General features: G+C 41.8%; 1 protein-coding gene across 1 annotated transcript; it reads right to left on the bottom strand.

Annotated features, from left to right (window-relative positions):
- Positions 1-12,278: 12,278 nt before the first annotated feature.
- Positions 12,279-32,118, bottom strand: APCDD1 (APC down-regulated 1). Its single transcript, XM_065399830.1, has 4 exons — positions 31,940-32,118; positions 27,906-28,437; positions 14,423-14,744; positions 12,279-12,730 (listed from the first exon to the last, which is right to left on the bottom strand). Exons 1-4 carry the CDS (start codon positions 32,017-32,019, stop codon positions 12,279-12,281), a joined length of 1,386 nt encoding a protein of 461 aa, XP_065255902.1. The 5' UTR covers positions 32,020-32,118.
- Between the last annotated feature and the right edge of the window lie 39,971 nt (positions 32,119-72,089).

Raw genomic sequence — 72,089 nt, forward strand, 5'->3', positions numbered from 1 at the left:
GTACCACTCCCTATGCCATCACCCAACATGCTAGAGAGGACGCAGCTTTCAGCAGAGCGGTTCTCCGATCAGTGATTCCTTAACTCCGACCCCACCTCCAGGGGAGAGCTTGGGAGTCACCTGATTGGAATCGATATGAGCAAGCACTGGAAGAAGAAAAAACGGTTACTCACCTTCTCGTAACTATTCTTCGAGATGTGGTGTTCACATCCATTCCAATACCCACCCACTTTCCCCTCTGTCGGAGTAGCTGGCAAGAAGGGGGTCGGGTCGGCAGGGTCATATATTGAGGGGGCTCCCCAGCCAACCTGATGGGAGCTGCTAAAGGAAAAAGTTTCCGATGACCGTGCATGCAGCACGTGCACACCTGATTGGAATGGACATGAACAACCCATCTTGAAGCACAACAGTTACGAGAAGGTGAGTAACCATTTTTTCCTCTCCACGCCTCCTTCCCACCTGTCTTCCCTATCCTTCTGCAGGGATCCTGTGACGTTGCAGTCTATATGATTTTATAAAAATATGCTAATGAGTGAATATAATGTAACTGGAATATGCTTCATGCAAAAGGTCTCTTGTAAGGTATCATTACAACGCTTATAATCTACTGAGTGTGGTCATCCTAATTGTATCAATGTATCACTCTTGTATCTAAAACTAGAAATATGAAATATAACTCTGAGGGCCTATTGTAATTATGCAAAGTGTGGGCAATTAATGGTGGTGGAATCTTGATGGCTCCCATCAACCACGACAATTGACTGTGTATGGCTCTGTTTGCAGGCAGGCCTTCCTGTGAGTCAGGCTGGGAGGAATGAAGGCTTGGGGTCTTACAGTGACATGTGATCATGTCACCTGAACTGGAATCCATCTTTAACCTGGTGCTTTTCCAGTGAGGAGGGGGTGGGAACCCAGAGGGACAAAGGATTCCCGCCTTATGCAAGATATATAAGTGGGTGGAACAGAACAAAGGGGCAGCCATCATGAGAAATCCCCTAGCTACTACCTGAGCTGGAACAAGGGCTGTACCAGGGGAAAGGATTGTGCCCAGACTAGGAAGGTGTCCAGTCTGAGAAAAGAAACTTATTGAAACATCTCTAAGGGTGAGATTTTACCTGTATTCAGTTGTATTACTATATTAGGTTTAGATTTGCGTGTTTTATTTTATTTTACTTGGTAATTCACTTTGTTCTGTCTGTCACTACATTGAACCACTTAAATCCTACTTTCTGTATTTAATAAAATCACTTTTTACTTATTAATTAACCCAGAGTATGTATTAATACCTGGGGGGAGGGGGCAAACAGCTGTGCATATCTCTCTATCAGTGTTATAGAGGGCGAACAATTTATGAGTTTACTTTGTATAAGCTTTATACAGGGTAAAATGGATTTATTTGGGTTTTAGACCCCATTGGGAGTTGGGCACCTGAGTGTTAAAGACAAGAACACTTCTGTAAGCTGCTTTCAGTTAAGTCTGCAGCTGTGGGGCAAGTAATTCAGACCCTGGGTCTGTGTTGGAGCAGACGGGCATGTCTGGTCAGCAAGACAGGGTGCTGGGGTCCTGAGCTGGCAGGGAAAGCAGGGGCAAAAGTAGTCTTGGCACCTCACTTGGCAGTTCCCAAGGGGGTTTCTGTGATCCAACCCGTCACAGATCCCTCTCACGAGACACTGTTTATCGAGCAGGTCAGCTCTCTGCAGAAGTAGGGTGCAGTGGAGGAAGTTCTGCAGGAACACCGGGGCCACAGCTTTTACTCCTGGTACTTCCTGATACTGAAATCCAAGGGTGAGATGAGACCCATTCTCGACCTTTGCAGCTTCAAGAAATTCATCAAGTACATGAGATTCTGCATGGTTGCTCTATTAACTGTTCTTCCCACACGGTCTCAGAATGATTGGTTCACTGCTCTGGACTTTCAGTATGCTGACTTTCATGTGGCGATTCTGTCGAGCCACAGGAATTTTCTGCATTTTGTGTTAGGAGAATGCCACTTTCAGCATATGGTTCTCCCGTTTGGCCTCTCTTCTGCCTCCTGAGTCTTCACCAAATGCATGGCAGTGATCAGGGCTAAGGCTGAGAGTTTGTCGTGGAGGTCACAGAGGTCACGGATTCCGTGACTTTCTGGGATCTCTATGACTTCTGCAGCAGCCGGTACGGCTGGCCTGGAAGCCGCCTGAGGAGCTCGGGCTACCCCTGGGCCAGCCTCACCAGCTGCTGTTGGGGCAGTCTCGGGCCACCGCCCCTTGCTTTCCCCCAGCAGCAGCAGCAGGAGTTTGGGTGTGTTGGGGGCTGAGGGCTTAAGGTGGGGGCTGCGCGTGGAGATATTAGTTGAGGGAGGGGCATGTCGCTGCTTCTGGGGAGCCGTGAGGAGCCGGGTAGGGAGCCTGCCAGCCTCGCCAACCCCTCCCCCAGCACCTGCGGGGGTCCCAAGCTCTGTGCTGCTGCCTACTCCTCTCCTCCCACCCCCTGCACCAATGGGAGTCCCGGGCCTCCACCCCCAGAGCATCCGTGGCACCCCCGGGCCACCCCCACCCCAAGATGTAGTCAGGGGTATATAGAACAAGTCATGGACAGGTCACGAGCCGTGAATTTTTGTTTACTGCCCGTGACCTGTCCATGACTTTTACTAAAAATACCTGTGACTAAAATGTAGCCTTAATCATGGCATATCTCAGGAGGAAGGGAATCCACATCTTCTTGTACCTCAACAATTGGTTGCTGAAAGGTGGCTCCAGAGGGAAGGTTCTCATCCACGTTGACACAATTTTGCCTTTGCTCGACTGTCTGGGACTCATTTTAAACACCGTAAAGTCAACCTTGGCTCCCACTCAACAAATCAAGTTCATTGGGACCCTGTTAGATTCCATGAGGTTGAGGGCGTTTCTGCCGACCGACCACTTCCAGGCAATTCAACAGCTCTGCCTCAGTCTGCAGTCTCAGCCAACAACAACAACAATTTGCGAGTGTCGGAGCCTGTTGGGCCACAGGTCTGCTTGCACGCAGTTGGCCCAGTTTGCCAGGTGGCTCAGGATGGTTTACCTCCCTGCTCTGCATTCCCTGGACAGGTTGGTTCATCTTTCTCCACCAGTCCTGGATTCCCTGTGCTGGTGGGAGTCCCCACACAATGTGTGCCAAGGAATCCCCTTCACTCAACCCTCTCTGACCAAGTCATTGGTTATCGATACTTCCCTTCTGAGTTGGTGGGTGCATCTGGAGTCTTTAAGGGTGAAGGGCCTGTGGTTGGAACAGGAAACCTCACTCCATATCAACATGTTGGAACTTTAGGCCATCCACAATGCACGTTGTGTCTTCTGGGATCGCGTTAGACATTCAGTGGTTCACATACTCACCGATAATACAACCACTATGTATTATGTGAACAAGCAAGGTTCACATAATACATAGTGTTATTCTTTCTTTCCACGTTACTCTTTCTAGGCAATCAACCTGTGGCAATTTTGCATTGAAGAAGACATCACTCTGGTAGCAGTCCATTTTCTGGCAGTGCAAAATCATCTCGCGGACCATCTCAGCAGGGTTTTCTCCTTGAGCCACAACTGAAGGAGAGCATTCTCTGGGTCGTCTTCACAATATGGGGCATCCCTGTGATTGATCTGTTTGTGATGAGGGAAAACAAAGTATTGCCTATTCTGCTCCGGGGGGGCGGGGGGGGGGGAGAGACTCAGTCCAGGCTCCTTCTCCAACACCTTCCACTACAGCTGGCCATCGGCTCTTCTGTATGCTTCCCCCCCCCCCATTTCGATCATTCTGCTGGTCATTCTCAAGCTTAATGTGGATCAGGCCAAGATCATCCTTACTGATCCAGCATGACCAAGACAGTTTCTCAGACCTCCTTGCTCTGTTGGCTCAGCCTTCCATACTGCTTCCTCTCCATCCTAACCTGCTCACTCAGGACCATAGCCGCACCCTCCATCCTGCAGTCAGCTTCCTGCACCGTATGGTGTGGCTGTTACATGGCTGAATGAAGGGGAGGAACAGTGCTTGGCAGCTGTCCAACAAGTCTTACTCAGCAGTAGGAAGTCCCCCACTAGGATGGCCTACTTAATGAAGTGGAAGAGATTCTCTGTGTGGTCACTGGCCCGCGGAACTCAGCCAACAGGAACTTCCATCCAGGACATCTTGGAGTACCTGTTATGTCTTCAGAAATCGGCCCTTGCGCTCAGTTTGTGAGAGTGCATTTGGCAGTGATATCAGTGTTCCATCTCCCAATTGAAGGGAAGTCCGTTTTTTCCAGTGCCACGGTGATGAGATTTCTGAAGGGGCTTCTTTGCTTACATCCTCCAGTCTCAGAACTGGTTCCCTTGTGCGACCTTAACACAGTTCTAGCGGCGCTGATGTGCTTTCCATTCAAGGCCCTTGCATCCTGTCTGCTGCCTCTCTTGTCTCAGAAAACCATCTTCCTGATAGCTATTACTTTGGCAAGAAGGGTGTGAGTTGCAGGGCCTCATGGCTGAGCTGCCTTACACTCAGTTCTCCAAGGACAAGGTAACGCTGCGACCACACCCAAAGTTTTTATCCAAGGTGGTCTCTGTTTCATCTGAATCAGGCAGTGTATTTACCTGCATTTTTCCCTAAGCCGCACTCTTCCCCAGAAGAACAGCGCCTCCATACTCTGAATGTCAGGTGATTTCTAGCCTTTTATCTAGATAGGACTAAACCATTTTGTATTTCACCTCGCTGTTTGTGTTGTATGCAGACTGCATGAAGGGGCAAGCAGTCTCTGCGCAGACTATCTCTAGATGGATAACATCCTGTATCAAGCGACAAAGAGTCCTGTGGCACCTTATAGACTAACAGACGTATTGGAGCATAAGCTTTCGTGGGTGAATACCCACTTCGTCAGACGCATGTAGTGGAAATTTCCAGAGGCAGGTATAAATATGCAGGCAAGAATCAGTCTAGAGATAACGAGGTTAGTTCAATCAGGGAGGATGAGGCCCTCTATTAGCAGTTGAGGTGTGAACACCAAGGGAAGAGAAACTGCTTTTGTAGTTGGCTAGCCTGTATCAAGGCTGTGTCTGAGATAGCTTTGGCTACGCCTTCTCAGTGGATATGTGCCCACTCCATGAGAGCGCAAACAATGTTGATAGAGTTCCTCAGTGACATTTCCATACTGGACATTTGCAGGGCGGCCACGTGGTCGTCCATATATACGTTTACAGACCACTATGCTATTACCACATCTTTCGGAGCAGATGAAGGCCTCAGAAGGGCAATCCTGCGATCCCTATTGCAGTAGACTCCAAGCCCTGCCTCCGGATTGGGGTGCTGCTCATAAGTCACCTAAGTGGAATGCACATCTGCATCTATTCAAAGAAGAAGAAACGGATAGTTACTGTAACTGTGGTTCCTTTGAGATGTGATGCAGGCGGTTATTCCATGACTCACCTTCTGTCCCCCCTGCATCGGCGTCTCCTCTCAGGGGCTTTCAGTGCGAAGGAACTGAGGGGGTTGGGGGTGGCCCCACCTCATATAGCCAAGGGAGAGGCCACAGCCACAAGTGCTGCTCTTCTACGTAGGGCTTTCCCTACCCCCTCCCGAATGCCTCCATTCCCCTCTAGTGGTCAACTAGTTACTGCAGTGTTGCCAATTTAATCGTTTCCCAACCTCCACTGTAAATTCAAACACCCTCTCTAATTTCAATTCCTGGGGAAGACAGCCTCTATGGGTACTGCTAGGCAAAAATCTCTGGCTCCAGCTTGCTGGGCACACACACCTAAGTGAAATACATGTCTGCATCACCTCTCGAAGAACCAGTTACAGTAAGTAACTGTTTCCTTCTTTGCTCCACTTACCTCCTTGGGAAAGTTCAACCAATATACTTCCTGAGGGTTGAAGCAGCCAGTAAAATTTGGTTGCCTCATCCCTCAATATATGGATAGGTGCCAGAAATGTCTCTCCTGTCCCTTTCCATTAGAGCTGGTGTATGTACTTGGCTGAGGTGTTGATCTGTTGCACTCCTGTGGTTCAGTTCAGCAAGAGTCTGTATCTCCTGTTGGGGGGAGGGGACTAAACAAAGCTGGGAATAACTGGGTTTAGCAAATCCAGTCACGGACAGGCCCTGTAAATAAAAAGAATCCCAGAAAACTAGGACGTACGGTCACCCAACTCGCATGACTATAGCTGCCTAACCTCAGGCTTTTGGTCTGACATTCGACCCCTTGGCACTGCCTCCAAATTCTCAACCCTTTCTGCTGTACCATAAACTGTGGCCCTTATGCCCTTCTCCCAGTGCTCCAGCTTCACTTAAAGATTATTTTCCTGATTAAAATGATTTTTCTCTTCAACCTGTGGAACTCTAAGGAAACCAGGTTCATTTAACCTGGAATTACATTGGAAAAGAGCGTCAATGTACTTGTTAAAATTTCCCTAATTGTTTTATATCAAAGGCACCAGAATGAAAGGCTGGCCCTCTCTCAAATGTCTTTTCACAACTTGGAACATAGTCGTTTCCATGCAGTTAAGCTGGAACCATCCACTGCCATAGGGAAGAAATGTTGCAACGCCAGGAAATATCAACCTAGGTACAGTCCCACTTGCTCCCCTCCCCCTGACTGCTCCATCTCAGTGCTTCACAAATATTAGTGAATTTATACTCTTCACACCCCTATAAGGTGAGCGAAGGGGTGGTATCCTTGTGACAAAGATAGGGAAACAAAAGCACTGAGAGACTGACTTCTGCTAGGCCACACAATAATTTGTGGCAGAGCCAGGAATAGAATAGTGTGTCTGGGTCCCAGCCAGTGCCTTGACCATAGGATCAACCTTTCTTCTCTAAATGATTTTATAGCTATAAAGCGGTCTCATATACTCTTTGTATGTCTGGGCATACAATACATGTACTGTTTGTACATGTATGTTTACATACCACAAATGTGGCTGTGATTGTGGAGCCATGTGATAAATAGAGGAGCTGTGAGTACCGCACTGTTCTGAATTTTACCACACACATCTGACTGCTTCAATTTTCCTCTGTCCATCTTCCCCCCAGAGCTGCTGACATTTCAAACTTCTGAGCAGCTTCAAGGTCACTAATTTTTTTTTGGAGCAACCTGCCAGAGAAATGGTTCCTCCTTTCTCACCAAAAGTGGAATTGTCTTTCCTGAAATATCTCCTCCCTAAGATTCTCTTCAGTTGTGGAAAGGTTTCAGGTCCAGTATGATCCTGCAGGGATAGAAACAGGAGCTGTAGGCCTCTGGAAAAGGAAGATTCCTAGCATTCCAATGTGGGACACAGCATCTGCTTTTACCTATGTAAGATGCTGAGAGAGCAGACCTTAAAGTCAAGGTAGTTTAGGTACAGAAAACCTAATCAGATGATATTTGTAGCTCCCTCTGAGCCATATGTGTTTGGATTCATGGCAATTAAGGCACCTGGTTTTATAGGCAGAATGAGACAACCAAATGGTCCTAATAATTTTTTTCTTAAGTAATTGTAAAATAGTTTTTCTGTAACATGGTATATGCAGAATATATGATGGTCTGATGTAAAAATACAGGCATTGGCTTGGTGTATTGTGGTATTGATTGGTACTCATTTGGGATCACTCGCATAGCTTGTGGCTTCAGCATTCATGAGTAAAGTGATCATTCCTAATTTATGCTGATAAAACCTTTATATTATGCCATGGCGCATGTGTGTGTACATATACCTTTTAAAATGAAATATTGATGTATAATTCATGTGCAGCATTTGACAAGATAACACTGAAGTTATCCATTTCATGACTTTTAAAAACCCATAGAAATGGCTGATAAGCTGACAGTCTATGCAGACAATTTAAGTGTTTCACTACTTTGGAGAGGGAGCTGGAGAAGGGATTCCTTTTAGGTATTTTATAGAAGTTTGATTTAAGTGACCTGCCTAGCTTCACATAGGAACTCTGTGGTAGAGGCAGGGATAGAACCCAGTTCTCCAGGGCAGAATTCAACTGCCTTAACCACAAGACCATCCTTTCCCTTCTTAAAGTCCCCAGCCTCATTCACTACACATCTTTTAGCTTCTGCAAGAAATGAATCAGGGTCCTACAGACCATCTCCTTCACTATAAAATCCTGATTCATCCCCAGAGCATGCTCCATCATGTGCACTGAATGAAGCAGGGGTCCTGTGGGGGAAAAAATAGTATGTGATTGTATAATTAAAGGCTGTATCATAATACACGCACACAAAGGCTCCGAATTAAGGATACACGAGCTTTTCACATAATTCATGGATCATCTTTAAATCTATAGCTAGATATTAGCACCTATTTAATTATTTTTAAAAATAAATATTTGTTATTCTCTTCATATTAAGCAATGAGCTCTGGTGTTTCTCTGTGTAACGTGGAGGAACGTCGGGGGGGGCTCACGGTCGGGCCTGGCCAGACTCCACGAGGGGGCAGGGAGGGAGCACCATCCAGCTTTACTTTGGCTCCAGCTCTGCTTCGGCCCTACCCCCAGCTGCATCTGTGGCCCTTGTTCCGCTCCCGGCCCAGGCTGTGGTCCCTGCTCCTGACTGCAGCTCGGCTGCTGGCCCCTGCTCTTGGCCACTGGCACCCAATTTCCAGCCACAGCCCCCAGCCCGTCTGCAACTCTGCTCCTGGCCAGGGGGTGGGGCCCGCAGACACATTCTATTACTGGTAAGGGGGGGGGGGGGACATGAGAGGAAAAGTTAGGGGACCACTGGTGTAGTGTGTGGTGGTAGGACTTCATTAGAGAATTAACATAAGGCAAGATGTTACCACTAGATGGCAATATTTTCTTATGCCTATCCACTATTTTCTTTGTGAGAGCTTAATTTCTTTCAGTGAGTTCTAAATTACCTAATGAACTGCTTAAAGATACTGGTATGGAGACATTACAAGATCAATTGATTAAATCTTTAAGATAACTTTAAAGTCGCAATACATGTGATAAAACTTTGGGGTCTGTATTTGATTTTTGAAGCAAAATAGTTGGTATGTGGAGTTTCATGGTGGCTTATTAACACATTTACTTACTGGAAGATATGACTGACTCTAGTAATATATATTACTATGCAGTTAATCAAATGAAACTAATGCAAATTTACTGTTTTATTGCTTGCCTCCTATAGTCTCCAAAATACTAGTGCTTGTGGCTGAGAGGGGAAAAAAAATCTATTTGGGAATATGTTTAGGATTTTGAGAAATAAGTGAAATGTCTAGAGACATTTAATATATCCATTTTATTCTCTTTCTGGAATTTGTCTAACCTGTGATATATATGGCCTGATGCCATACCTCTTAGACAAATCTATTGAATTCCATTCAGTTTGCTTATATAGAGCATCTCAAAGTGTAAATTTGTGCTGCCATTACTTAGCAAACCCTTCAAGATGAAAGCCTTTAATTTATTTAATGAAGAAAATATTCTCCTGTGCAGTTTTCGCTCTCATTTTTCAGTAGAATTTCTTTTAAATTGCAAAGACTTAACTAGAGTTGGGCAAAGTTTTTTCCACACTAATTTATTTTTGGGGGGTGGAGGAGATGCAGATTCAGTGACACCACAACGTTTCAGAAATTGGTCTTGATTTTGCTCACTTGTTTCAACCGGAAAAAAATTCTGAAAAAAGCTAAATGTTTTGTTTCAGTGTTTGTAAAACATTTCATTTTTTTTTGTTTGAAAGGACTTTTCATTTCAAAACTTGTTTTAACTTTATAAAAAATAAATTAAAAACATTTAAAAGTTGTCAAAATTTAAACAACACATTTTGTTTGATCCAAAATGAATTTTTCTACTTTTTAATTTGCCAAAATAATTTGAGCTCATAAATAGAGCTCATTTATGAAAATATTTTGTTTCTATTGAAACCACACACCCTTTGTACTGACACAGCTGTTCTGACTGGATGACTGTACAGTCCTCTGAGGCCAACAGTATCATTCCTTGTTGTGTGCTTCCAGCAGATATTTCAGTCCATTTTATCAAAAGAATCCAAAGAGTTTTAGTTTGAAACTTAAATAATGATACCTGTGTTCATCAGAGCTCTTTCTAACCTCAGCTGAGGTGATCTGAAGCAAAAATACTATTTACTAGATAATAAAATCAGTTTTTCTGCAGCTAAGTTATTAGATAAAGGGTTTCAGTCTAGCTTGGGTGTAATTTACCAAGAGACTTTTTATTCTTTACCGGTAGAAAGGAGACAAAACACAGGCATTACAGATAAGATACTGAGGAATTCTTAGTTCTTCACTGAGTCTTTTATTTCAATCAGTATTTTAACAAGTGCTCAAAAGTTCCCTGGCAGTTTAATCTGGAACACTAAATTGGGAAGAAAAATATTTTCTATAACTTTACAAAAATAAAATTATATTTTTTTAAAATCCTGGGCTTTAAGCTAATACACTCCAACATTGGCAAGGATGACGTTACATCTCAAAATATGGACTCCTGTCATGTTCTGACCTACAACAGCAGGCACAATGTGTAAACTGTAGTGAAACACACAAGGAGTCTTACTTCTGATCACTTTTTTTCCTTTGTTCCCTTTTGTGCTTTGAGAGAAGTTAGTTTTTAAAAATGATTTGCACAACAGCTTCTTTCACTTGCTGGTTATATTCTGGGTTTTTTATTTCGGGTGCAATAACTTCTTCTGGGCTGGAATGTAACAATGTTGCTACAGAACTCCAGTGTCAAGTTGCACGGTTGCGGAAAATCCCCCTGCTTTATCCTTTCACTTCTTAAAAACATTTGAACCTATATGATATAAATTACTCCATTCACAGGTCCTCCATTGCTGAGTCTTAACACCTTAGGCTGACAGGCTATGGAGCCATGTCACACAAACTATAGATTGAAATATATTTGTATTGTGCCATAGGTGTACGTTGTGCTATCCAACTTAAATGAGTTTGATGAAATTAAAGGATCAATAACTTGTGCAATTCTCAGCTAACACATTTGCATATGTGACATAACTGCATACATCTTGTAGAGAATAGAGACTGCATATTTTACTCCTAATTTTGAAGATTTGTTCCTATCTCAGCCATGTAATACTGAAGACAAGCAAACATTGAGCCTGAAACTCAATGTGACCCTGTGTAGGGGCTTGTGTACTGAAAGGAAGGGTGGGAGTGCTCTGTATTTGTGAAACCCCATTCCCGCTGGTGAAATTTGCTCCATCTTTTCAAATTTTCTGCTGTTTCTCTGCTCTCTAAGTTGAAAGGAGGAAGACATGATTTGGCCCATGGATGATGTGTGTGCTGCTAGAATCCCTTCTTTACTTCCTACCTACTGCCACTTTACAATTCTTAATCTTCTTTAGCAGAGGGTTTTTTTTGTTTTGTTTTTTGTTTTTTGTTTTTAAATGATTTCTGTTATGGACCCAGCCCCTTCATTATTTTGTCCACCCCTAATAAAATGAAATTCAAGGCAGGAACATTGCATAGAGAGGGTATAAGGGGTAGTGAGTACAACAACATGGAGCAATCCACTAATACTTCTGCAACTTACATATACTGTGCATACCTGATGAAAAAATGTTTTCTCTATCTGATTTTAAAGGGAGGGGGTGGGGGGTTATTGTAACTAGTTAGTAGATACAACGGGAGGCCTGAAGCAATTGCATACCTAATGTAACTGAATGAGAAAAATACTTACATCCCACTAAACCTTTGGTTGTTTTTACAAGTTAAACAATTATATGTAAAAATAGCTTAAATTACTTTGAATGTTACTTAATTAGAGATAATTTTCCATTTACCTTCTGACAGGAGGATAGTTTGTATATTTTTTTTCTTTTGTGTAAAACCTGTAAGATTGTATTTAGATAGATCCTTGTGGGGTTTCTTTATATGTACATATCTACAGCAGAGTCCTAAAGAATAAGACAAAAGCCATTATCACAGTATTAACACAATACTATACAGAGTGATTCCTGACAGTTAAATTCTGATGAGAAACTGAGTGCTAGGGGGGAAATGAACCACAACAGCAAAATGGCAGAGCCAACTGAAGCAGGATCTTTAGGTTTACCCTAGTAGTTAAAAAGCCAAGTATGTCTGCAGTCGTAAAGTGCAATTACGGTTGTGCAGTCATGTCAGGCCAGGGATCAGACTGGACGAAGTTCAAAGCAAAAACATCAAACGAGTGCCGTTCATGATTCAAGGAGGGGAAAAAAATAAGGAAAAGAACAACAGTTCTCAGGCATTCCAGTGCATCAAGAAAATAAATGTCCTTTTCTTTCTGAAAAGAAAAACTCTCAGTCATATGGAATCCTGGTTTTGTAGTCATGAAAAATAGTTTTTTCCTTTCAACTGAGAATGTTCCAATGTGACATAGGACAAATAAACAGCATCAGGGTAAGGACAAATACACTGGAGTCCTTTTCTGGTGCCCTGCTGCTATAGCGGCCTATTTTGTTCTCCTCTGGTGACTCTTCAGGTCTTGGTGCTGATGAAGCACACTGAACTAATGGCATCTGATAAGAAGTGGCTCTCTTCTCTGGTCTGTCTGGACTGGACCCATCACTAGGCCTCTGGCCGTTATACAGTAAGTAGCTACTTCTGGCATCCTGCTCCATTTTGAAGATTTCATACTCTGTGTGTGGTAGGCGAATCCCCAAAGCAACACAGCCATTGGTGTGAGTAACATCCTGTTGTACTCCAACTTGCCACGATCCCTCTGCTCCACACTCATTCCCATTAAAGACATTCAGTAGAGAGGCTGTAGCTATATCCATGGGGGTGACTTTCATGTGATTTACTGTAAAGGAAGAAGAGAAAGCTAAATATCTCTGAGGGACAAAGCAAAAGTGAAGGTGACAGTCTTATTATTAGCCCTGAATTCAGAGTTGCAACAAAGGGCTTGATTCTCCTCGGTTGGTTGGTTTAGATATAAAGATAGAGGAAGGAGGATATAATAAAACTTTACTCAGATTTTAATTAATATTAGTTCCACGGGCAAAATGAGAATTTTTAAGATAGTCCACAAAGATAATGAGCTAACAAATTCCAAATACAAATCTCAAAGCTCAGAAAATGTAACAGTTTCACCTTCTCTCATAGACTATCCATACCATCATATGCATTACATCTTTAGGTCTGAATTATAGAGAGAGACCCTATCCCATGTCTTAAAAAATAACCGCAGTTTATAATTTCAAACATAAGTCTTACAACTTTCTTCAATTCTAACTATACTGACCAGATTTCAATGGAGTTTGTCACGTAAGTGTTGATTTTCATCAGCTCAATTGCAACAGACCTGAAGAAAAGCTGGGGTCGGAATGGGGTTAGGGGAACTTAAATGGAATTTGCACTAGGGATGAATTTGGCCCAGTATGTTACATAAAAAGAGAATTGAGGTTTTCAGTGGATTAGCATTGACAAACTTTACCAAAAATAAAACAAAACCCTTCACAACCCTCCAGAAATGTAAATTCTGCAGCAGGACATTAGCAACGTATATGTGATTCAAGATTTTTTTTAAAGCAAGATTTCTCAGAATTTTCACGTTGATATTTTATAACCGTGTATGTGTTTCAGTGGTCTCACGATCCATATTATTTCCCAGGTGTTACACAAAAGAAAACTAACAGTTCATCCTCTTGCTTTTCTAGCGCTGGATTCTCATATGTTCAGCAGCAGGTTGAACAATACATTATAAATAAGCAGCATGGGTGAAATGCTGGCCTTACTGAAGTTTTCACCCCAAGTAATTACTTCCAGGTAACCAACCATGGCTCTGTGTTGCTATTGTGAGCAGAGCCTCTGACAGACTGGAGCAACCCTTAGGCTCCTTTGGAAATTCTGTTCCAATCTGTTAGTTCCTCCAGTCAGGCTCTTTCCTAAATTGGAGACATAGGAGAGTCTAAAAGGGCATTATGAGGCTTCTCAAATGTCATTTCAAGTTAGACCACATGGGGCTGTGAATCTTGCCAGATCTCAAGCTAAGCAGGACAGGTATAGTCAGTGCTTGGTGATGATTCCATAGGTGACATTGTCAATGCTGAACCAATTTCCCAGAGGGATGCCAAGGGGGGCGGGAATGTCTTTTGTCTTAAGATGCTAAAGCTACTGACCTCTTGCGGTGAAAGCTTCTACAGTATTCTTTATAAGAGGAGAGTGCTTTCACCACATTTATCTGACCAGTTGGATAACTGAATTCTGCCCATATGCTCCTGTAGTTTCAATTAGATATTCTTCACTTAGTGACTGAAGCTGTTTTGTAGTTTTGCTGTGCATTTAAAAGTTACTACATTTTGCCTCAGAAGTTGCTGCATTTCAGTGTGTGTGTGAGAGATGTGACCCCTCTGCATAGTTTGCATATCAGTTCGGGAAGTTCTTGACACTATACAAGTTTTGAATCATTATCACTGGCAACTTTCACCCAGCTATGAACAACCTATCTTCTTACTCAGTAATGGAACAAAACTGCACCATGTAGCGGTCGTACCTTTGAACACAAACTCTGTTCCTCCCATCACTTTGGAAGAGTGCACTCCCCTGCTGTAGCGCCCCTTGGCATAGATGGTAAAGGTGGGGTGCTTACAGATGGGGTCAGAGTAGTGATAATAGTGACCTTCCCAGGTGTTGTTGTTATCGTGGAAGATGAAGTGCCTGGTGAGAAAGAGGACTTCAGGACGCACCTCACAGCGCTGGCTCACCCATTCTCCATGCAATCCAATAGTCAAATCGGCCTTTGGAGGTAAGATTGGAGGATGGTGCTCATCTGACCGGTAAATGATTCTACATGCTATACAGGTATGATCGTGATTCTGAAACAAAGTGGAGAAAAACCCTGTTAGACAATGAATTCTCCTCAATGAAGACCATGATGTGTGTGTCATGCTGAGGTGAAATCAACCTCACATCTAAGGATTTCAAGTGTTTGCCTCATTTTACTGCAGATTCTGTACGTCAGAGTGATATACCTGGAATATGGTGCACATAATATATTGTGCAGCAGTGAGAGGGTTAAGATATTAATTTCTTCTCCTGGGTTTACTTTGAACAAATATTTTACTTCAAGTATTTATTGTTTCCTTCATTTGGAAGGGAAAAAAAAAACTTTGAATCTATAATGCTGGCAGAATGGCTAACTCAGATAAGTAGGTGCCTTAAAAACCTGCTCTTAATTTCATTAAAAAGAACACATTTGTTCAGCTCTGACTTTATATTAAATTACCTATTTTTAATGATTCACTTTGGATGCTGTGGATATGTACATACATCCTCCTAACTTTAATTTGGCTAGCAGTCTGGAAAATTAATATCCTGCTATTTAAACTTTTGAAGATATTAGACTTTAGTGTAAAATATCAACGCAAAAATATTTCATTTCCAGTGGTGTCTGTGTGAAGGGACTCTGTTAATTTTCCTCTCAATGACATGCACGCAACTCCACTCACTTAAATGGAGTTGCACAGGTGTGTGTAAGCAAAGTTTGGCCCTAAACTTAAAAACAGAACATCAAATTTCTCCTGTGTGCTACTAATAAAACACCATCGATGATTAAACTGAGAGAATGTATTTTTCACAATTGATTTACTTCTTGCTTTTCACTCATTTTGGACAATCAGTCTCTATGGATAGAAGTTCCATGCTTGAATAGTAAGAGTATAGCTGCAGAAATATGCTACCAACCATGTGACTAGGATGGTGATTGTGATGGTGAAACGGAAAACACAATAATAATGGGGGATTTCAACTATCCCCGTGTTGACTGGGTACATGTCACTTCAGGATGGGATGTAGAGAGAAAATGTTGAGACTCCATTAATGACTGTTTCTTGGAGCAGGTAGTCCTGGAACACTCAAGGGGAGAAGCAATTATTGATTTAGTCCTAAGCAGAGCACAGGATCTGGTCCAAGAGCTGAATATAGCTGAACCATTTGGTAAGAGCAATCATAATGTAATTAAATTTAACATTCTTTTAGGGGGAAAAATACCAAAGAAACACACCACAGTAGCATTTAAGTACAAAAAGGGGAACTACACAAAAATGAGGACACTAGTTACATGAAATTAAAAGGTAGAGCGACAAAAATGAAATGCCTGCAAGCTGCCTGGAAACTATTTAAAAACACCACAATAGAAGCTCAAATTATATAGATACCCCCAATACAAAACACTGTAAGAGGACCCAAAAACTGCTACCAGAGCTAAACAGCAGAATAAAAGAGGCAAAAAGGTATCCTTTAAAAATTGGAAATCAAATTCTGTTCATTCACTCTGAAGCATCTGGCACTGGCCACTGTCAGAGGACAGGATACTCCTAGATGGACCATTGGTCTGTCCCAATATGGCCATTCTTATGATCTTATGGCCTACTATGCAGCGTTGTTGTTGTGTTGGTCCCACACTATTAGAGAGACAAGGTGGGTGAGGTGATATCTATTATTGGACCACCTTCTACTGGTAAGAGAGACAGGCTTTTGAGCTAACACAGAGCTCTTCTTCAGACGTTGGTCCAATAAAAGATATTACCTCACCCACCTTGTCTCCCTTACGGCCTAGTGTCGCTTTCTGGTTCTCGTACACTAGACAATGCTGCAGTCTTTGGGTTGACATGTTTACACTGAAACTATGTGTCTTCATTGTAATAAAAAAAAATCAAGAAAGCATTTCTAATGGATATTTTAACTCCTACATTCTGGGCCAAGACTATCTGACATGTTATCATTTTTATAATACAAGAATCTAGTTCAGTATTGGCTATGTTTTAGTGCCATTAAAATCCGTGAGCGGTATACAATTGATTTCACTTGGAACACACTTTGGCTTGTTTATCTGGCACAGTTTCACGGTCTAAATGGGCCTGACTTTGCAAGGTGTGAAGCACCTCCATTGACTTCCACTGAAGATGAGGGCACTCAGCAAGATTCAGCCCTGTATGGACATGTGGGTTGTGATTCTGAGCTGTGGCCCCACCAGGAGCAGCACAGAACTCAGCCCAGGATGTAGGGGGAGGGCTAAGGTGACCTTAAGCCATTGGTGCCCTCCCAATCCTGGCCTGCTCCGCTCCATGACTCCCAGTGTAATTTAGACAGCCTTGGGGGCCAGTGTAAGTTATGGAAGCTGCTCCAGTTGCAGCTATCCCCAGAATCTCCATTGTGCTATGACCTTAAGGGTGTCTTCCTCATGGAGAATTCCCACCCCACCCCTTAAGCCAGCTCCCATGGTTTGAGAGCTTTTTTTGCACTTCTCTGGCCCTTTTACTTGACATGAAGGGGGGCTAGAGCTGGGTGTGGTTTACCATTATAAATATGCTGTTGGAAGCATTCTACAGAAAGTAAAATGAGTGTGTGTGTGTTTATGTGGGGGGAGGGGGAGTCTCAGTTCTCTTTCTAATGGAGAAGTGTTGACACAATGACCAAACCATTACACATCAGGTGCATTTTGGTATGGGATGCAGTTTGTTGGGTGTGCAGTAACTAAACTAACATGCAGAATGAACCTTCTCTTGATGTCAGACTTCAAGTTCCAAGGCTCCCAGTCCTCTAACATTGGAAATGAAAACTATAAAGACTTTTATGTAGTTTCTAGCACTAATTGTTTGTGACTTCGCAAAGTTTTAGGGTTTGGGGTTTTTTTTTGGCAAGAGAGGGCAGTTTAGTTTGCTTTCAAACTGCAGATTACTCAGCTGCAAGAGAAACTGTTTCTGCTTTGCTAAGCAAACTTTGAACCACAGTTTATTGAAGTATTAGGAAACATTCTTTTAGTTAACATGAATTATGTCTATAAATAATTAAATTATGCAGAATAACTAGAGCGCTGTTAGATAAAAGCAAAATTTTCTGCTCTAGCACCTGTTGTGTATTTGCTGCATTCTGTTTGTTTACATAGATCATCTTTGGATCTGATGGCAGTATTTCTATAAAGGGCTGCTGAAGTACAGAATGCTGTGGTAGGTACTTTACACGAGATTGAAAAAAACTTCTGTAGTTAGAAGGAAAGGTACAGAACACACAGTCTTGTGCCTTTCTCCCCTTTCATGGAATATGCCCATATAAATACAGAAAAATGCCACTGAGTAATTTCACTGATCCAGTGGAGCGAATAGAGATTTGCATGACTGTAACTGAGAACAGAACTTGGTCCTGAATATTTAGCTTACATGAACATTAAAAAAGCACCGATAATATATGAGGATTGTGAAAGTGTGGCATTTTCTGAGGCTTGAGGGTTCCATCTGGAGTTTGTTGGTCCAATGGTTCGGTAGCTAGCCTAGGACTCAGGAGACCCGAGGTCAATTCCTGGCTGTGCCACAGGCTGCCTGTGTGACTTTGAGCCAAAACAAAAAAACCAACCAGACTCCTCTGTTTCCCTATCTACAAAATGTGCATTCTCTGCCAAGCACTGATTTAGTGAGAGTAAATACATTGAAGACTGTGCAGTGCTCAGATACTATGGTAATAGGGGCAAGGAAGGCCTATCTAAGAAAGACTGGAAGTTAACTGGCTTTGTGAGCCAGTCTAAGTTAAAAGAAATGGAAGGGCAGAGAGCAGCTCTCTACCTCTCATTTGACAACCTTGCTAGTAGTTTCAGCAGAGGAACTCAGGATTGAAGGGAGATGAAGACTGAACTGCACTCTTCCCCATTCATGGCCGAGGCATATTGGCAAGGGAGAATGGAGTAAACTGCAGTGCAGCTACTTGAGATGTGCAGTGAGTTTCTAAGTTGTCAGTCCAACACCTTTCACAAGCACTGATTCACTTGATATTCATTTATTTAAAAAAAATATTAGCCCATGAGCAATTCTGAACCATAAATCTTCAGCAGAAAACTTTGATTTACTTGAAGATGACAGATGAGTTTCATAAATCCCAAGCAAGCCTGCAGATAAGACCTGGTAAGTTTTTTATGGTAGAACAGAGGGAGGAGGAAACAAAAGTTTCATCAGATTTTGTTTTAGGGTTTGTTCATGAGCAGGGCTATAATATAAAGTTTCTAATCTTTCTTTTTACTTATGCTGGCTGCCTTCTAGTAGGAGCTCTGCTGAAGCCAGTGCTCCTTTGTGATCCAGACTATTCCTTCCAATCCCCTATAAACCCCTTTCAGCTTCATTATAGCTTTGACTGAAAATTGTTTTAAGAGAGCTATGAACATTTTAATAGCAAGTGTATGCTTATACATTGCTCCAAAATCCCTGAAAATGTAGCTTTTGTCCAATTAATGGAAGAAAGACATTTAGTTTTTGTTATAAAGTGAATGGATCTAATTAGGAAGTAATATTTATTTTTGAGGGTGGCTTTTTCTTTTTCAATGTTGCTTTCATGCGTGAGACCTTTCTTTTCTAGGCCAGCTACTTTTGGCTTTAAATCACACTGCTTAAGGCCTTGTAAAATCATTCCCTTTCCATATGTCTTTAGCAAGGGCAATAGGATCTAGTTTCTAAACACAGACATTTAAAGAAAACCTTAAACAGAGGCAAAAAGCATTTGACTGCTGCTATTCTCCAAGCACAACTAAAATTATTTCTAATAAAAAACTCACTTGAGCATAAAATAAGCTAAAGTGCTTTAAAATGAACTGCGGATAAGATGGATAGAACCTTACTTTTTTGTAAAGCAAGAGCTATGTGTGAACAAGTATTTCGAACAATGGGACCTATCTAGAAGAAACAGCCTCTACAGTAGCTGCTGCCAAATGAAAACTCTACAAGCGTCCCAAGCTATGGAGCTATAGGGGCTTTTCTTTTGCTAATAGCTGCATAATGCTGACTCCATGGTTGCCCAAATCTTCTCCGTTCCTGGTGACTCTTCTGAGTTTGACTGTAAACTCAGCCAGTGAGGCCATGTAGACTAAGGCTGGTTCCCTAGCTGACAGCTCTGTTCAGGAGTTCAGGGTAGGATGACCAGACAGCAAATGTGAAAAATCAGGATGGGGTGGGGGTGGGGGTGGGGGTGGGGGGGGTAATAGGAGCCTATATAAGAAAAAGACCCAAAAATTAGGACTGTCCCTATAAAATCGGGACATCTGGTCACCCTAGATCAGGGACAAAAGAGGATCCCAGTGATTTGAAGATCACCACCACCACTTTTCATTATTCTCTGCTGTTGCTTCCACTGAAAGGGTGATCGGGTCAGGGAGCCCTTGTCTTCACCTGGGGGAAGCCCCATTAAAACAGCAGTAGGAGTGGGGTTCTTTAGACTTTTTCAAGTCCCCTTGTGATTGGGAATTCAGAAATACAATCCTTCAATACATTTTATTTTTCTTACAAATCCTTTAGCTGCCGGGGCTTGTTGTTCTCGGAGCTGGTCATGATGGTTACGCCAGGGTTATAGACCCTCCATCAGGGAGATGGCTGTTTTCTGCACACCTGAGTGATGGTAAAATGTGTCAAAAACAAAGCCTAATGTTATCTCCTTGGAGGGTATTTGCCTGGTCTGAACTGAACACCTTCATACTTCACTCCTACTTTGCAAAATTAAAAGCCCTTTAAGCCCTTTTCAGAAAAGCAGCATTACATTTCTTTAAAGGAGAGAGGCAGCTGGAATTCAAGTGGAATCCAACAGCCCTACTTTTTAAATCAATGAGATACATTGTGCAGATGGTAAGCACGTTATTACTGATGATGTTTATTACAGTAGTGTCTAGTGACCAGCCAAGAACAATGACTTGATCCTGAGAACTACATGTCAGACAATGGTGATGGGGGTGCCATAAAAAATGTAGTTTTTAGGTGATCAACCAATGCGCTCTCTATTGTGTTGATCAAAATGAGCCTAATCGTGAGATAGCATAGGGGGGATGGAACTAAACACTTCAATTTTTTTTTAAAATAAACATTCCTTTTTCAAAGTTTTTTGGGGAAAATGGTTGCTTCTTCTGAAAAAAATTTAAGTGAAAAAACAAACAAACATTCTCAGTGTTTGGTTTTTCACTGAAAAATTAAAACATTTCCATGAAAATTCAGGAAAAACAAAATCTTTTTTTGTTCCTTTTGAATATTTGGACAGAATACGTTTACCATTTCCTGACCTGCTTTACTCATGCAGTTAATAGGAGTTTACACCTTTCAGGAGGGGGCACATTAAGAGGACAGAAGTATGTGTGGTGCGGATAATGGTGTGTCATGTAGCTCTCCAAGTCCCATCATGAATCTAGCCCTTTATTACAGGAGAGTCTGAATCAGGAGTAAGTATGTGACTCCAGCTGTTTAGGGCTGACTTGAGCTAAGGAGAGGTAAGACTGATAGTATGTCTACGCTGCAATTAAAAACCTACAGCTGGCCTGTGCCAGCTGATTCAGGCTGGCAGGGCCCAGGCTAGGGGGCTGTTTAATTGCGGTGTGGATGTTTGGGCTCAGGTTGGAACCCAGGCTCTAGGACCCTGAGTCACCTGGCACAGGCCAGCCACAGGTGTCTAATTGCAGTGTAGACATACCCTGAGAATTCTGAGGCAGGGGGACCACAGCTATGAACACTAGTTTTCTGAGTAGCACTTCTTTAGAGCTTGTCAATCCCTTATAAATTTATACTACTCCTGTCAGGGTTTCCTCTCCACTCTGAACTCTAGGGTACAGATGTGGGGACCCGCATGAAAGACCCCCTAAGCTCATCTCTACCAGCTTAGGTTAAAAACTTCCCCAAGGCACAAATTCTTCCTTGTCCTTGGAACGGTATTGCTGCCACCATCAAGTGAGTTAGACAAAGATTTAGGAAAAGGACCACTTGGAGTTCCTGTTTCCCCAAAATATCCCCGCAAACCCTTTCACCCCCTTTCCTGGGGAGGCTTGAGAGCAAACAAGGTGAGCACAGACCAGCCCCTTGGGTTTTTAGGACACTAAAAACCAATCAGGTTCTTAAAAGCAGAACTTTATTATAAAGAAAAAGTAAAAGAAGCACCTCTGCAAAATCAGGATGGAAGGTAATTTTACAGGGTAATCAGATTCAAAACAGAGGATTCATCTCTAGGCAAAAACTTTAAAGTTACCAAAAAAAAAAAAAAAGGAATAAACCTCCCTCTCAGCTAGGGAAAATTCACAAGTTAAAACAAAAGATAATGTAACACATTTCCTTGCTATTACTTACAATTTGTAATCTTAGATGTTTAGTTCAGGTCTGGCTTTAGGAGATGTATTTTCCCTGTCCTGGTTCCTTGCTGTCCCGGACAGAACACACACAGAGAGCACAAAACAAAAACCTTCCCCCACAGATTTGAAAGTATCTTCTCCCCTTATTGGTCCTTTTGGTCATGTGCCAACCAGGTTATTTGAGCTTCTTAACCCTTTACAGGTAAAGGAGGGATTTTAAATAAAAGCAGGAGCCTAGTGCAAAGACAGTCCATTTCCATTAACTTGAAAAGGGGTTGGGAAGTAATTCCTCCCTTCACACATGCTAAAGCTGCATGCAACTCCCCTGCCCTCTTTCTCTGGAGCCACCGAATGGTGAACATACCCTTTTTAAATGATAAGGCCAGTAAGATATTCACAAGCATATACTCTGCCTCAAAAAAAAAAACAAAAAAAAAAAACACACACACACACACACACACACCATACGCAAATATCCTGTCTTCTCCTGCTTGCCTGCCTTTGAACTCTTCCTTATCCTACTCTCTCCTTTCCAGTGACACCAATGAAAAACAAAAACCCAACCCAGAAACTCTTGGCAGAGCGATTGCTTCTTTCTGTAATGGCTCACTTGGGGCCCCCAATGCTTTGAACTTTCACTTTTTATTTAAGCTCAGCTCACTAGGGATATACTTAATGCTTCTGGTTTAAGTTCCCCCTACTCTACCATTGTGGTTTGAGCCAGCTTACCAGCTCTCTTCCTATGCTGCTGTCACCACTATCTTGCTCAATTAGAATAACTCACATACTTCATGCACTGTGAAGTCACTTACTTTAGATTTTTTTTATAAAAATACTGGGCTTCATAAAATTATATAGAAACAAAAATGATTCCTAACGTGTCCTGATCCTACTGCCATCCACTCCCTTATCTACTCCAGCACCTTTCATGCAAAAGGTTGCTTCAAAAAGGCCAGATCTTTTGCAGATGTAAATTATCACTCCATTAGTCAATGGAGCAACACTGATTCACAGCAGCTGAGGCTGTGACCCAAGAAGTGGGTCCTGTTTAGCTAGTGTCTCAGAAAACTCAACAACAGGCAGTTATTTAGTTAGAAATGTCAGAGTTGTGAATCAAGTAACTGAAATCAGCTGGATAAAAATATTGCCATTGGTGGTGGGGGGGCAAGGTAGGAGTGAAGAGAAAAATAAAATATACTCTTACCAATAATCCAGCAAAAATCCACAAACCTAGTCTGCCGAGGCAGAGCTGGCTAACAGCAGAAAAGGGCATGTCAGGTCACAACTATTACTATAAACACTTCTAAGCAACTCATCACCTGAGAATCTAGGTGGCAGATCCTAGATCTAGCAACTAAAAAGTCCCAAGATGGAAACAAAAATAACCTAAAAAAAAATCCTTTGGAGCCATTAAATTCAGAGGGAGGCTAAAAATGTCTTAAAATAAATGCAAAAAGCTGGACTTCATCTCATGTTGCCAAGTAGCTCAGGCCACATAAAGGACACTTTCAAGGCTATGCCATGTTGTTGTAGCTATGTCAGTCCCAGGATATTTTAGTGAGACAAGGTGGGTGAGGTAATATCTTTTATTGGACCAACTTCTGTGGGTGAGAGAAAGCTTACCTCACCCACCTTGTCACTTTCATGGATACTCAGTACAATTTCTCACTCCACTCCTCCACCCTCAAAGATAATTCCAGACCAAGACAACTCTTTAATGAACTCCACCACAAAAGTGGTAACTTGTACGGTTGTCATGACCTCATATGTGGCCAAGGTGGCCAACATAGAAGGCTGATTGCTGGTCATTGAGAAGTATGATTGATGCAGTTGTAGCTCAGTCTACCAAATGGAATGAACTTACTCATAAGGACAACAGAAGATTTAAAACTTTTAATTAAAAGTCATGAAACAAATGAAAAATGTTTCGTACTGTTGGGGAAAAAAAAAAAAAAAAATCTAATCCTGCTGCAACATTGCCAGGTTTTTTGGGGAATTCAGAGCAGGCAGAAGGGTGGGAAGCAGTGAAATTTGTCCACATATGAGTACCACAAATTTTAGGGCATTGTATGTGTCAAATGCTCCCAGGAGCAGAAAGGCAGGGAAGGAAGCTGAAGGCACTATAATTGCACCATTGTCTGATATAAATGATTTCAACTGAATTTCATAACCCCACATAAAATCAAAATAAAGTATGAAAGTCTTAAATTGTTGTTCTTCCTGAATTTAAATCCCACCATCCACAGCAAAAGATGAAACGAGACCCAAACAGCTTTTTCCTCAGAGGAACATGCCTGCATCTGTCATCTATCCAGCTACATTGATGCTAATTTATAGTGACAAATCATATATATTTTCGGAAGCAATAAACCATATATATTTTGGGAAGCAGAAGCAACAAACAAGGTCCTGGAAAAAGTGATGCAAGTGATTGAACTTGAACTTGAAGACTCTGTGCATGAAGAACTGCAAGAATAAAGCTGCCTTAAAATGTTAGTTATGCTTTTACAATTGTACAATAGAACTAATAATTAAATCCACAAAGACAAAATAAAGCACATTTTTTAAATCTTCAAGATTTATACAAGAGCAAAAGTCATTTCACCTTAGCCATTCTTTAACATTGGCTTTTCTATGAAGTGAAAGTATAGCGTGTTACTTTAAAAGTAAGAAGAACTTTTAAAAGTAGCACATCCTTTGTTACATTATACCCAGTAGATTTGGAATATGAAAATAAGCCTCAGCTAAATGATTGGTTAATATATTTCTAAAGATAATCCCATACATCCTATTATTCATAATTGTCTTGAAGTCACTGGGTTTTTAAAAAATAGTTTTCTTCTGCTTTTTCCTTTCCCCCACCCTATTTCTTTAAGCAACTGTCTTATGTAAATACAAAGATATGAAACCCCTCCATTTCCCACCGCCTCTAGAATAGACTTTTGCATGTTTTAGTAGCAGTATTTATGGTTTGGCCAATCAAAAAAATACTGTCCTCAGACAATTATATTTCTTGGCTGAGGTAATATTTTACACATATCACCTTCTATCGGAGGTATTTAACACACTTTATAGAAGTTTATTAATTTATCCTTGAAATTATCCTGGGTATTAGGCAAATAAGTAGTGCTTTCATTTTACAGATGAAGAAACTCAGAGATTAAGGACCAAATTTTCAAAATGTGTCCACTAATTTTGGACACCTCTGGTTTTGGATGCTCAATTAAAACCTGATTTTCCCGATCTCTGAGTACCCAGAACTCCACCCACAGTCAATGGTACTTGCAAGTGTTAAGCACTTCTGAAAATCACCCCCCTCCCCCCCAAAAAAAATTTGCAAGAGAAGACACTTAGTATATGGTTTTGAATGGGAATGTTTCTCATTAAAATTGAATGTCTCATCAAATATTTGATCACACAAAAAAGGTGGTAAATAAGGGTATTCAAACACATTTTTCGGTTCTGATGACCTTACAAACAATTTCGTCCTAACACTCTAATAGCTACCACGATGTCAGTGGAATAACCTGTTAACATAATCCTCACTCTGATCTTTGTAGTCTGACAGAATAAAGAGAGAGGCACCTGGATTCAATGTATTCAGTAAACAATATTTTAGTGCAAATTATATGTGCAAGCTGGGTGCCAGTATGATTTCCATGCATATTACCTCCATTTTTAGGACATATGCATCTTTTCTAAATAGAGCTCTTATTCTTTCACTAAGAGCAGGTTGAGCTCCACACCTGTTCTTGATTTCTCAGACCATTAGGAGCCTTATATCTCACATCACCTCTGCAAACCATGTAATTTCTATGGCTAATGAGAAAGAATCCCTGAAGTCACTCTTTACCTTAGATCTTCCATATGACACAGCACAACATATTGCTACCATTACACCACTAAGGTCGCTCCAACCTTCTCTGTCTCTCTCAGTTCTCAGCTAATATTTAAAAGGCTGAATTTGCAAGGTGCAGGGCACCTTTCTGAACTCCGAATGACTTCAACAAAAGCTGAAGATGCTCAGCAACTTTCAGAGTCAGATCTGAATTTATTATCTTCAGCTCTGTCAGCATATTGACCCATCACTGAAATTCTTACTGTATGTACAATATTTTAAAGGAAGAATTTGTGTAGGATATGTTCTTAGATAAGAGAATTTGTAAGGCCTTAAGAGATTACAAATTAAATATTTTTTTAAAGCTCCCCAATTTCATATGTACACTTGAGTTAAGATATGGGCATTTGTGAATTTACTTAGATTAGTAGCTTGGCTTAAAGCTGTCTGGTTTTTGGACAGCCCCTTTGATTTACCATCCTTTGGCTAAATCACTGCAGGAATTTGGAAAAGGCCCAACTCTATTTGTTTAAAGTCTGATCATGCGGCTTTAGCATTTCTAACTGATCCAGCAGCCATTTGCTTTTAATTACCATTTGCTTCAACTGCACAAGTAACGAATGTGGTGGCTATCACATCCAACTTTTAGGGTATGTAAATTTACGAGTTGGGTGGAGCTATCATCTTCATGGTGGCCTAATTATAATTTTAATTCAGACAGTGAATCTTCTTAAAAACTAATTGTAGACAAGTCTTTATATATTAAAAAAAAAAAGGGGGGGGAAATGAAACAAGCCATATATGAAAGATTCCACACAACACACCTGATTCTGTTCAATGGCTATTTCCTCACCTCCCCAGTCTTGCTGCATGACTGTAGAAAGCTTAAAAAAACAAGTTGATTTAATGTTTCTATTTATTTAAGGTGTCCAGTTTCCAGAGGAGTCTCTGACTAGTGGTTTTAAACTCAATTTAGCATTTAAACTCATTTTCAGCTGGGTCCCTGTGGACCAGCAATTAGAAAAGGAAAGGAGTTCAAAGAAGAAGGGTTATAACCTTTCAATGGTATGTTTGTGTGGTCTTTAAAAAACGCATCTTCTGTTACCATTCTTCCTACATTCAAAAAACACTGCAGCCCAGAGCCAGGTTAACAGCCTGCTGGTACAGAAGACTTCATGGGTAGATACACATCAAAACCCAGCAGCCTTTTATGATGGCTAATGCTAATATACATGTTTTTTTCCTACTAACGATCATAATGAAAGTTTATTGTCTCAATGCCCAAATTTCCCATAAAAAAAGTCACAAGAATCGGAACAAGATGCACAAAACTAAAAGTATCTACAGACTCTTCATTTTTCAGGCGTTGTCTAGGTCCTATTAATTGTTTTGTTACAGTTACTCTTACTGGCTCCAACTAAGATTGGGACCCCATTGGGTTAGGCACTGTACAGGCTCATAGTGGGAGACATTTCCTACCCTGAAGAGCTTTCAGTCCAAACAGACAATGTAGACACAGTACGGAGGAGAGGCAGAGGTGAGGTGACTTCGGTCCAGTGACAGAACAGAGAATAAACCCAGATCTCCTGACTCACTGCTCTATCCACTAAACTACAGTTTTTTTTATTACCCAGTACTTGCATCTGTCTGCACTTTTGGGTACCTTGAGAATACTCTGAATTAGCTTGCCCCCCGTGTAGTAATGTCGTTCTCTGTTGTCAGTGATACTTATATCAGTCTTTGTCCATTTCTATAGTAGTTCTCATCTCCCCATTCTGGTAATCGGTTCTAACGCAGAGTGGCGCTCTCTTCCTGCTGAAGCAGCCCATCCTCCTATTGACCCAAACTTATAATGCACTTAATGCAATTTCATAATCCACAAATGGGATATTACTCCCATGAATTATCACTTAAAATTGATTGAACTGCATTGTCTGTAACCCTGCAATCCATCTCTGACTCTAGAATAACAGGGGGGGTTTAGGTTATAATAAAACTGTTAATTCAGAAAAGATTCCAAATTTGGTTTGCTTCTTTTGTCAAAAAATAAAGTGAATGTACCTTCGCATTTTGAAGAGGAGGCTGGTAACTAGAAGGCCGATAGTACATCCTCTGAGTAGCATCAGTATGGATGTCTCCGAGAAATAGCTCCTCCACTAGGTGATCTAAATTATGATGTAGATACTGCTTCTCTACTCGGATCAGTTGAAGTTCATGCATGGCAAAATTAAGAGCTCTGGTGCATTCACAGCCATTCTCTTCTCTCCACAAATTGTAGCTCACATCCTGCTCCCAGGGATTGTTGTCTGGTACAAATCCAGGACATGTACGGTTCACCAACTCACTTAGTTTTTCAGCTACTGCTTCACTGTGGCAGATGATCTGAATGTTATGTAACTGGTAATCGGCTTCAGTTCCCCCTCGGATGATCCAGGATGCTTGACGAAGACGAATTTTGCCACGGATAACTAAGGTGTAGGTAGGGTTTGTGCAGCGGTTACCACCGTAATAAAACTGGTAGGCCTTGAATGTGTTGTTGTTGTAGAATCTATAGGATCTTGTGATAAACTCTGGGCCTGATCTAACTTCACAGCTGTAGGAGGATTGAAAATGATATAAAACAAAATTTTAGAGAGATATACCACACTATCATGCTACAATTAATAAGATGGTCAAATTCTTATAGTGTGCACTAGTATATTAGCACTGCATTAGTACGGTAGAAACCTCTCAAATGCATTATCTTTTTATACCACTCAACTACCTGTGGTACCTACATAGCCACCATGACTGTAGTATCTGAGCTCCTCACAGTCTTTAATGTATTTATCCTCACAATGCCCCCATGAGTAGGACCCTACCAAATTCATGGCCATGAGAAACGTGTCATGAACCATGAAATCTGGTCTTCCCCCTTGAAATCTGGTCTTGTGTGCTTTTACTCTATACTATACAAATTTCATGGGGAAGACCAGAGTTTCTCACATTGGGGGTCCTGACCCAAAAGGGAGTTGCAGAGGGTCACAAGGCTATTTTACAGGGGTTGCAGTATTGCCACCCTTATTTCTGTGCTGCCTTCAGAGCTCGGTGGCCAGGGAGTGTTGACCAGATACCCAGCTCTGAAGACAGCGCCCTGCCATACCATACCATGCCACCCTTATTTCTGCGCTGCTGCCTTAAGAGCTGGGTGGCCAGAGAGTATCAGCTGCTGAATGATGGCCCAACTCTGCAGGTAGCAGAGCAGAAGTAAGGGTGGAAATACCATACCATGCCATCCTTACTTCTGTGCTGCTGCTGGCAGCGGCTCTGCCATTAGAACTGGGCTCCCAGCCAGCAGCCGCTGCTCTCCAGCTCTGAAGGCAGCATTGCTGTCAGCAGCAGCGCAGAAGTAAGGGTAGCAGTACTGCAACACTCCCTACAATAACCTTCTGACCCCCACCCCTCCAAACTCCTTTTTGGGTTAGGACCCCTACAATTACAACACCGTGAAATTGCAGATTTAAATAGCTGAAATCATGAAATGTATTATTTTAAAAATCCTATGACCGTGAAATTGAACAAAATGGACTGTGAATTTGGTAGGGCCCTACCCATGAGGTAAGGAAGGACTATCCCCTTCATTTTACAGATGAAGAACTCAGGCACAGAGGCAATTAAATGAATTGCCCAAAGTAACAAAGAAAGTCTGACTGAGGAGGGAACTGAACTTGGGTTTTCCCAAGTCCCAGGTTCCTACGTTAATCTCTGGGCAGCCCTTCCTCTTCCTCCTCTTATCACTTGCACAATTGGAATAATAAGCTCTTATGTTCTTTCTTTAGCTAACAATGCTTTGGAAGGGAAAAAAAAGTGTAGTTTTGTGTATAGTTGCTCCTAGGAAAAATTTACCCCCAATCTGTCATTTTATCAACTATATTTTCTCTCTCGGGTTACATGATTTTTAAATATGAAGCTTAATTTGAACCATACTGGTTTGAATGTTTAATCTTGTTTATATTTTCGGTTTTGTCTCAGGAGTGTCATGAAAAGCAGTTCTTCCTCATAGGAAGTGGCTGCAAAATTAATAAATATTTCCTTTTAAAAAAAATAGTGAATTTAGAGAAAGGACAAGAGCACTGAAATATGAAGCATCTTAACTGATCACAGAACAGGTACAGTATTGGTAGCAGCTGTTCAAACTTCCTAAACACTTAGTGTACATTTATATATGAACAGCCATCAGATGGTAATGCTTTTTGGCCACCTGAATGCATGACCTAGAGGTGAGGGGCTAGGTTGTTAATCTTGGGGAAGATTTTCAAAAGGCACAAAGGGGGCTAGGCTCCCAGCTCACATTGAAAGTCAAACTCTCCTTTGTGCCTTTGAAAAATCTCTCCCTTGGGTGTCATCCAGGCTGCTTAAAATAAATACTTTTCAAAAATAGTAAATTTAATAAGAATTATAAGCTCAGAAGGTTATACTTTTCAGGTCAATTTTCAATTTATTTTTCATTTAGTGTGTTGAGAACTTATTCTTTACACAGACATATTGTTATGACCATATAGAGAAAAAACTACATTAGAAGAATGTTGTTTAGGTTTCAAAGTCAAGCAGCTGAAAATTAGTAAGTACCAGAATTTAGGTTGCCCGTGCAAACCTCGATTTGTCGCCCTTGTGCGTACGTGTTATGATACAGGTTTCTGTTACATGATCACATACTGCCTTTTTTCACAAGACCCCTGAAAAGTGCTAGGTAACCTAAATAGAGGGGTTGCTCCCCTTATTATAAGATAATAGTTTTAGGGTTACAGGGCCTAGTCTAAAGTCTACTGAAATAAACGGAAAAACTCCCATTGACTTTAATGGGCTTTGTTCTTCATAGATTCCAACGTAGAATCATAGGATTGGAAGGGACCTCAGGAGGACATCTACTCCAACCCCTTGCTCAAAGCAGGACCAATCCCCAGACAGATTTTTGCCCCAGATCCCTAAATAGCCCCCTCAAGGATTGAACTTACAACCCTGGGTTTAGCAGGCCAATGCTCAAACCACTGAGCTATCCCTGATGAGGACCTCACTTTTTTGGTGTATATCTATACATGTGTGTGGAAAATGTATTCTTTGATCAGTGATTTAAGTGGTTCCACTCTACTAATAAGAAAGTGTAGGCAAAAAACTATTAAGGAACTCTTGCTACACATTTCACAGGAGAGCATTAAATCCCATCCAAAAAAGGGTTTCATTAACAAAATAATTTACTGACTTATTTATTAGACTAAAGGTCACATAACTTTTCCATTAAGAAAGTGTATTAGCTACTGTGAACTTGCTGTAGCTTTGGGTTTGTTATAAAACAGTGAATATAAGGTACAGTAACTGAGAAAGTTACAATAGTAATAGAAGCAAAGTTTGCAGCTTGTCTGTTTGAACCCTTTGTGGCTTATCTGCTTAGGATAGTCAGAAAAGATTCTATCTTTATCCTGCAATTGCTCCACATGCAGAACTCCCACTGAAATCTATAGGAGTTTTCAGGAATAATTACAGGCCAAATCCAGCAGTCCTTACTCAGGAACCACTTTCATTGAGTTCTGTTGTAGCTTTGTCTGAGTAAGGATTACAGGATCGGGCCTCATAAACATCTTAAAACTCTCAAAACAGCCTAAGAAAATCATTTAAAATAGGTTGATGAATATTACAGCTGAGACACTGGAAATGAAATCTCACTCTGACTGAATGTCATGATGTACAGATAAGCACATGCTTGGGCTGATGAAATAAAGTTTCTTAATTTAATTTGCTAATGAAATTTGTTCATGCAAAAGCTCTTAAAAACAAGGATCCATTCATTAGAAGTCTTATAATACAGTGCAATATTCATATAAGCAGGTTTTAACAATATTTTGTTTTCTAAATCAAAAAAAGTTTAAAAAAATATTGCATTCCTTACTGTTTAAAAATGCAGACTGCAAAGTGGTGCATAACAAGGTAGCTTTACAGCATGCTATTCTGTTGTACAACTAAAATATCTGTCATTCTAAGTATCTATGAAAAATGCTTTAAAAACATTTGTAGATATTTCCCCCCCAGGTCACTCAAGTGTCTTTTTTTGTTATCCTTACCCAGTAGAGACCCAATGCCCTTCAATGGTGGGAGGCATTTGCACAGTGATTCGGGCTCCATTGTGAAGATGTTTCAGCATGTGATGACACTGTGATTCCTTAAAAGACCTCCATGCACTCTTCTCTAAAGATCGAGGGTGAGATCTGCTGTCTGGATGAAGAAGGGCAGAACCCTCTCCCAGCCCTGGGAAATAAAAGTGTAAGTTACCAGGGGATTCTGGCAACGATGACGGATACTCAACCTGCTTTACAGTGTGTCTAACACATCACTCGCGTGGCAATATTATGTGCTTAGGGAAAGAATTGATTAGATTACTTGTTCCATGTGAAAAAAAGAAAAGAAAAGAAAAAATATATTTTATTGGGAAATGTCTTTCTGCCAACAAATTACAAATCCTCTGACTAGATTTCTCTAATGTTGTGAAATGAGAACAGGATCAGAACCAAAACTCTGGATTCAAATACCTCTGAAGTGTGGATCTGGAGTTGAACTTCACAACTGGTTCTTAAGTCTGTCTGTAACAACCCCAAAACCTGGACCCAAACACCTCTGTAACTGTGGGAAAGCCGGATCCAGATCCGGATGTGATCTTTGTGGCTTGGGCCCACCTCTAATTTGAATGCTTCTATAATAAACTTGCAAATAAAGGCCACCTTTTAAAGTCAAAGGAAAACAGATATTCAAAGCACAGCCTCTGTACACAGGAAGCCTCTGTGATGATTGAGGTGGTCAATTAAAGGCGGATTCTGCTATTTTTATTTTTAGGGAAAAAGGAATTTCAAAAGCTAATTTTATCTCTAGCTCTCAGTAATTTTGGTTTCTAGTAATGCATACATAGGAAACTCACCAGCAATCTTTCTACACAAAATTAATCAAACAAAATGAATATGTAGTGTAAGAAAGAATGCTTCTTGCACTCCTTTAGGCTGCATGCTATATAAGGTGTAGGAAAATATGGATCAAGAGAAAAGCACATCTAGGATTAACAAGTGAACAAATACAAATCTTAAATTACTGATTAGAAGACAGCCACTGTTTTATTAAAATGACTACCCATTACTGGTTTAACAGCTATGCAGATGAACCACAGTTGAAAACAACTATGTGAAGATAGGAAATATGTAATTAATAATTCAGCATCACTTGCAATTTCTCTATTGAATTTATAATAAATTAGACATTGCTCAGCATTGGGCTGTTAGCATTTTATACCTTAACTTTCCCATACTGGGTCAAAGCACAGTCTCATCTATTGGTTCTGCATATGGACAACTTACAAATCTCACTGCTCCAATCATCTCATCTAATGAGCACAGGAACACAATGGAAGCTCCAGAGAGCGAGGAATAGATGTGGGAAACACACACATACAATAATATAACAGTGTGGTATAAATATAGTCACACTACTAGGATGTTTTGTGGCCTCTAAGATATGTGGTGGGAATAAAAGCCACCTACTGGACCCTTATCTTGCCCACTTAGATGTATCTTGTAATGTGTGTATTATGGGGTGAGGCAGTGCAATATTTAATGAGCACAGCCTCCCACACCCTGAATAAGTGTCTCAGTGCTTGCACCTTTCTGCATCTTTGTACGTGTTATCGTACATAAGTACCTGGATGTGGGATCATACTTCCCTCTTTATATCACCTTAAGATCAGATACAACATTTGTCATACATTGTTCCCTTTTGGCTCTCCATCCCAGCCTTTGACACATCAGTAAATGGCCTGGTGAACAACCATGCCACTGCCTTTACATATCTGTCCTTCCTGGATATAACCCAAATGTGCTTGTTCCTGTTCCTGGATGCTGTCAGAGGCTTGAAAGAGTATGGACATGGGTAGGACACAAGACCCCCTTTGAGCACCATTTATCTCCTTGTATGCTTTTCTAAAAACAGGGGGAAGTTTTGCAGCAGTATGTTTTCCTTCTCCTCCACCTTCTGCAGTGAGAATCCCCAGGCTGTTAAGGATACTCTGAAGGTAATGACACATTCTAAATAAACAACAAAAAATCCGTTTGGTGCATTTTCATTAAGGAAAAAGGGATCCATGATTCAAATTGCATAAAGAGCAAACGTGTTGATGAAATATATTATTTATTTATTCAGCTTTGACATTGTCCTTGGTGCTGTACAGCACATAAAAATCTGTTTAGATATTGCTGCTAGATCACAGCAATGTGGCCTAGTATTTGAAGGCTTAATGAAAGGAGTGGGTTTTCATGAGGGATTTAAAAGAAGAGAGAATTGCAGCATGGCACACTGGGATAGGCAAGTAATTATTTGCTTTGAATTATTCCTAATTTACAAGGGGAAAAAAAACACATGATTACTGGATTTTAGGATTACTTTGGCGTATTAAGGTACGTTGCAGTACAACATGTAAAATAGTCATTTAAAACCCTTTTTAGGCAAAGCACTTAAGGATGTGTTCAGCTTTAAGCAGTAAGTAGTCCCATTAACTTCATAGTATTCCTTTGGTTGATATAAAATGGAAAGATGTTGGCAGCCTCACGGTTAACTGTGCTTTTGTGAAATGGAAAAATGTGGAAGTTAATTTAAAAGACCACTTTTAAATAACATTGGAGACCAAACATAATTGCTGTATACTTAGAGCTTTGGCTTTCATTGAAAGGGATCCAAATGTGCTACTTTCTACAACAGAGGCAAATAAGGGGGTTTCACAATCTATACACATGTCTGTGGCAAGATAGCTAAGGAAATGATAAACAATGAAAAGGGCATGTAAGTAATTTAGACTCGAGATTTGACTTGCCTTAAACTTATTATAAATTAGGAAATATCTTCTGGATCTGATGTCTCTTTAAAAAAAAAAAAAAAAAAAAAAATTACCTATCTATTCCTGAGATATTTGAAAGATTTCAAACAAAATCCACACTTTAAATATGGCAAGTTTTTATGGCATTATTTACACAAAAATAATGCCATAAAAACTTCTTTTGGCTTTCTTGTTTCAGTTATCTAATGAACACTATTCACAAAGATGGCATCACTCATCATGCTGGTGCTTAAACAAGACAGTAAGTCAAAAAGTAAAATAAGAAAGCCATAATAATTGCAGCTCCATGAGAAACACAAAAGAAGAAAAAATAATCAGTGTTTTCTAGATGAAGAAAGGAAAACAAGTATAGGGAAAGAAGCTATTTTCAAGTTCTTAAGCAATCAATTGAGAGTAAAATAAGAATTTTTAAAGTATTAAGCTGTTGGCAGTGTATTCAGTTGGATAACAGTATTAGAATACTTTTTCTTATCAGCCTTTGGACCTATGAGCAATTTTGCAGAAAGTCTTCAATTATTACATATTCAATTTCAGTTTTCAGTGAATTAATGTTAATAAGAGATATATTTGCAATAAAAATAGGGAAGTGGTAGATGTGGTGGTCTTGACTTTAGTAAGGGTTTTGATACGGTCTCGGATGACCGTCTCATAAACAAATTAGGGAAATAGAATTTAGATGGAGCTACTATAAGGTGAGTGCATAACTGGTGAAAACCGTTCCCAGAGAGTAGTTATCAGTGGTTCACAGTCAAGCTGGAAGGGGATATCAAGTGGGGTCCTGCAGGGATCAGTTCTGGATTCAGTTCTGTTCAATATCTTTATCAACGATTTAGATAATGGCATAGAGAGTACACTTATAAAGTTTGCAGATGATACCAAGCTGGGAGGGGTTGCAAGTGCTATGGAGGATAGGATTAAAATTCAAAATGATCTGGACAAACTGGAGAAACGGTCTTAAGTAAATAGGATGAAATTCAATAAGGACAAATGCAAAGTACTCCACTTAGGAAGGAACAATCAGTTGCACACATACAAAATTGGAAATGAGTGCCTAGGAAGGAGTACTGCAGAAAGGGATCTGGGGGTCATAGTGGATCACAAACTAAATAGGAGTCAAAAGTGTAATACTGTCACAAAAAAAGAAAACATCATTCTAGGATGTATTAGCAGGAGTGTTGTAAGCAAGACACAAGTAGTACTACTTCTGCTCTACTCAGCGCTGGTTAGGCCTCAACTGGAGTGTTGTGTCCAGTTCTGGGTGCCACATTTCAGGAAAGATGTGGACAAACTGGAGAAAATCCAGAGAAGAGCAACAAAAATGATTAAAGGTCTAGAAAACATGACCTATAGAGAAGATTGAAAAAACTGGGTTTGTTTAGTCTGGAGAAGAGAAGATTGAGAGGGGACATGTAATGGTTTTCAAGTATATAGAAGGTTGTTACAAGGAGGAGGGAGAAAAATTATACTCCTTAACCTCTGAGGATAGGACAAGCTGCAATTTAAGCCCATTGCAGCAAGGACGGTTTAGGTTGGACATTAGGAAAAACTTCCTGTCCAGAATAAACTGCCTAATGAGGTTGTGGAATGGAGATTTTTATCATTGGAGATTTTTAAGAGCAGGTTAGACAAACACCTGTCAGAGATGGTCTAGATAACACTTAGTCCTGCCATGAGCACAGGAGACTGGACTAGATGACCTCTTGAGTCTCTTCAAGTCCTACAATTTTATGATTCTATAACTAGAGTTTGGCTCAAACTCAAAGGATCTAGATCTGAATTCATAGACCAAATTCTGCTCAATCAGTTAAATAGCTATGGATTTAAATCAGTGTAACTGACAGCAAAGTTTGGCCAATATATCTATAATGAGCTCTATCAAAACTTTGGCTTCAAACACTTGGAGTTTCAAAATTGAGACCCAGAATTCCTCAAGTTCTGCATGTTCAGATTTCAAATGTGGCCTATTAGAGAGTTAAACTGGAACAGCAAACAAGATTCAAACCTAAATCTGGATTGGCATGTCTGATAACTGGGAAGTTTCTAATTTACATCAATTGAGACACATAGGGCTAAACTGTTTCTTCATTCACACCACTGTAAATCCAGTGTAGCTTCCTTTTATAGCCCGTTCTCACACAACCAACCTCATGTGGAAGCCCAAGTGCTATTATCTGTGAGCATTATATCCTTGGAGGGAATCACTTTTAATACTAGTATTTTATTTCTGCAGCAAACTATTTTCAAGTTGGAACTTGTCTAAAAATCTTTCAAACAGATGAAAAATAACTGACTAGATTAAGTATTTAGCTTTACTTATCTAGTCAATTGCCCTGCACAATATACATTAGAGTACAGCTATCTCTTGATGTGGGAAAGTGCTAGATAACCTCTATGACAGCTTTTTAATTGCAGTGCAAACTTGTGTAATTACAATGGAGACTATAACGTCCCACTGCCAAACAAATGTGTCTGTGTTTACTTACCATGTTTTTCTCCACTATTCTTTTTTTATACTTCAAAGGGCCCTTACAGGATTGGAACATAAATTAGACATACCATAACAAGGGATTACAAACAAAGGATTGGGGGCAGAGAAGGTTGAAGTTTACAACTGTAAAAGATAACAAGATTTGCTTTTGTTTCATATGTACCTATTACTTTTCTTGTGTGTGTACATAGTTTTTAGATATACGTCTGCAAACAGACCTGTAGTTTAAAGGAGGGAAATGCCCAGCTTATAATGGTGAAGTTATTGAACAGAGATACAAGAAAAGGATTTTAAGATGTAACAATTAGAAACTCCGTCAAGGCTGACTGGCCCAGAATTAGATCTTCTGTTATTTTATGGCACAAATCCTGATGTCCTTACTCAACGCCCAGTACCGAAGTAGTCTGAGAATCTCTTAGGGGAGGCTGAACAACTTCAAAACCTCGTGAAATCAGTTCACTCAGCACCTGGGAGAGTTAGGCCTTCTGTGCTTACTCTTCCAAAACAACTGTTTCAGTAAACAATTGAGTAGTGACGGTAAGAACTTGAGGCCCCTATAACTTTTCACACAGGTAATCTACTGAAATTCTTTGACTTTAATTTTTAAGTAGATGCGTTTGTGTTCTCTTCTTTAAAACAGAATCAGTGTCCTCAGATCTGTATTCCTCATGAGCCACTTCACAACGAAGTTGGTATGCATGGTGGAGGAATGTATGGATTTGGTAAGGAGAAAAGTTTACAGCTTTTTAGGGTTATGCTTTCAAGGCATTGTTATAAAATACTGTATAAAAATTAATTTAAATATCATGATAAATTCCTTGACAGTGCCCTTTAATGTCACTTATTAAGCACCATTTACCAAAAGGGTCATAGGCGCGGTACATTTAAAAAATAAAATTAAAAAAATAAAATGAAAATAGCAATCAAACCTGAGTCCAATGGCTCAACTATAAATTCCCACCAGTGTATGAGAGAGGAGGATAATTGTGGGTTCAAATAGTTTTCACATTCTGCTGTTTCATATAAAATGTTTTAAGCTGTTTTCTAAAATAATGAGCTCTGTAATGTTGAATTAAATTTTGTACTAGAATGGACCACCATCACTGAATGAAGAAAAAGCGGTGGCAAGTGTGTATTTCTGTGAACCATTAAGGGTTCAAGTCTGCCTCCACTAAAGTAAATGGGAGCTTAGCTATTGACTTCCAGGAGGGAAAATTGGACCCTAAATACAACACAATACATAACGTAGAGGGACTTTGCCCTTTTTCAAGCAAGCATAACATTCTATACCACAGACATCTACACACAACTATTCTATACTATAGGTGCTGGAACTAGGGGGTGCTGCCACACCCCCTGGCTTGAAGTGGTTGCCTTTATATACAGTAACTCCTCACTTAATGTTGTAGTTATGTTCCTGAAAAATGTGACTAAGTGAAACGATGCTAAGTGAATCCAGTTTCCCCTAAGATTTAATGTAAATGATGAGGTTAGGTTCCAGGGAAATTTTTCACTAGACAAAAGACATATATACACACACACAGTATAAGTTTTAAACAAACAATTTAATACTGGTACACAGTGATGATGATTGTGAAGCTTGGTTGAGGTGGAGGAGTCAGAGGGTGGGATATTTTCCAGGGAATGCCTTACTGCTAAACGATGAACTAGCATTTGGCTGAGCCCTCAAGGGTTAACTCATTGTTAATGTAGCCTCACTCTACAAGGCAGCAGGCATGGAGGGAGGGGAGAGAGCATAGCAGACAGAGACAGAGACAGAGACGTGTGTGTGAGAGAGAGAGAGAGATGCACATTTCCCCTTTAAGTAGCTGACTCCAGTCTTAAGTACACTGCCTTGTTAATTAGATCAGCTTGCTGAGACCGCAGCTGCTGCCTGGAAGCTCCCTCCGTCCTGAACCCTGTCATGTGTCCCCCCTGCTCTATGGAAATGAGGTAAGCAGGGTGCAGGAGCAGGGGGGAGGGGACACCCTGACATTAGCCCCCCACTTCCCCCCTCCCTCCATACAGGAGTCTCTGGGAGCAGCTCCAAGGCAGAGGGCAGGAGCAGCACATGGCAGTGGGGGGAGGGACAGCTGAACTGCCGGCAATTGATAGGCTGCTGGGCAGCTGCAGCACAGGGAACTTAGGGGAGCTGATGCGGGGCTGCCAGTCCACCCTGGTTCCAAGCCCCCACCAGCTAGCTCCAACGGGCTGCTCTTCCTGCAAGCAGTGGACAAAGCAGGCGGCTGCCAAAGGACATCAGAAGGGAGCATTGCACAACTTTAAACGAGCATGTTCCCTAATTGATCAGCAACGTAACAACGAAACAACGTTAACCGGGACGACTTAAAAAGTGAGGAGTTACTGTACAGGGTTTACAGTTCGGTTAAATGGCTCTCAGCACCCCCACTATAAAAATTGTTCTAGCACCACTGTTCTGTATTACATACAAATTAGGGAAAAACTCAACCACTAAACTTATTGGAGTTCGAGTAAATACTGCAGGACAGGATCCTATACCAAAGTAATCATGCAATCTATGCATAGGAAGCATACACTACAAATGTAACTACTGTATAAAAGTTGCATTAATAACAAAATATTAGTCGTCTTGAATACCTGAAAATTTTCTTTCTCCGTCATTTTCATTTATTTTATTTTTCAGTTTACAGACACTATCACTCTATTTCAAAATATTCTATGTATATATACACATAGCACAAAATCCAGCTCTGTTGCACCAGTGTAAAGTTATCATAAATCCACTGAAAGTCAATAGAGTTACTTTGGATTTACATTTTATTTTAACTGAAAGTGGAATTCAGCCCACGCTGCTTATTTTTATCTTTCTCTCTTCATCTACCTCCATGCTTGATATAGTAAGCACTGAACAGAGGGAACTTCCTTTCTGATTTGTCCTCTCCTAAATTCTAACTGAATTCAATTATTTTACTAAGGGGAACATACATCCCACAGCTCACACCCATGCCTTGCCCATCTATATGTATATGGGACATATTTTCTTATAAATTTCATTGTATTTTAATGAATGAGGCAAGAAAGGAAATAAAATACTTCTATCCAACCAATTTCAGTGACACTATTGGAGCACTTCAATTATGTATTAATTTATTTAGTTTTGCATAAACAATGAATTCTGCCATGAAAAGTCTAACAGTCCTGACTGAATAAACTTCATTAAAACTGAATATTTTAGTGGGGGATGTTCTCATATAAGGAACCAATTATTATTTTAAAGTTAATACATTACTATAACAATCACATATTCAGAAACACTCTATAGTAATTTCCTCACATTTGTAACATAAATTAGTCATTTGCAAAACAAATTAGCCATTTTGTTTTGAATCCACTTTACTATAGCTCTGATTAATCAGGTTTTCTGGAGCTGAATGTTTGCAGCATTTGACATCTGAAACTTTTGTGGCTTTTCATATAAGCAAAGAAATACTGATAATGGACAACTTCCAGCTGCAAGCCTCTTGACATTCTACAGGTTCCATTTTGACTAATGAGTACAAGTTTTTCATAATGTTAACTCAACAATATTAGGTGTTATGTTGCAATGAAAATATGAGCTTGAGTCTTGTACTGCATTTACATAGTTTTACTTCCATTAAATTAACAAACAGCACTTTGAATTAAAAGGGGAAAAGCAAAAGCTTTAATTCTTATTTCTATACACACACACACACACACACACACACACTTACACACTTAATTCACTCTTGGATTTCCAAGCGCAATCCAGTTGACTGGGAGATAGTCATGTGATCTAAAAGACCTTTGAAAAAAGCCCCAGGGTGGTGCAATACGTTTGTAATGTTTAGAGATTATAATCAAACATAGAATGGGCAAAACCTAGATTAGGCTAAACTACATCTTTGGACATTGTATCCCACTGTTTGTTCCTATCTCAGCCCAAGGGGGCAATAGTTTTCCACAATAAATCTTCACTTCAGTCCCTATGTTACTGATATGTATATGTTCACAAACAAGTTTTCAAGTTATTTCTTTCTAAACAGTATTTGATAGGTATATTTCCTTCTATTTTTTCCCATCTTCACTTATGTATCACAGATGATTTTCCTGTTTCATTTTCTTTTGGCAGCTGCTGTTTTTATCTGATCATTGGCCTGATTGGTTTCCCATTTGATGGAAAAAAATATACGATTTTCCTGTTTCGTCTTCTTTTGGCAGCTGTTATTTTGATCTGATCATTGGCCTTGATTTGTTTCTCTTTTCAGCCAAAGTTTAAAACTGCTCTGTAATTCCAAGCAGATGAGGCTGGCAGTCAACCCTATAATTATAACTTCTCTCTTTACTCTCTAACTTCAAACCTTCCATTTTGACTTTTAGATTCCCAGATCACAGAGTTTTAAGGTACACCTTGGCATCCAGGCAGGTCTGGCTCAACTAGACTTGTTTACATAGTCTATATATGTTTTGGAGGTGAGCAAATGCTCTCTCTATAAAAACAAAACACACAAATTTATTGAGTCTGTTTAGCTTAAAACTCTACAAACATAAAGAAAGACAATCCCCACTCCAAAACAGGCAATTTTAAGAAGCACTTTAAAGTTCTGACTCGGGTCCCCTATTCTAAGGCTGGATCCAGTGGGTGCCCAGTTTTAGTATACTTGAAAGAGGCACCTACTTTTAAAAGTAGATTTTAGGACCTGAGGAAGTTTATTGAAGAAGGCTGGATGCTGCAGAATACTTCAGTATTAGGTACAGTCCTCAAAATGCTGATGTAACTGAGTAGGTTGAGACACTCTGAGAAGAATATCTCAACAAAATTTTCAAACATGGGTGCATAAAGGGAGGCCTGTAAATAGGTATTTAGGCACCTAATTAAATAGCCTAATTTTCACTGGTGCTGAGCACCACAGTTTCAATTTTCTTAAAAGGTATTTGAGGGTGCTCAACACTTCTGAAAATTGGATGCTTAAATGTGGCTTTATGCACCCAGCTTTGACCATTTAAGTGGTCCATCTTAAAATTAACTTATCACTTAAAATTAACCCTGCTCCCACCACAATGCTGTTTTGGAAGACTTTAACACTAGTGATATGTTTAGGCGGTGTCAATGCAGAAGTGGGCATATTTTAAAATAACAGATCCAAAGAGCCTTGGTGTTCTAAATCAAATTATTAGGAGCACTAAACCCAGTACTAACATATTCTGTTATCCAAGCTTTCTCAATACATCTCTCAATAAATACTCCCAAGTCCAAAGAACAGCTCTTAGGAAAAGCCTGCAGGTGAAATCCTGTTGAACCTCATAGCAAAGCTCTGGTTGAATTCATTAGGGGTAGGATTTTACTCAGAGCTTCTTAAAGCCGCATTGGATTGAGCCCCCAGATGGGATGCAGTGCCAGAGCTGGTACAGACATATATTTTAAATTAACATAATGAACAAGAACTTCATAGGCAACTGGTAGGGCACCTTCCATGTCATCCTGTTTGTAGAAGTCTGTCAAAATGTTTTATTAAGAAAGATTCTTAGCAATGAGGGTTTAAGAAAAGTAAATGAAATCATTGTATGCTTTGATTTTATATATCAATATACTTCCTCCCTAACGAACAAGAAAACTTAATCATGTGGCCCAACTATCCACTTCCAAGAAAGGCGGGCATAAACATGCATGAAACTTTTCCCCATATGAGCCTAGCTTGGTCCTTCAGAACCTCCTACAATTTTTGGCCACATCAAGAGTCACCCAAAGGCTCTGGAACGCTCTTGAGACCGACCACAATTTAGGTTTTGGTTTAAAAAAAACAAAAACAAAAAAACCCCAACACTCTCAGGACAGTTTGGAAATTCTACAGGGGGTGGGGAAGGGAGAGAGCTCTTCTGAGAGTTGATCTTGGAAACGAATCACACAACTCCCCTCCCTGGAAAACGCCACCGTATTAAACTCCTGTATTGACGCCAGCAGCACAATGCTGCACCGCCTCCCCTTCCTTGCAGCCATCCTGGGAGAAGGCAACGGAGCCTTTAATTGTCTTGTAATAGACATTAACCCCAAGGGAGATCTCCCCTCGGGCACTCACCATGCAGGAGCAGGGCTGGGAACAGGTATCTAACCAGGTTGCAACAGGGAAGGGACATTTCCAGCTCTTCACCGCCTCCTCCTCCTCTCGCCTTATTTCCTCTCCTTCCTCGTCTTCTCGGGCTTCCTCCAGTTCCCAGTAATCCGGCCCTGGGGGCTGGTGAGTGGGTGGCAGGCGAATGGTCCCGTCTTCAGCGCGGACCTGACAGCCAGGCAGGCAGGCAGGAGAGGCGCCGCGCGGGGCCAGCAGCGGCTCGGAAGGAGGCGAGCTGGGGGCGCCGCAGGCAGGGGCACTAGCCCAGGCAGAAGGTGCCGCCGGATCCTCCAGCCGGGGGAGCGCTCCCGCCACTCCGCCAAGCCCCCGCCGCCCGCCCGCGCTCATGGGGGGACGGTGGGTCCCATCGCTGGGCACCGCGGGGCGGACGTGCTCCCTCCCGGGGAGGTGCAGCGCGCTCCGGCTGTCACGCCTGGGGGAGCCTCTCTGCCCGGCGTCCGCTGGCTCCCGGGCGCCCCTGTCCGTCCCCGGCAACTTGTCTGCTCGCTCGGCAGCGACAGCCGCGGCGGCTCCTCTTCATATCCCCTTTCCCGCGGCGGGGGCGGGGCCAGGCCGCGGGGGCTCCGCGCTGCCAGAAACCGGACACCCGGGCACAAGAGGAGATCAGAGGGCGCGAGGCCGCGGGCTCCCAGCCCCGCCCGCTTCTGGCGGCTGCCCCCTCAGCCCACCCCCGCCCTTGGGGGGCGGGCTACCGAGCCGGCACTGTGAGCCTGCGGCCACCTCGCCAGTCTGTCCCCCTAGCCTAGCCCCTTCCCGTGCAGCGATCAGCGTGTGCCCCTCCTGCCTCCCAGCCTCGTCTCACCGCCATCCGGATCCTGGCAAGGGGGGCACACAGCTCCTCCAAGGAACTAGGGGAGCAGTGGCAGAGGAGCGGGAGTGAGGCTCAGCTGGGGTCCCCTTGCCCCTGGCAATCCTGGCCTGGAACCACCCATAGGTGCTGGAACCAGGGGTGCTCCGGGTGCTACCGCACCCCCTGGCTTGAAGCGGTTCCATCATATACAGGGTTTGCAGTTTGGTTCAATGGCTCTCAGCACACCCACTATACAAATTGTTCCAGCGCCCCTGGAACCACTATGGGAAATAGTAGGGGAAATTATTCGCCAGTTACAAATAACATTGTATTTGTAAATAATGTGTCGGGCAAATGGGATCTAACCATCTGTAAAGTTGGAAAAACAACCGGGAATAGTTATTCATCAGTTGGCTGGGAAAATCAAAATCAGCCAAACTATTGGCAAATACTGTTCGACCAGCTGTACTGGAAAGGAATGAGTCTTGCCAGCAGTGTTTCACTTTACTGTATATAAATAACATTTTCAGACAGGTATAAAAATACAGATAGGCCTGAACTGCAAGGGTGTCTAAGACATATATTGATTAAAATAAAAAAACAAAGTATATACTTTTGCCTGAAAGGCCTTAGGCAACATACACATGAGGGAATTGTTAGAAATCCCAGTGTAAATTAGGCGACTTTTAACTAAAAAGAAACGTCTAAGCTCCCTTCTTTGGAGTTCCATTCTGCTGCTTGCATTCCTCCATGTCTGTTGTTGATTAGTTTTGCTTTGAGTCTAGCTTTAGGCCCCAGTCATGCGAACACTTATGCATGTGCTTAACTTTATGCATGTGAAATCAGTGGAACTACTCAGGGGCTTAAGGCTAAGTACATGCGTGTTTTCAGGATCCAGGGCCTTATTTTGTAATAGCCACTGGCCAGAAACTTCCTCTTTTCATTTTTCCTTGTGTTCAGTTCCTGCACCTCATTGCCAGAAATGTGTGACAAATTGGAGAGAGTTCTGGGGAGAGCAACATAACTAGTTAGAGTTCTGTATAGATGAACTAAGTAACAATTAGCACTTTCATAGTACTTGATATATTCAAAGGGATGTACAGACATTAATTAGCTAATCCTTCCAAGACCCTCATGAGATATGTATAAGTATTAATATGCCCATTTCTACCATGCGGGGCGGGGAACTGAGGCAGACCCTAACAGAGAGTCAAGATTAGAACTCAGGAGTTTCTGATTCTCAACCCTTGCTCATTCCTTTACACAAGTGTTTCCCAAACTGTGGACCGTGGTTTGCAGAGCACTTACTGGAGATGTACTGATCAGATGGTGTTGGCTGTCCTCCATATTGCCTGCTAAGTGAGATAAAATGAAGAGCAACACTTGTTTTTGTTTGTTTTTAAACAGGCGGACATGCTTCTCACATTAAAGACAGTTAAAAATATACAAATATGTACCCAGTGTAACTTTTCCACATTCAATTAATTGTTGTAGTAGCCACAAAGGGATGCTTCATAATCCTGTATGGGAAAAGAGATAATTTTTGGCATGATATCTCATTTATGTTGCAGTACACACTATGAATGTGTTTGGAAACCCTGCTTTACACCATGCTGCCTTATGAGGAAAGACAAAAAGAACTAAATATGTGTAGTTTGTCAAAACAATAAGTGATGAGGGACAGAAGTCTGCAAATATTTAACGAATGTAAACGAGGAGAGAAACAATTTAGGATAACAGAACAGACCACAGAGTAACTAGAAATATTGGAATTAAATGAAGAAAGAAGAAAATTAGGGTGAATATCCAGAAAACTTTTCTGAAGGTGCTATCTGTTTGACTGGGGAAATGGTGGATGTACCACTACTGCTAGCAACAATCCTACCTTGGTAGGAAGAGGTACCAATAGTTCTCTTTCCTCTGTAGATTTGTGATTGAGTTAATGGATAACTTCAGTGAGTGAGGAAGGATCAAATAAACAATGAAAAGGCAATGTTTATTTAAATATGGTAAAATCATCTGCATTTATGGTTTCTGAGGACCCGACACCCAACAGAGCAGATGTAACCCCAACAATGAGCTATGATATGAGACATCACTGTCCTTCTGAGAAACGAGGTACTGCACTGCGGACAAAGAGATAGTATAAGTACAAAAGAAGGATGGTGTGCATAAAACACAATGTACAACTGTCAAACATGGGGACAAGATTATTAAGGGCAGGTTGCACAGGTTAGGAGTAAGCCATATTGTAAGAGTCACACACCTTTGGCACAGATACAGATTGTGGTAGAATGCAGTGTGTGGGAGAAGGCTCTGCTAGTATAAATTACCTACTCCTGCCACTTAATGAATGCATGTCACTTCAGAGCCCAATGAGGCTCCTTACTGTTGCTGCCTTGTCTCATCCAGCATATTACCACATCTTAAAGAAGCAACAAGTCACAAGACAAAACAGCCTGGGGCTGGAATGTGAAAGATAGACTTGACTCAGTCATTACAACAGAAGTGAAGGACTAGCAATCATGGAGTGTAACAGATAAAATTCCCCCAATGAGAAGATTTAATCAAGCTATACCCACTTAAAAATCAAATGCAAACTAGTGAATAGATAAAATCATCAGTAGGTAACCAGTTCATCCAACAAGTTAACAGTGTCTTCTGGGAATTAGTTATTAATGATACTGCCACAGAGGTCATGTGTACTTACGTAAAAAAATTAAAAGGAACAGCAATGGCTTTATTACTGCATTGAACAACTCTGTGAATTAGGCTCCATTTGTGATTTACTATCAATGCAGTTTCAGATGTGGTAATGAAATAAAATGAAATCAGTACCTAATGAGCTTAGACACTACAGAATTTTCCAAAAACAACACAGATTGTATTTTGTCTTTTATGTGTCTTTTTAAATTTGTGTGATTTTAAGGATGTGTGACTCTGTAGACCAGGGGTGGGCAATAATTTTCGCTGGGGGGCCACTCCACGAATTTTGGTAAGTTGTCACAGTCTGCACATTTCTACCGTATTAATGGAGTGCGGGGTTTGGGGTCTGGAAGGGAGCTTGGGTGCCGGAGGGAGCTCCAGGCTGGGGTAGGAGATTGGGGTGCAGGAGGGGATGCAGGGTCTGGGAGGGAGTTTGGGTGCAGGAGGGGGTTCTGGCCTGAGACAGGCAGTTGGGGTGCGGGGTGGGTGTGAGGTGCAGGCTCTGGCTGGGAGGCGCTTACCACAGGTGGTTCCCGGCCGGCGGCGCAACAGGGCTCAGGCAGGCTGCCTGCATGCCGTGGCCCCATGCCGCTCCTGGAAGCGGCTGCGGCCGGCAGCTGCTGGCACGTCTCTGTGTGTCCCTTGGGGGAAGGGGAGCAGTGACTCTCCATGCGCTGCCCACACCTGCAAGCACCACCCCTGCAGCTCCCATTGTCCGGTTTCTGGTTCCCTGATGCAGGATATATGCCTAAACACATATGTAATGTAATCTTCTTGAAATCCAGCTCTTGGTTGTGTTTCTTATAAATAGCATGGGATCAGAAACATTTAAAGAAGGAAATAAGGAGGTCAGCTGAAGTTTGAGTATGCCAGCAGCCATTTTGAATAATAATTTTGCAGGGGATGCATTTTAGGGCTGGAGCTCTGTGTGCAAAAGAATTAAGGTGAGGAAAAAGCCAACTGATTGGACTTGTAGTGTGACTCTTCAAAGAACTAAGCATATCAGCATCACACTTGTCAAGCTAAAGTTCAGGCTAGCTGGCTGGCAGCCAATGCCAATCTCACCATGAGGGGTATTTTAAAAAAAACATATTGGAAGAGAAAGGAAGGTTGGGAGAATATAGACACTGTAGTTTTTTTGGGAAGGATAGGACATTAGTCTTGAGCTCAGTAATGCTCTGCGAATGCCATATACTGTACTATGATCTGCTAATGGCTAATTACATTTTTTTAAAAGAAAAATACTCTTTTGAATAACAAATGTAGTTTGAAAAGAGCAGGATGTAAAGATTTATTAGAAGGAGACCTGAGCCAATAGTTTCTGACAAATAATTTATCTATAATATTTCTGTTTGTGAATTGGCCATGAAAAGATTGTCAAATTCTTGAATTTATTCATTACTTGAAATTAGTTTTGAATTTTTTCAGTTAATAATTCTTAATCTGCAGATTATTCATAAAGAATTCATAATGAATATCTAAAACTTACACAGTGTTTTCTGATTGGATTCTTTATGTGACTAAACAACACAGTTGAATTACAAATCTTACAATTAAATATATCATTCCAAGTTGGCTTTTAATGACTATGGGCCTGATCCAAAGCCCATTAAAATCGGCATGAGTCTTTCCTTTGACTTCAGTGGGTTTTGGATCAGGCTTTAGCTGAACATTCACCCTTAAATTCACTTTGCACTAGGATTTTTGTGAATCAAGCTTCAGCACTCAAATGTTTGCAGAAAGTGAACACAAAAGAGTTGTGAACACAGTCAAATTGAAATTGTTTTGAATTTGAATGAATATTTATGGAAAAGTTTTCCTACTATTTGTTCAGTTCTAGTTAGAATGCTCAAAACAAGTCTAGGTTCTGTCTGATACATAGAAAAATGCACCGTATTACATCTTGCTTTGGCTATTTGAGGGGGAAATTACACAGTTTTACAGTGTAGAGCAAGTCACAATTGCTTTATTTCTCCATACAAATGTGGCTGAAAAGCTACAGTGTATCCACAGTGTAGCAGGGTTTCTCAGCCAGGCTCAAAGTATTGTTTTTGCTCAATCCATGATTTTGATTTCAGCTATCTTCAGAAAAGAACTAAATGTTATATTTTTAGAATAAGACACATACATTGGTGATTTTTTAAAATGTCCTTGGCAAGAAAAGTGACTGACAAACCCTTGGGTCACATTCTCTAGCTGTCAGGTGCACAAACCTACACAAAATATTTCTATTACCACTGATTTCTCTTTCAGCTATTTGCAAACCCACTAGGGACTTGATTTTGCACCCAGTGAATTCAATGGTGTTTTATGATTATTTTAATAAGAGCAAAATCTGGCCTTAGCTGAGTTTTAAGTCACCAAATATACCACACAAGTTAATACTATCTTTTCCTGCTTACGGGTCTTACTGACTGTGTCCTGGGTCTGTGAGGTAGTACAGGTGACCAAATGAGCTATTCTTGCTCCCCTTTGCTTGTTAACCACTATTCTGAAAAAGCATGATTTAACATTGAGCTTTAAGTTTTGTAAGCCACAGTACACACACACACTCTGAAACACTGCTACTTAGCAACAATTTTGGTACACAAATCACCAGGTATGGAAAATATAGATTCAACCAGGGTTAGGATGCAAGTTCTGATTTTTACCAGTAGGACACTCACATCCCAGCTTCTCCTGCTGGAGGAGAGAGTGAGAAGCAGTGTTGGAAAATAGTTTTTCAGACCTTGCAGGGGACTTGGGAGTATGAAAATGAGAAGGAAGAAAGACTATAAATCAATAAGAGGAAAAGAGAAGACTCCTGCAGAATTAAAAAACAATCCTGGCCAAAAAAACAAACCAAAGCCAAAAGCTCCCTCTCCCCCACATCTTCCTTTGTTTCTAGTACACCTCTACCCTGATATAATGCTGTCCTCGGAAGCCAACAAATCTTACCGCGTTATAGGTGAAACCGCGTTATATCAAACTTGCTCTGATCCGCCAGAGCGCGCAGCCCCGTCCCCCCAGAGCGCTGTTTTACCGCATTATATCCAAATTCGTGTTATATTGGGTTGCGTTATATCGGGGTAGAGGTGTATTTAAAATGTTCCTATGGTTGTTCAGCGTTGAAGTGAAACCGCTTTGTTTGAAATCACTTAACCTTGGGCCCTGACAATTTGCAGGGTACTGCCACTGCAAGTAAAGCTCTAAGGCTCTGATTCAACTCCCAGTGAACTCAATGGAGGTCTTTCCATTGACTGCAATGAGAGCTGGATCAGGCCCTACTTGAGGTTGTTAGGAATGCCAGGTGGACCAGATGGTGCGTGTTGTGTGCTAACAGCAATAAGCTGGAAGCAAGGAAAACTGAGACCAAAGGTATCTTCTAATCCAGTATGTGCAGCAGTCATTTTAACCATCTCCAATGTTACCGCTGATTTCATATATTCATTAATTCATTCATTCATTTATGGTAGTCAAATATTATGAAGACGAGTGTGGTAAAAATGCCTATAAAGGTATTGATTCCATCATCTTCTACTGGTTTTACATTGATTTTCTGATGTTGTGACCAAAAATACAAAGCAACAATTGAAAATGGGTCTCAGTCTGGGAAAAACTGCTGTGCATATAACTTATATTTCTGCAGAATTATGCAACTGGAGAAATGGCTGTTTCCATTACTGAAGACAAAGAAAGCTTCTGGAACAATTTAAACACATATGCAGTGCTGTTCACACTCAAGCTGTTGTCCTAGCCAAGTTCCATTCCAGGACATTCCATAAGCATAAATCCCTCTGCAATTTCAACTGGACATAGTATTGTCATCGATCTGGTGAGCAGTAACAGGCCTTGTAGGTTGTTTTCCCGTTGAAGGAAAAATCAGTGACACAGTGTCTGGGTATTTTTTTAGTGTAACTTGTTTTGTCTGCACACATATGCAAGTCCATGAACCCAATATCCTATTTCAAGGACTATGGATCACCCTCCAAGTCGCTACCATTTCTGAGCACCTCAGAGTCTTTAACACGTTTATCCTCACACCATCTCTGTGAGGTAGGAAAGTACAGACCTGAGGTACAGCGAGACTAAGGCCAGGTCTACACTACACACTTAAATTGGTATAATTACGTTGCTCAGGGGTGTGAAAAATCCACCTACCACCCAGTGTAGACAGCGCTATGTCGATGGGAGAGCTTCTCCCGTCAACATAGCTCCCGCCACTCAGGGAGGTGGATTAACTATGCTGACAGGAGAGCTTCTCCCTTGCAGTGTTGCACATGAAGACAAGCCCTAAGTGTATGTCTACACTGTAATCACAGGGTGCTGTTGATGTAGACACACGCAAGCTAGCTTTAATCTATCTAGCTCAGTTACCACGCAGCAGGCAAGCTGACCGAGTAATTACCCAGGGTTCTGGGTGGGTTTGTACAGTCCACACTATTGTGTACTAGCTAGCATGAAACTAGCTTTGGTATGTCTACATGAGCTTACAAACCCTAAGCAACTTGGCAAAGGAAGTCTTCAGCACAACAGAGAAATGAACAGAAGTCTCTGAAGTCCTAGACTAGTGCCCCTAACCATTGGATCATCATTCCTACCATCTGTCAGTTACCAAACTTCCAAGAACTCTGATGTACACTTGTTCACCTGTCTCTAGCAGTGTGTTTGTGGTCGATATTACTTATTTTTATACCTGGTTGGAAAAAAATTGATGAAACCATTTTCCAGCAGAAAATGCAGTTATGTCAACACTGAAACACTTTTTGAAATCGTGTCAATTTCACCAAAATGTTTAGGAAAAAAATGAGGGGAAAAAGTTCTGACTATGTCAAAACATTTCAACATTTTTGGAATGAAACATTTAGGTTTTCTGTTTAGAAATGACTTTTTGTTTCAAAATCTGTACATTTTCTCTATTATAGATGTAAGCAGAGTCAGGATGAGCTCTACCCTGACATCTGGTGGTGAATTATGGCGAGGGTGGAAAAGAACTTCAGGGGCTGATCTTGTTTGCATAGGCACACCCACCCGCCTAGCCTGGGACAACAACAACTGAAAGTGGTTACTTTGGCTGGTGTGGGATCCCCAGTTTCTCTGTTATTGGGGCAGGAAGAATAAAGTGTTGTTACCCTGATTCTGTGAATCAAGGCCAGTGGAACTGTTGTATGACAGAGGGAGTCACCAGTAACTAAGTAGCACTCGCTAGACAAGGGGCATGGGTTACAAAACCCAGTGAATTGAGAGAGGTTGGGGACAGGTATGTGTACTTGATGGTATGGGCCCCTTTTGAGGGCCTGGAACACCAATTGCATTACCCCCCCTCTCTCTCTCCCCCTCCCCACTGTTGAATAGCAGAGCTAAGTTTGCTTCCATTAGGAGTCTAGCTAGAAGTTGCTGAACTGAATTCACTTTGGACCAATGGTGCACCAGCACTGGGGCTCCCCTACTACAAGCTGAACTCACTAAGAGCTGAAATCACTAAAAGAGCTAAACTTGCTGAGCTGAGATCACTGAGTGCTGTGTTAACCAGTGGGGGAGCCTGAAGATATATTGCTAAGCAGCTGGCAGAGCCAAGCAGTTTGTGGGACGGTTGGAGCAGCCCATGAAACAGCGAGCAGAGCGGAGCTGAGCCATTTGCGGGGGCAGCTGGAGCGGTTCATGGGACGGCTGGTGGAGTGGAGCGGCTGGCAGAGCTGAGCAGTTTGTGGGGACGGCTGGAGGAGCGGAGCGGAGCGGCGCGGTGCGGTGCGGCTGGTAGAGCGAAGCCATTCGTGGTAAAGGCTGCAGCAGAACTCCACGGAGAGGTGGGGCAGTCAGCCTCGGACCATGTAAGGTGCCCCTTAGCATCCCGTGTGCCCCCCCCCATTTCCGCCCAGGCTGGAGGGGGGTGTGTGTGTAAAACTCTGCAGATAAACTTTTGAACTCTGGGGCGGCACTGACCAGGGACAGAGACTTTGGGGTTGTTGGACTTTGGGGTGATTGGACTTAAGACCCTGAGGGGAAAAGGACGCTGCCAAACTTACTTGGAGGTGGGTCTTTTGCTCATGGTTTGTGTTATGAATCCTGTTTGTGGTGTTTCCCCAACATAATGCCGCATTGTTTCCCTCCTTTATTAAAAGGCTTTTGCTACACTCAGACTCCGTGCTTGCGAGAGGGGAAGTATTGCCTCCTAGAGGCGCCCGGGGGGGGGTGTGTGGTATGTAATTGTCCCAGGTCACTGGGTGGGGGCTCAAGCCGGTTTTGCATTGCGTTATTGAAACGGAACCCCTAGATACTGAACCCGGCCCTTGTTGCTGCCAACTCAGAGGGGCAGAAGGGTTATATATATTATACTCCATTTTTGCGTAAAAAAGTCAAAATTGAAACATTTTGGTTTTGTTGCAACAAAACATTTCAATTGACCCAAAACGATTTACAAAAATTCTCTAGTGGAGAACTTTTAAATTTTGGGGTGTCATTCTGAAACAGAATGAAAACAAATGTCAAAATCTCAAAATGCTTCACAAAGCCAAATTTCCATCCTCCATGCAGCTCTGCTCATTATCTTTCTTCTGGTTGGTCAAACTCTGCAGCACATTATTTTGCACAGCGCGTGGCAATTTGAACCTCCTTATGTCAGCAAGACCCCTTGTGCTATAGAAAAGAGCGACTCCTTAGAGATGCAAGGAGCGTTACTTCCACCCTCCCCAGGAGTTAGCCAGAAGAGGGCTACATTCCATCAGGGGATCTCTGAAGCAGACCCTGCAGTGGAGTCTGCAGTAAGAAAGTGCTGAATCAGCACATCCCAGCCCAGTTGTAGGGCTGTGTTGGCCTCCTGTGGGCCCCTTTTGTAGACAAGAAGCTGTAGGTGTTTTCTACCATTGCATGTTCATGCACAAATCAATTTTCTAAAATATTTTCCCATAAGGAAATCATGGCTAAACACCACATCATCTATTTCAGAAAAAGAAAACACCCTTGGCAGCCTGGACATACACTGGTCAAGGAGTGAGACACAGGTCTTCACCCAAGAGAGGCAACAGTTGAGGAGCTGGAAGCCTGGGAGTGGGTACCTTTGCTGAACCACTGAGGGGAAATACAGATGCAGTTGCCCTGACCTGTAAGAGGGAGTGCACCCACACATAAAAAGGCATTACAGTAAAAGCTTTGTTATCCGGCATGTTGTGGGAATGGGGGGTGCCAGTAAGTAAAAAATACCAGTTAACTAAGCGGGAGGGAGTTTGGGTGTGGGAGGGGGCTCAGGGCTGGGGATTGGGATGCGGAAGGGGGTGCATGGCAAGGGGTCTGGGAGGAAGTTTGGGTGTGGGAGGGGGCTCGGGGTGCTGGCTCTGGGCGGCACTCACCTCGGGCGGTTCCCCGCAAGCAGCGACATGTCCCTGCTTCTCCTAGGTGGAGGCATGGCCAGGCATCTCTGCGTGCTGCCCCCGCTCAGCCCCAAGAACATAAATGTAGACACAGAAAAGAAAAATGGCCAGCTGAATCCTAGGGGCCAGGGCTTGCTTCTCTCTCTCTCTATTCCTATGCTTGGTACAAGAACAGGTGGTTGCAGGAGCAGCAAAGGTGGTTTCAAGATACTTCTGTGCTTCCTGAATTCAGGGTGGTCTGGGGACCTGTCTGGTCCCTGACATAAAACCTCCGGTATTGTCTGCAGTGTTATTGTAGCCTGTTAGTCCCAGAAAATCCTTCCTCAGAACACCATCCTTCCCCCCATGAATGTCACTTCCCTACACCCAACATCCCTCACAATGATGGCATTGCTGCCTTCCTCAGATATCTACAAGACAATGGACAATCCCCAGAGAGCCAACCCAAACTCATCCATTTCATCCTCACCCATAACAATTTTACATTCAACAACAAACACTCTGTCCAAACTATGGGAACAACCATGGGTACTAGGATGGCTCCCCAATATGCCAATCTCTTCCTGGGCCACCTTGAGGAAGAATTTCTGGACAAATCACCACAAAATCAATGATATACTTGAGAGACATAGATTATATTTTCATCCTCTGGACAGATGACCAAAACTCCCTCATAGATTTCCACCACAACTTCAGAAACCACGCACCCATCCATTAAACTCTCTCTGGAATATTTACATTACACTTTAACATCTACTTCCTGGACACCACAATTGGCTTTAACAATGGAACTCTACAGACAACTATATACAAGAAACCCCTGGATCATCACACCTACCTTCACAGATTCAGTAACCACTCCAAACACACCAAGAAATATGTTATCTACAGCCATAGTCACCGACTTCTGCTGGCACCGGTGGGTGCTCGACCCCCCTCTGCCCTCAGCCCTTCCCCCATTCCAACCCCTGCCCCAAAGTCCCCGCCCCAACCCCACCCCCTCCCTGCCCCTATTCCAACCCCTTCCCCAAATCCCCGCCCCGGCCCTGCCTTTTCCCCGCCTCCTCCCCTGAGTGCGCCGCGTTCCCGCTCTTCCCCCCTCCCTCCTGGAGCTTGTTACGCCGTGAAACAGCTGTTTTGCGGTGGCAAGCGGGGATGCGGCACGCTCAGGGGAGGAGGCAGAGGTGAGGTGGGGCGGGCGGGTGGAGAGGGGAGCTTGGCTGCCAGTGGGTGCAGAGCACCCACCAATTTTTCCCCGTGGGTGCTCCAGCCCCGAGCACCCACGGAGTTGATGCCTATGTCTACAGCCAGGCACTCAGATACCACAGAATGTGCTCGGAGGAGAAAGTCCAGGATACATACCGTAACACACTTAAAACTGCCTTCACCAAGCAAGGATACTCCACCAGAGAAGTAGATTGCATCATGGAATGGGACATCTGAATACCCCAAGAGAACCTGCTTCAATACAGAAATAAAATCCTTTCTGACTGCACATCCCTAATTGTCACCTACTACCCCATACTAGAACTCATATGGGGTATCATTAAATAATTACAACCAAGACTTGATGCAGACTAGACCCTGAAAGAAATCCTTCCTGAACCCCCTCTTCTGGCCATCAGACAACCCCCCAACCTCTCCAAGCTCATCATCAGAAGTAAGCTCCCCACAGACCAAGACATAACATCTCAAAGCCGCACCAGACCCACAGATGCAAAACCTGCAGACATATTTCCACTGCTACAATGATCAACATACCCCACAACACATCTTACAAGATTCATGGGTCCTACATATGCCTATCACAAAATGTGGTGTACCTCACCCAGTGCACTCAATGCCCCAATAACAACTATTTGGATGAAATGACAGAATCACTATGCTCTCAAATGAACTCACACAGAAAAATGATAAAAGACAAAAGTACCCTATCACCTATCACAAAGCAATCATTCTATAGCTGACCTGTCAGTTCACATCTTCAAAGTAAATCTGCACAACACCTTCAAAAGGCAAGCCTGGAGGCTTAAATTCATAACTATGTTAGACACTAAACATCATGAACTGAATAGACACATTGGGTGTATGAATTATTGCAACAATCTATAACCCACTCTCCCCCACCCCAGATTTTGTTTTCTCCTCTCCCCCCCCTGCCCCCCTCCCCCCCCCCCCCCCCGTGACTAGAAAGGTGTTAATGGCCCACTTCACCTTGAATGTTCCCTTGAAATATGTGTTAACAACTTATGCTAAACAATCTGTTCCACCTTATATTTAGCTGTGACACACTGAGTACATTTCCCAGACTTGAGGAAGAGCTCTGGGTAAGCCCCCATCCTTGTCTCCTCACCAACAGAAGTCGGTCCAATAAAAGATATTACCTCACCCACCCTGTCTCTCATAAAGCCTCAGGCTCAGTTTAATTCACACTCCCCACAAAACGTACTCTGACAGTTGAGAATAGCTGGATCACAACGCACTCTGGCCATGACCTCTCCCTCCACCTCTTTGCCTGCAATATATCCCTACAATGGGGGCTTCTCAGTGGTGACGTAGAGTTGTTTCATAGCCACTGTGCCAAGCAGGGAAACCCCCTAGACCACCAGATATTCCCTGGGACCCAGTTCAGCCTGCTATATGGCCTTTTATGTTGTGTGGCAGGTGCATGGAGAATTAGGCCCCACGTCTTCCCCTGATGCAAATTTTTGGGTAGAAGGGACAACCTTACATTCACACTTACATTAAAATACATAGAGTACAATATATCAAGAAAGCTGTTCTACTTTTTCCTCTGTTGTGGGAAGGATTAATGGTGAGGTAGAAAGTATAAGGGACGTGACCTGCCAGCTGCATGAAGTTTGAGGATCCATGAGGAATCCCAGGTTTTGGGTCATCCCCATGAAAAGGTAGTCCCTCTATGTGCCCTCCTGGCCTCACCACACGCAGGAGCATGGACAGCTGGATGGCTCTACTGTTACAGGTTCCCCTGTCATGGTAGTGAGTTACCTTTCCCTCTGACAGTGGGAGTGGAAACCACCCACTGGAAGCAAAAATTTACACAGCATTTTGTTGTGTAGATGAGAGAAAGTTTGCATAGGAGCATGCAGCTCAGAGTGGGTGCTCCACAGTTTACCCTCTTCTGGCTAGCTGCCCTCTATCCAAAACATGTGTATTCTGAATCATGCATTGATTCTGTGGTGACGCAGTTGCCCCATGGGGGATTTTAATGGCCTAACCTCTCCATTCCGATCTCCGGCTCAATTTCCACCTCTCTTTGCTGCCCTTTATGATCTGCAGTGGTGGGGAACATATGGCCCTTTATGGTTACCAAAGCATCTGGGCACAAATGATCTATTAGCACTTCCATAGTATTGTGTGGATTCCCTGAAGTGTGTGTGTGATACTTTACTCTGGAAAGACTAATAGAAAAAAAATAGAGAAATAATTGATCAAGGACATGTATCACACATGGGACCTCAAAGGAACATTGACCTTTGTACCCCTCTTTTCTCTATCAAACACGCACACACACAGAGCCTAGATAAATATTTGTTTGGATACTCTCAGCAGCTACAATTATAGCCATTCTTGCGTGTGGCTTATCACTGGCAGATATATGGGTGATCTGAAAACTATCATGTTACTAAAAATATCCATTGCAGCCTATTGCGTTGGTAGGAAACCTTTTCTCAATATGTTTGATAAAGAACAAGTACATTTGGTAGTAATTTGTCTCAACTAAGGAGTCTACACAGAAAGTCTTAGAACCACAAGAACATGTGGCTGACTTTGTGCAATATTTTTATCTACCAAAATAGAGTTCCATATAGGTTTCCACTATTGTCAATGAAAAGAAGATGCAGACTGCTGATTGTTTTCACATTATGAAATGGGCCATTTAATTTTATTTACTCTTACAGATTTGGAAGGAGTGGTGTCAGAGTGTCAGAGTTAACAGTGATAGATTGTTTTTGTAGTTCTGTGGTAACATGAACACTGACCCTCTTACTCTAACTATGCTGTATTCTTAGTATTTTGCAATTTGACTGGAGGATATAAAACACTTACATATTTTGACAAAACATGGAATTTATTCTTTCTCTCTTGAAATCAAGAACTCTAAAAAAATGCATGCTAGCAGTTTACATGCTTTTGTGGTCACCAGCGGCGGCTCCAGGCACCAGCACAGCAAGCGCATGCCTGGGGTGGCAAGCCGCGGGGGGCAGCCTGCCAGTCCCGCGGTTTCGGTGGCAATTCGGCGGCGGGGACGCCGAAGGCGCGGGACCGTTGGACTTCCCGCAGGCATGCCGCCGAATCGGCGTGACCAGCGGACCGCCCGCAGGTGCGCCGCTGAAAGCCGCCTGACTGCCGTGCTTGGGGTGGCAAAAAACATAGTCGCCCCAATGGTCACACATTACCAATATATCATCATTCTTCTTTTTCTGTTTACAGGAACTGAGTTTGTTACTGTCCTTGTGCTCCCCAAATCCTGTCTTCAGTGCAGGTTCTGGGTGCCCAAAGAATGTAGGATTGGACTCTTTATAGCCATGCAATTCTTATTCATTTATGAAGTATACTCTGTGTAAGTACTGCATATGATTTAGGATGTGCCATCCATGGTAGCTCATGTCTCAGGAATGGAGGTGCGCAATTCTTAAACAAATGGTCATAATTCGCCTGTCAGGTCAGGTATGGATGATAAACTCACTTCTTACTTCCTTTATTCACTCCTTCAGGTTCCATGCACACCTCTTTCATTAATTAAATTGATTAAGGTTTCTTCCAGGTTTATGGCCCAATCCTGTTTTATTGTAGTCAATAGGAGTTTTACCATTCCATTGGCTTCAATAGAAGCAGGATTGTGTCCATAGCTGGTAACAAACCATCTGGTGGCTCTTTATGAATATGAATGCAAACAACTTAAATAAATGGTGAGAAATAGGTAAATTTGCATGTTGAAACTTGCATCGCATAAATATGCCTGGACTCCCATTCTCACCAGCATATGGTTAATATTCTTGAAGGCAAAATGCAAAGAATACATTAAATTCTATTTCTTTGAAGATGAGCTGCCCAATTCACCCCTGGCTTCACTTCAGTGGAGTTACACCCCCTTATGCCAGTGATTACTTTGGTCTGGAGCATTTTCTTGTGAGAGTCCAAGATGTCTGTCTTTCCCACATCAATACAATCTAATGGTCACATCAAACAGCTGAGACTTGGGACTCCCAGTTTCCACTACCAGCTTAATCATCAACTGGTATAACTTTGGGTGACTCCCTTAATCCTGCTAGGCCTCAGTTTAATCAGTATAATGGAGGCATAAAACCTCACGGGGGGCTTAAATTTATAAAACACTTTCAGAACCTCAGCTGAAAGGTATTACTTATGTAAGAGTTAAAATTACATCAAATGAAAGTAACATTTTGGAGGTAAAATAATGGGATAACAAACACAAAAAAGGGAGATTTATTTTCTGTCTGAAGCTGTTGTAGAAACTTTTGAGCTGGTATAATTTATTGGAACAGCAAAGAAATATTCTTGATTTTATCTGCAACAAGAAGAGGTTCCAGAAAGATGAATTTAATCTGGAGCAGCTGCAGAGACGAGCTACTAGGATGATCAGGGGAATGAAGAGTCTATCTTATGAGGGGAGACTATAAGAACTTGGTTTGTTTAGGCTAGCAAAAAGAAGGCTGAGAGGGGATATGATATGATTGCTGTCTATAAATACATTAGGGGATAAACACCAGGAAGGGTGGAAGAGCTATTTAAGATAAAGGACAACGTTAGCACAAGCAAAAATGGATATAATCTGGTCATGAACAAATTCAGACTGGAAATTACAAGAAGGGTTCTAACCATCAGATAGATGAGGTTCTTGAACAACTTCCCAATAGGAGTTGTGGGGGCAAACAACTTACTTAGTTTCATGAGAGAGCTGGACAAATGTATGCGTGCGATTGTATGATGGGGTTGCTTGTGTTAGAGGAGGTTAGGACTTAGCAGGCCTGGGTCTCACTTCCAGTTTACATCTTGTGTGCCTATGGGCTCATTCTTCAGGGTTTCAGCCAGCCACCTGCAGAGGTGGTGTATCCTCCGGGGGGACAGAACAGCTCATTGGGGCCTGATCCAAAGCCCATTGAAGGCAGTAGGCATCTTCAGTGGGCTTTGGATGAGATCCTTGGAGGAGTGTAGAGAAGCTCCATCATACTCGAGGGTTCGAAGCTGCATTTTAAAATACGTAGATTGATAGATTTTAAGACCAGAAGGCCCTTGTGATCATCTAGTCTAGTGGTTCTCAATCTTTTTCATACCATCACCCCATGTTACAAAAACACATTTTTTTTGGAGGGGGGGGACCCCTTCCACTGTTCATTCATAAAGAATGAAGTGTGGTCATGATTCCAGATTGAAAACCCATGATCTAGCCTGACCTCTTGCATAACCAGGCCATATAATTCTATCCCAGTAATTCCTGCATTTTGTCCAGTGACTTGTGGCTGAACTTGCCAAAGCCATGGATTAGTCTAAAGTAGCTGGACAGAACAGAGAAAATTAAAAAGAAATAAACATGTAATTAAAAAAGTAGTAAAAAACTGTTTCATCAAATTGACACAATGATGTAATGCTCTTAGCGATATGATAACAATGAAAGCTTTTAGAGATGTGCTGGCAAGTAAAGTTTGATAAGGATATTTATAGAGACATATTTATCTGCTGACGAAGGACACTTGGTAAATGGTTACAGCTGAAGAATACCTAGTTTTGTTTTGTTTGAGTTTATAATGCTGGTTAGATTATATTTTCGTGTGTTTTTACACTGACATGCTATGCACATGAAGAAGAGAAATATTAAATATACCTATATCAATATGTGTATCAGAGCCAAATCCTTTTATTTCAAACTGTAGATTGTGTCACAAGATTACACAGCATGATTTTGTAAAAGTAAAATAAAACATCTGTTTGGAAATACCACGCACAGTAAGAAATTGTTACAGACTGTATCTGCATTTAATGAACTTTAGATGCACCAGTGTTTTAATTATTTCAACTCAAATGATGGCCTCACAAACATTCATAAACCAGAGGTTGAAAGAAATATTGAATTAGTGAGTGTTTGTCATGATCTTCTGTAGTTAAGACTGCATAATGATTTCCATAAGAACCCCCTGTTTTCAGTTGCTTATGACTTTCTGAAATGTTTTGGGCTGAAATTTTTCAGGCTTTGTCCCTGCCTGAATGTGAATTTTGTTTTTTCAAAGTTTGATTAAAAATGGTTGGGCCATTTTTGAATACGAGGAGAGTAGAAAAAGGTTTACCTTTCTTTTAAGACATTAAATTCTTGTGACCCTTTCGTCATGTGGCCCTACAGCTGTAGCAACTTGGGGTTGAAAGCTGAAACATGTCATGGAAATAGCCCTTATTGAGGAGCAGCATCTTTCCTACTTCCAGAAAAAATGGGTTTGATTTAACAGTTACGGACCTTTAAAAATCACATATTGAACCTGTGGAAGAGATGACTCAATCTGGGCATCCAAAATCAGGGGATACTTTTTAAAACCATAGAATAAATGATTTCTCCAAAGTCACATAATCAGCTGGAGACAGATCTGGGAAATGGAACCTAGATTTCCGATGTCAATGTCCATGAGACTTCATTGCCTCTCAGAAAAATGGATTCAAGACTCTGCTCAGTCAATGCTTTCTGTTAAGTAGAAGCTACTCATTTATGTCCACCTTTGTCAAGCGCTGCATGATCTACAAATGAAAAGCACCCAGTAAAAGCAAAGTATTAGGCCCATTTGTAGAAACAAGCTTTAATAACTTGCCTGGTCAGCACTAATGAATAGTGGGTTAAGCCTACCTCTGTGAATGCTGGATTGCTCCACACCAGTCTCCAACCACAGCACATTAAGTGGTATATAAATTTTTTTGCAGACCTCTCTTTGAACAGCTGAAACAACTGAGGTTTGAAATCTGAAATTTGGCATGGAAGTAGTCCTCACTGGGAAGCAGTGCATGGACTTATTTCAGAGGAAATTGGCATAACAAAGGCATAACATAACATTGGCCTGTGTCAATGGCATAACAAAGGACCTGTCTGTAGCAGAGCTAGGAATGAACCCTGGTCTCCTGATCCTGTACTTTACTTTACATCCTGTACTTTAATCATCTGTCCATTCTATTTGCTGTTTTCTTGAGGTCAGTGCCCCCAGGAAGGCATACCTCTGTAAATATCCATCATTTCCAGAGATGCCCCTCATTTTAGTCCTAAAGTTATCTATGAGCTTCACAAATCTGAGATCCCCTCACTATTTTTGTGAAAATTCTTTACATCAGAAATGAAGCTGAGGTTACAGAACTGGTTATTTACAACACAAGAATGACTCCTATAGCATTTTCAGTTTTCTGCATGAAGTTTTTGTGCCCCTCAATTTTTGCTCTTTTTCACACACCGCACTCCAGATTTGGGCTATGGAATGTTGATAGGCATACTGGAAGGCACCCCCAATTCTTAGTGAATCAGTAGGAGTTCAGGGTATTCAGTTTTCCCAGAGAGACACTCTATACCACACAGGAGAATCAGGCTCTATGTCTTTCACATTGGCCACCCAAAAATAGAAGCACCAAAAATTAGTGGATGATTTTAAGAATAATGTCATTATAAATCAAAATGAATATACAAATACATGCATTTGTCTAAGCTTCCAATTCTTGGGGCCCCGTCCTACCCAGTATAGACTAAATCACCAAAATGTATGCGTGATCACCATTTTATATATTACAACTATTTTTCATATGTTTTGCATTGCAGTCAAACAATTGGTTTAGATTTTAGAGACTACTTGTCACTGTCCATGTGGATGTTGTTTAACTGTCTCTTTTTCCCCTCATGTTTTTATTTGACATTTTTTAAAGACATTGGGAAAGTATAAAAACAAACAAAGAAAAAAAAGAGTCACTACAAAGTGTAATTGTTTTCAGCAAAACAACATGTAATGTTTCAGATATACAGTTGAATAGATGTGCTATGAAATCATGAACAATGGTGAGTAATAAACAAGACTATACAATTAAAAAGGAGGCCAGAGCAATAATACAAGGAATAAAGCATTGTTGTTCTGGAAATATATCAAGATAGACTGACTATATAGCACGGACAAAGTTTAAGGCCCCAGTGCTGCACAAACTTATGCACTTGAATAACTTATGCATACACAACAAGGAGTCTGGTGGCACCTTAAAGACTAACAGATTTATTTGGGCATAAGCTTTCGTGGGTAAAAAGCATCTGAAGAAGTGAGGTTTTTACCCACGAAAGCTTATGCCCAAATAAATCTGTTAGTCTTTAAGGTGCCACCAGACTCCTTGTTGTTTTTGTAGATACAGACTAACACGGCTACCCCCTGATACTTGACATTATGCATACAGGTAGTCCCACTGAAGTGATACATAAGTGTTTGGAGAACTACTGGAGTCAAAATGAACAGTCCTGATATAAAGAACTATCTAATGCATCCATATGATTCATGCTCACTGCAGGATTTGGCTCTAGTCTAAAACATTCTCACAACAGCCCTGAGAAATAGGTAGTTATTATAATACCTATTATGAAGGATCAATTGAAGCACAGAGAAATTAAATGACTTGCCTAACAGAGCTGGCTGATTGTTTAAAAATTAAAATTAACAGCTTTCATTTTGTCTGAAAATTTTAATTCCCTCTCCATTTTCTGATGAAAACTTTTGTTTCATATTGAATAATTTTGTTTAGCTTTTGAGTTTTTTCCACTTTCTCCCCGCTTTTCCCTTTCTTCCACTTTTCCCCAATGGAAAAGTAGAGAAAGAGTTTTTAAAATTTAAAACGTGAGAGAATGTTTTTCCCCTCATGTTGCTCACTTTAAAAAACTTTTTCCCAGTGTCTCCCAGTGGAAAAAAGGAGGAGAAAATAAAAAGTACTGTTTCAAAACAACAAATTTCAAAACTTTTGAAAAATTAAAAAGAAATAAAAAACTTTCATTTAATTTTTTTCCCAAAAATTTAAACATTTAATTGAACACTTATTTTCGGTAAAATAATGAAACTCCATTTTTCAATAAAAACTTGTTGCTGAAAATATTTCAACCAGCCTTATAGCCTATGTTACACAGTGATAGTGCCAGGAATTAAACCCAGCCACCCTACTTCTTAGTACCAACAGCTAGGTGACAGTTCTCTTTCTTTCTCTCCCAAGAAACCTGGTCCTGTGATAGAATTCTCCATAGCAAGGAAGTCCTATTTGGAAACCTATCTTAAAGTTGAAAATTTGACTTTGGGACAACTGCAGAACATATATGATTCTTTTAGGCTGAGAACATATTAAACAATTTTCAGAGGATTTTTTTGATCTGATTGTAGCACAGCTTTAGAAATCCTGGATTACGGTTGGATTTTTATTTTGCTGCTACATTAGTGTTTTATATTCTCAAGGTATGATCTGTTTTTTGGTTTTTTAAATATTCAACTTCTCTTTTTAACAAGCAGGGAAAATGTTTACATGTAAATAAACCAGACAAAATGTTCAGTGCATAGGCTTTGAAGTTTGAAGTACATTCCGGTGAGTTTGCAAATATAATCCACCTCAGTCTAATATATTTGCCTCTTTTCCCCAGAAAGTCTAATGTATTGTCCCGTAGAGGATGATTCTTTTTGGGAATGATTAAACTCTAATCTAGACATGAATGGCTCCAGGGTAGTTCTTGAAATATAGAGTAGATAGGCACTTAAAATTATCACTACATCTGTCAAGGCTGATTCCCCACTCTGGCACTTTGAGTGCAGAAGGTGGGGGCCCGCAAGGACTTTAAAAATTAATACTTGCCCCTCCAGGCTTGTATTAAACTCCCAAGGTTACAGCTTTTCTCTGACCTTGGATTAGTAGATGCTGCCACCACTCAAGTGCAGAACCCTTTGAGAGACCAGGAGGGCTCACTTGGGAATTCCTCCCTGGGGGGTACCCTCAAGCCTTTCACACACCCCCCCCCCACCAGGGAAAAACTGAGAAAAAAAATCAGCTGTTGCCACCAGCTAATTAAAACACGTGCACAAAGCTCTTAAGACACAGAACTCCAATCTGTTTTTTTAAAAAGGTAAATTTTATTTAAAAAAAAAAGAGAAAGAAAATACATCTGGAAACTCAGGCTATTGCTAGATTTTAAAAGAGCAAATACAAGGATTAAGCATCAAGAATAGCTCTCTTGAGGTCCTGCTTAAAGGTTACAAGCAAAACAAAAGCACCTGGGGTTAGCACTGAGGAATCCACAAGCCATAAAGAAATAAAAGAGATAAACCTAATTGCATCTTCCTAGACATTTCCTGATCTACTTACATATCTGGGGTTTCAAATGAGTAGTTTCTAGGTATGATTGGTTGATTTTTCATACCCGACCCAAGCTTTTTACAGTATAGTTGCTGCCCTATCCGCCTCTTCCCCAGAGAACAACCACAGACAGACAAAGGGGAAGTGTTTTCTCAATTTTAAAAAGTTCTAGCCTTCCCATTGGCTCTTTTGATCAGGTGCCCACTCACTTCCTTTTACCTATGCATTGCAGTGAGACTTTTAACCCTTTACAGGTAAAGCAAGTACTAAGGTAAAGTAAAGCTACTAAGAGGGATTTTATAGCTAACTGGCTGGCTGGGTGTCCATAAAAGGGAGCTACCCCCTTCCCCCTTCATTTATCACAGACGTGGGCAAACTACGGCCCGTGGGCCCGTCCTGCCCGGCCCCTGAACTCCCGGCGGGGGAGCCTAGTCCCTGGCCCCTCCCCCGCTGCCCCCTCTCCCCCGCAGCCACACTGCCGTGCGGGCTGCACTCTGGCGCGCTGCTCCCGCTGGACAGCATGGGGAGCGCAGCTGGCTCTGGCCGGGTGTCGCGGCTGCGAGCTCCTGTTGCTGGTAAGGGGGCGGGGAGCGTGGGGGGGGGGTAAGAGAGTGGGTGATCCTGGAGGGCAGTCAGGGAGGAGGGGGCGGTTGGATGGGGCGGAGGTTCAGGGGTGGGGTGGGCAGGGGATGGGGAACAGGGAGGGTTGGGAGTGGGAGTCCCGAGGGGCCTGTCAGGGGGCAGGGATGTGGATAGGGGTTGGGAGGACAGTCAGGGGACAGAGAGCGGGGGGGTTGGATAAGGGGGTGGGATCCTGGGGGGCAGTTAGGAGCAGGGGGTCCTGGGAGGGGGTGGTCAGGGGACGAGGAGCAGAGGGCGGTTGGATAGGGGGTGGGAGTCCGGGGGGGGGCTGTCAGGGGGTGGGGTGTGGATAGGGGTTGGGGCAGTCAGGGGACAGGGAGCAGGGGGGTTGGATAGGGGGCAGGGGTCCCGGGAGGAGGCGGCCAGGGGACAAGGAGCAGGGGGGGTTGGATGGGTTGGGAGTTCTGAGGGGGGGCAGTCAGGGGGCAGGAAGTGGGAGGGGCGGATAGGGGGCGGGGGCCAGGCTGTTTGGGGGGGCACAGCCGTCCCTACCTGGCCCTCCATACAGTTGCACAACCCCAGTGTGGCCCTCGGGTCAAAAAGTTTGCTCACCCCTGATTTATCACAATACCACTGCCAACAAAACAGATTTTCTTTCTGGCTAATTTTTTAACAAATGCATTTCAATTTAACTTTAAACTTAAAGCTGGAGGCCAGCCTTTTTCTGTACACTCCCATATCCTGATCCTGCATTGTTTGGACTAAAAACTCCCACTGATTTCAAGCAAGCAAGGAATGGAGAACTGGACCTTTTGTAGATTATTTTATCTATCTGTTTTGTGATAAATCTCCTATCAGATACAGGATAAGGACCAAATTCTGCTAGTAGACATGCACATTGGCTTAGGTGGGAGTTGGCTGCCATAACAATTGGTAGAAATTCACCTTAAATATATTTAGGTAATATTATTTACCTACTTCCCCAGAGAGGGCCTGATCTCAGACGTAATCCTTTCTGATAATAATGATGAAGTACTATCAAAGATTCATGTGTCAGAAGAATTGCTGAAACTAACTGGTTTCAGAGTAGCAGCCGTGTTAGTCTGTATCCGCAAAAAGAACAGGAGTACTTGTGGCACCTTAGAGACTAACAAATTTATTAGAGCATAAGCTTTCGTGGGCTACAACCCACTTCTTAAGGGTTGTAGCCCACGAAAGCTTATGCTCTAATAAATTTGTTAGTCTCTAAGGTGCCACTAGTACTCCTGTTCTTTTTGTGAAACTAACTGATAATTTAAAAAGCAATAAATCTCCAGGCCCAGATGCTAAACATCCAGGAGTTCTGAAGGTTGTTAAGTATAAAGTGGCGGAGATGCTAGCAAAAATATGCAATCTCTCACTAAAAACCGCTACTATATTGGAAGACTGGATGGTAATAAATGTTTTACCTATTTTTAAAAAATGCTCTAGAGGTGATTCAGGGCATTACAGACCAATAAGCCTTATTTCTGTACGTGGTTAACTGGCTGAAACAATAATTAAAATAAATTAATAAAACACTTGGAAAATCATGATATGCTATGGTCTAACCAGCATGGTTTTTGCAAAGGAAAAATGTGTCTTGCTAAACTCTTAGGATTCTTTCAAATGTGTCAAAGTAATGGATAAAGGAGAACCAGTTGCCATAATTTATTTAGACTTTCAACAGGCCTTTGACAAAGTCCTTCACAGGAGGTTTTTAAAGAAACTAAGTAATCATTAGGTGAGAGGCTTTGTCATGGATCAAAAGCTGGCTAAGAGACAGGAAACAAAGACTATGTCTACCAATGGCAGCAGCGCATAGGGTATGTAGCTAAAGTTGCATTGAAAAGTAAGCTGAGTTCACATTGCAGCATGTGGCTACATGTGTCAGTGAAAGTCTCTGGCGGGGAGGCAGTGGGGAAAGGCTCCAGCAGCTCCTCTGCCAGAGCCTTTCCTCACTGCCAAAGTCTTGCTTCATGGTGAGGAAAGTCCAGCAGCAGGGCGGCAGTGGGATACGACACTGTGAAAAATAGCAATGTAGACAGAGGAGGCACTGCTTGGGTAAGTAGCAAGGCCTGTAGGGTACAGGTCCATGGGCTTTACTTGCCTAAGCCATGCTTCACCATCTAAACAGCAGTTTATACCCATGCTAGGGGAGCTACTGGTGTATGCACTCTACACGCTGCCATAAGAAGTGTGCAGTGTAGACATCCCTAAAGAGTAGGAATAAATGGTAAATTTTCATTATGGCAAAAGATTAACAGTAGTGTGTTATCTCGGTTCCGTATTAGGTCCAGTGTTGTTTCACATATATATGAATGGTCTGGAAATGGGTGAGCAGTGAGGTAGCAAATTTGCAGATGACAAAGTAATTTAGCAAAAAGAACAGGAGTATTTGTGGCACCTTAGAGACTAACAAATTTATTTGAGCATAAGCTTTCATGGGCTACAGCCCACTTCTTCGGATGCAAAGCTTATGCTCAAATAAATTTGTTAGTCTCTAAGGTGCCACAAGTACTCCTGTTCTTTTTGCGGATACAGACTAACACGGCTGCTACTCTGAAACCTGTCAAAATAATTTAGGTTAGTTAAATAAGACAAGCCTGAGGAACTTCAGAGGGACTTAACCAAACTAGATCAATGAGCAACAAGATAGCAAAGGAAGTTCAATGTTGCTAGATGGAAAGTATGGAAATTGAAGGGGAAACATTTATACTATTCATATATGTTAGATAGTCCTAAATTAACTGTGTCAATTCAGGAAAGGGACCAGGAGTATCATTGTGGACAGCTCAGAGCTCAATGAAAACCTCTGCTCAATGTGCAGCTGTGGTCAAAAAAGCAAATAAGATGTTAGGATGCATAAAGAACAGAATGAAGAATAACATGGAAACAATTTAAATGTGATTATATAAAGCAATGGTATGGTCTCATATATAATAATGTGTTCTGTACTGGAGCAGTGATGCCAGAGTATGACATTAACCCTGAGATATGTTTTTTCTGCATGAGTACAGTGTGGATCAAAGCTTCCAACCAAACTCCAACTTGTCCTTCTGTAAATTCCTCCACAACACTCCTCTGTTGTCATGCACATAGAAAACTGACATCTGATAACGTCTAGGCTGGTGGTGAGTTGTAATTACTTCTTCATTTCACTTTGCTGCAGTATTCCTGTATCCAGTTCTACTACAGGTAGTTTATGAACTGGGCTGTGGTTTATCCAGGCAAGGCGTGGAAATTTCTCTAGCCAGTCAGATCACTGCTTCCATCAACATCATTTTACAAATAGAACACTCATAAGCAGTGAATTCTGCAGGATGTGGTTCCCTTTTCTACACAAAATTAGGATGTTTGCAACCATTCTGATTGGCCAATAACCTCAACTGCTAAATTATGTTAATTGTGAGTAGCTTTAGCTATACATCAAGCATTATAAAGGCATTTGTATCTTTTGCTGTACTTACACAAATATTGATCGTGTATAAAATCATATGAAAGTTTCAAGTGAAGTCATCCTTGCACTTTTCATCTACATGGAGAAGTTCTCACATCACTGGCTTTGTTCAGTTAAGTCAGATTTCTTGTGCAAAAGCTGAGTAACATAAATTTAAAAGTCAGTTTCCATGTTTATGTAAACTTGTGTTATAATTTGCTTTCTACAAATACTTGAGCTAGTAAAACTTTATCGCATAAATATTCACAAAAAGCAAATACAAAAGGGCACAAACATGGCGGAAGAACATTTGTTTAAACGTTAATATTTGCAAACCAGTTTTTGCAGTACTCACTCAGCTCTTAGGTATAGAGTCAGATCTATCTATCTCTATCTATAATTTTTCACCCCCAAAATTCCAAAGCCCTTTCTACAGATGTAGCAAACTGATATACAAACCTTACACAGAGGTTACTGAAATGCAGACACATGTGGAGTGAAATAGCAACTGTGGAACAATGTAGAGCAGCACTTCCCTACAGTTTTGACAGCAAATGAATACCATGCCAGGCTGAAAATGGAGGGTTAACATAGATAGGCAGAAACAAACTACAAGAAAGGGACCATTCCACTTTAATGAAGAGCAGCATGGGATCTATAGGGTATGCCTACACAGCATTTTGGAGTAGTGAGCCTCCCAGTCTGGGTCAAAATAGCTGCATAGACGGTACTTTGAAGATGCTGCTTGGGCTGGAGCTCAGGCACTGACACCTTTCCCACTCCCTAGGCTTCAGAGCCTGAGCTGCAACTTCAAGTGCTGTCTATACAGCTATTTTTAGAGCACTAGTGTTAGCACGGTTTGCCCGAGTCAGTTGGCCCTAGCTGAGATGCTCACTCCCACTTGTACCAAAATTCGGTGCAGACAAACCCGTAGTGACCCCAAGTCGCTAGGATTTTGGTATTACATCTCATACCCCAAACTGGCAACTCCAGAAGAACAGCGCTCCCACCAGGCTTGAGGGTTGGTTCATTACTTATTCAGAGAGAAGAGTGCCATCTCCTAAATCCATATTATGCAGCACCCGGGTGTTCCTGAAAGTCTTGCGTCCAAGTACAGACCTGACACAGCACTGCTGTCAAGGCTGCTTCCCCACTTTGAACTTTAGGGTACAAATGTGGGGGCCTGCATGAAAACTTCTAAGCTTAACTACCAGCTTAGATCTGGTCCGCTGCCACCATCCCAAAGCTAATTCCCTTCCCTGGGTAGCCTTGAGAGACCTTCACCAATTCCCTGGTGAATACAGATCCAAACCCCTTGGATCTTAAAACAAGGAGAAATTAACCATCCCCCCTCCTTCCTCCCACCAACTCCTGGTGAATACAGATCCAAACCCCTTGGATCTTAAAACAAGGAGAAATTAACCATCCCCCCTCCTTCCTCCGACCAACTCCTGATGAATACAGATCCAACCCCCTTGGATCTAAAAACAAGGAAAAATCAATCAGGTTCTTAAAAAGAAGGCTTTTAATTAAAGAAAAAGGTAAAAATCATCTCTGTAAAATCAGGATGAAAAATAACTTTACAGGGTAATCAAACTTAAAGAGCTCAGAGGACCCCCCTCTAGCCTCAGGTTCAAAGTACAGCAAACAGAGATAAACACTCTAGTAAAAGGTACATTTACAAGTTGAGAAAACAAAGTAAAACTAACACGCCTTGCCTGGCTGTTTACTTACAAGTTTGAAATATGAGAGACTTGTTTAGAAAGATGTGGAGAACCTGGATTGATGTCTGGTCCCTCTCAGTCCCAAGAGCGAACAACCCCCAAAACAAAGAGCACAAACAAAAGCCTTCCCCCCCCCAAGATCTGAAAGTATCTTGTCCCCTTATTGGTCCTTTGGGTCAGGTGTCAGCCAGGTTACCCGAGCTTCTTAACCCTTTACAGGTAAAAGGATTTTGGAGTCTCTGGCCAGGAGGGATTTTATAGTATTGTACACAGGAGAGCTGTTACCCTTCCCTTTATAGTTATGACACCTGCTTAGTTTATGAGATCCAAGGGAAGCGTGGTGTACACACAAGGGAATAATCCCAGTAGATCATATATGAAGAGATCAGTATGTGTTGTCTGTCTTATCTTTTCTTATATTCAGGTAGATTTATCACAGCTAGAGCCTAAATCAATGGATTCCATCTGTCCGTTTTCAGGGTTTCTACAGTATCTTATTTTACATCTTGATTGACTTTACATTTGGTGCCGTTCACTTAACAGCTGCTCACAATTTCTTACTGTAAGTTGTCACAGATGTAGACTTTGACTCACATGCTTGCAAAGTGAATCAGTGGCAACATCTGTTTCCCCAGAGGCATGGGTGCACTGGCCCCCAACCACCCACATAGCCAATGCCTATGAAAGTTGGTATTTCCTGGTCTGGACTCTTGGAAGTACATTCATTAGGGAAAATAGAAATAAAAAGAACA

Source organism: Emys orbicularis, chromosome 2 (assembly GCF_028017835.1).
Source record: "Emys orbicularis isolate rEmyOrb1 chromosome 2, rEmyOrb1.hap1, whole genome shotgun sequence".
Lineage (NCBI taxonomy): Eukaryota > Metazoa > Chordata > Testudines > Emydidae > Emys > Emys orbicularis.

What these genes read in the sequence shown, in the direction of transcription:
- APCDD1 (XM_065399830.1), bottom strand. Translation starts at nt 32,019, where the DNA reads ATGCTGAAACATCTTCACAATGGAGCCCGAATCACTGTGCAAATGCCT. An exon ending in GGGCATTGGGTCTCTACTGG is followed by an intron (nt 28,438 to 31,939) that starts GTAAGGATAACA and finishes ATCCTCCTACAG; the next exon opens with CTGTGAAGTTAGATCAGGCC. An exon ending in CTCCTCTTCAAAATGCGAAG is followed by an intron (nt 14,745 to 27,905) that starts GTACATTCACTT and finishes ACTTTGTTTCAG; the next exon opens with AATCACGATCATACCTGTAT.